This window comes from Vicugna pacos, unplaced genomic scaffold (assembly GCF_048564905.1).
Source record: "Vicugna pacos unplaced genomic scaffold, VicPac4 scaffold_20, whole genome shotgun sequence".
NCBI lineage: Eukaryota > Metazoa > Chordata > Mammalia > Artiodactyla > Camelidae > Vicugna > Vicugna pacos.
The window spans coordinates 15,521,135-15,593,223 of record NW_027328741.1 but is presented as its reverse complement, the minus strand read 5'-3'; positions in this window follow the sequence as shown (position 1 = coordinate 15,593,223).

The following is a 72,089-nucleotide window of genomic DNA, read 5'->3' as shown; positions in this document are numbered from 1 at the left end:
TTATTTACTCTGACTTCATAGATTTTTCTATCACCAGGTTCTAAAATCAGACATCTGGCACCAGAAAACACTCTTGGAGCGAATTCTCACAAATACACATGTAATTTACATTGTTTACATAACCATGGCATTCCGGATTACGAACATGTTTCATGCATCACGGATTCCTCAAACTTGAATTTCTGAGTTGTGAACATGCACATGACTGATATTTCAACCACTAAAAATGTTTCTTTTGCACTATGAAATATTTATTTTGACTTCGTTGCTTCTTCCTATCACCAGTTTCAAGAATCACACTTTGATCCCAGAAAAACCCTCTTGGAGCGAATTCTACCCTTAAGATATGTAATTTGAGTAGATTCCATCTACATGATATTACGTGTTCCTTTCATGCTACATACGTGACGGCTTTGACAAACATGCATTCCTGAGTTGAGAGCATGTGGATTACTAATCTTTCATCCTCTATAAAAGGAATATTTTCTTCTAGACACGTGTACACATTTTCACAAGCTTTCCCTAACACCAGGTTCAAATTCGTGCATTTTTCAGAGAAAAATATTTCTGGGCGATTTCTACCTAATAGGTATGTAATTTACATGAATTCCATCAACATGGCATTCCGGGTTCCGAACATGCTACATGCATGACAGATTCGGCAATCATGCAGTTCTGACTTGTGAGCATGTGGATTACAGACCTTTCACCCTCCGAACAAGGCGTATATAGACTTAGAATTATTTTCTCTGACTTCATAGGTTTTTCCTATCACCAGGTTCTAAAATCGGACATTTGGCACCAGAAAACACTCTTTGAGCGAATTCTCACCAATACACATGTAATTTACATTGTTTACATATCCATGGAATTCCGAATTACGAGCATGTTTCATGCATCACGGATTCCTCACACATGCATTTCTGAGTTGTGAACATGCGCATGACTGATGTTTCAACCACCAAACAAGTTACCTATGCACTCTGAAATGTTTGCTTTGACTTTGTAGCTTCTTACTATCACCAGTTTCAAGAATCATACTTTGATCCCACAAAAACACTCTTGGAGCGAATTTTCCCTAGACATATGTAATTTGCATAGATTCCATCTACATGATATTCCGTGTTTCGTACATGCTACATACATGACGGCTTTGACAAACATGCATTCCTGAGTTGAGAGCATGTGGATTACTCATCTTTCATCCTCTATTAAAGGAATATTTTCATCTAGACACGTGTACAAATTTTCACAAGCTTTCCCTAACACCAGGTTCAAATTCGTGAATTTTTCACAGAAAAATAGTTCTGGAACGATTTCCACCTAACAGATATATAATTTACATTTATTCCAACAACATGTCATTCCGGGTTCCGTACATTATACATGTATGAAGGATTTGGCAATCATGCGTTTCTGACTTGTGAGCATGTGGATTACTGACCTTTCATCCACCAAACAATGCGTATATACACTTAGAATTATTTACTCTGACTTCATAGATTTTTCTATCACCAGGTTCTAAAATCGGACATCTGGCACCAGAAAACACTCTTTGAGCGAATTCTCACCAATACACATGTAATTTACATTGTTTACATAACCATGGAATTCCGTATTACGGACATGTTTCATGCATCACGGATTCTCAAACTTGAATTTCTGAGTTGTGAACATGCGCATGACTGATGTTTCAACTGCCAAACTAGTTACCTATGCACTCTGAAATATTTACTTTGACTTTGTAGCTTCTTCCTATCACCAGTTTCAAGAATCACACTTTGATCCCACAAAAACCCTCTTGGAGCAAATTCTCCCCTAGACATATGTAATTTGAATAGATTCCATCTACATGATATTCCGTGTTCCGTGCATGCTACATACATGACGGCTTTGACAAACATGCATTCCTGAGTTGAGAGCATGCGGATTACTAATCTTTCATCCTCTATAAAAGGAATCTTTTCATCTAGACTCGTGTACACATTTTCACAAGCTTTCCCTAACATCAGGTTCGAATTCGTGCATTTTTCACAGAAAAATATTTCTGGAGCGATTTCCACCTAATAGGTATGTAATTTACATGAATTCCATCAACATGGCTTTCCGGGTTCCGTACATGCTACATGTATGACGGATTTGACAAACATGCATTCCTGAGTTGAGAGCATGTGGATTACTAATCTTTCATCCTCTATAAAAGGAATATTTTCATCTAGACACGTGTACAAATTTTCACAAGCTTTCCCTAACACCAGGTTCGAATTCGTGCATTTTTCACAGAAAAATAGTTCTGGAACGATTTCCACCTAACAGATATGTAATTTACATGTATTCCAACAACATGGCATTCCGGGTTCCGTACATTATACATGTATGACGGATTTGGCAATCATGCGTTTCTGACTTGTGAGCATGTGGATTACAGACCTTTCACACTCCGAACAAGGCGTATATAGACTTAGAAATATTTTCTCTGACTTCATAGGTTTTTCCTATCACCAGGTTCTAAAATCGGACATTTGGCACCAGAAAACACTCTTTGAGCGAATTCTCACCAATACACATGTAATTTGCATTGTTTACATAACCATGGCATTCCGTATTACGAGCATGTTTCATGCATCTCGGATTCCTCCAACATGCATTTCTGAGTTGTGAACATGCGCATGACTGATGTTTCAACCACCAAACAAGTTACCTATGCACTCTGAAATATTTACTTTGACTTTGTAGCTTCTTCCTATCACCAGTTTCAAGAATCACACTTTGATCCCACAAAAACCCTCTTGGAGCGAATTCTTCCCTAGACATATGTAATTTGCATAGATTTCATCTACATGATATTCCGTGTTCCGTACATGCTACATACATGACGGATTCGACAAATATACATTCCTGAGTTGAGGGCATCTGGATTACTAATCTTTCCTCCTCTATTAAAGTACTAATTTCATCTAGACACGTGTACACATTTTCACAAGCTTTCCCTAAAACCAGGTTCGAATTCGTGCATTTTTCACAAAAAAATATTTCTGGAGCGATTTCCACCTAATAGGTATGTAATTTACATGAATTCCATCAACATGGCATTCCGGGTTCCGTACATGCTACATGCCGGACCGATTCGGCAATCATGCAGTTCTGACTTGTGAGCATGTGGATTACTGACCTTTCCTCCACCAAACAATGCGTATATACACTTAGAATTATTTACTCTGACTTCATAGATTTTTCTATCACCAGGTTCTAAAATCAGACATCTGGCACCAGAAAACACTCTTGGAGCGAATTCTCACAAATACACATGTAATTTACATTGTTTACATAACCATGTCATTCCGGATTACGAACATGTTTCATGCATCACGGATTCCTCAAACTTGAATTTCTGAGTTGTGAACATGCACATGACTGATATTTCAAACACTAAAAATGTTTCTTTTGCACTATGAAATATTTATTTTGACTTCGTTGCTTCTTCCTATCACCAGTTTCAAGAATCACACTTTGATCCCAGAAAAACCCTCTTGGAGCGAATTCTACCCTTAAGATATATAATTTGAGTAGATTTCATCTACATGATATTACGTGTTCCTTTCATGCTACATACGTGACGGCTTTGACAAACATGCATTCCTGAGTTGAGAGCATGTGGATTACTAATCTTTCATCCTCTATAAAAGGAATATTTTCTTCTAGACACGTGTACACATTTTCACAAGCTTTCCCTAACACCAGGTTCAAATTCGTGCATTTTTCAGAGAAAAATATTTCTGGGCGATTTCTACCTAATAGGTATGTAATTTACATGAATTCCATCAACATGGCATTCCGGGTTCCGAACATGCTACATGCATGACAGATTCGGCAATCATGCAGTTCTGACTTGTGAGCATGTGGATTACAGACCTTTCACCCTCCGAACAAGGCGTATATAGACTTAGAATTATTTTCTCTGACTTCATAGGTTTTTCCTATCACCAGGTTCTAAAATCGGACATTTGGCACCAGAAAACACTCTTTGAGCGAATTCTCACCAATACACATGTAATTTACATTGTTTACATATCCATGGAATTCCGAATTACGAGCATGTTTCATGCATCACGGATTCCTCACACATGCATTTCTGAGTTGTGAACATGCGCATGACTGATGTTTCAATCACCAAACAAGTTACCTATGCACTCTGAAATGTTTGCTTTGACTTTGTAGCTTCTTACTATCACCAGTTTCAAGAATCATACTTTGATCCCACAAAAACACTCTTGGAGCGAATTTTCCCTAGACATATGTAATTTGCATAGATTCCATCTACATGATATTCCGTGTTTCGTACATGCTACATACATGACGGCTTTGACAAACATGCATTCCTGAGTTGAGAGCATGTGGATTACTCATCTTTCATCCTCTATTAAAGGAATATTTTCATCTAGACACGTGTACAAATTTTCACAAGCTTTCCCTAACACCAGGTTCAAATTCGTGAATTTTTCACAGAAAAATAGTTCTGGAACGATTTCCACCTAACAGATATATAATTTACATTTATTCCAACAACATGTCATTCCGGGTTCCGTACATTATACATGTATGACGGATTTGGCAATCATGCGTTTCTGACTTGTGAGCATGTGGATTACTGACCTTTCATCCACCAAACAATGCGTATATACACTTAGAATTATTTACTCTGACTTCATAGATTTTTCTATCACCAGGTTCTAAAATCGGACATCTGGCACCAGAAAACACTCTTTGAGCGAATTCTCACCAATACACATGTAATTTACATTGTTTACATAACCATGGAATTCCGTATTACGGACATGTTTCATGCATCACGGATTCTCAAACTTGAATTTCTGAGTTGTGAACATGCGCATGACTGATGTTTCAACTGCCAAACTAGTTACCTATGCACTCTGAAATATTTACTTTGACTTTGTAGCTTCTTCCTATCACCAGTTTCAAGAATCACACTTTGATCCCACAAAAACCCTCTTGGAGCAAATTCTCCCCTAGACATATGTAATTTGAATAGATTCCATCTACATGATATTCCGTGTTCCGTGCATGCTACATACATGACGGCTTTGACAAACATGCATTCCTGAGTTGAGAGCATGCGGATTACTAATCTTTCATCCTCTATAAAAGGAATCTTTTCATCTAGACTCGTGTACACATTTTCACAAGCTTTCCCTAACATCAGGTTCGAATTCGTGCATTTTTCACAGAAAAATATTTCTGGAGCGATTTCCACCTAATAGGTATGTAATTTACATGAATTCCATCAACATGGTTTCCGGGTTCCGTACATGCTACATGTATGACGGATTTGACAAACATGCATTCCTGAGTTGAGAGCATGTGGATTAATAATCTTTCATCCTCTATAAAAGGAATATTTTCATCTAGACACGTGTACACATTTTCACAAGCTTTCCCTAACACCAGTTTCGAATTCGTGAATTTTTCACAGAAAATATTTCTGGAGCGTTTTCCACCTAACAGATATGTAATTTACATGTAATCCAACAACATGGCATTCCGGGTTCCGTACATGCTACATGTATGACGGATTTGGCAATCATGAATTTCTGACTTGTGAGCATGTGGATTACTGACCTTTCACACTCTTAACAAGGCGTATATATACTTAGAATTATTTCCTCTGACTTCATAGTTTTTTCCTATCACCAGGTTCTAAAATCGTACATTTGGCACCAGAAAACACTCTTTGAGCGAATTCTCACCAATACACATGTAATTTGCATTGTTTACATAACCATGGCATTCCGTATTACGAGCATGTTTCATGCATCTCGGATTCCTCCAACATGCATTTTTGAGTTGTGAACATGCGCATGACTGATGTTTCAACCACCAAACAAGTTACCTATGCACTCTGAAATATTTACTTTGACTTTGTAGCTTCTTCCTATCACCAGTTTCAAGAATCACACTTTGATCCCACAAAAACCCTCTTGGAGCGAATTCTTCCCTAGACATATGTAATTTGCATAGATTTCATCTACATGATATTCCGTGTTCCGTACATGCTACATACATGACGGATTCGACAAATATACATTCCTGAGTTGAGGGCATCTGGATTACTAATCTTTCCTCCTCTATTAAAGTACTAATTTCATCTAGACACGTGTACACATTTTCACAAGCTTTCCCTAAAACCAGGTTCGAATTCGTGCATTTTTCACAAAAAAATATTTCTGGAGCGATTTCCACCTAATAGGTATGTAATTTACATGAATTCCATCAACATGGCATTCCGGGTTCCGTACATGCTACATGCCGGACCGATTCGGCAATCATGCAGTTCTGACTTGTGAGCATGTGGATTACTGACCTTTCCTCCACCAAACAATGCGTATATACACTTAGAATTATTTACTCTGACTTCATAGATTTTTCTATCACCAGGTTCTAAAATCAGACATCTGGCACCAGAAAACACTCTTGGAGCGAATTCTCACAAATACACATGTAATTTACTTTGTTTACATAACCATGGCATTCCGGATTACGAACATGTTTCATGCATCACGGATTCCTCAAACTTGAATTTCTGAGTTGTGAACATGCACATGACTGATATTTCAACCACTAAAAATGTTTCTTTTGCACTATGAAATATTTATTTTGACTTCGTTGCTTCTTCCTATCACCAGTTTCAAGAATCACACTTTGATCCCAGAAAAACCCTCTTGGAGCGAATTCTACCCTTAAGATATGTAATTTGAGTAGATTCCATCTACATGATATTACGTGTTCCTTTCATGCTACATACGTGACGGCTTTGACAAACATGCATTCCTGAGTTGAGAGCATGTGGATTACTAATCTTTCATCCTCTATAAAAGGAATATTTTCTTCTAGACACGTGTACACATTTTCACAAGCTTTCCCTAACACCAGGTTCAAATTCGTGCATTTTTCAGAGAAAAATATTTCTGGGCGATTTCTACCTAATAGGTATGTAATTTACATGAATTCCATCAACATGGCATTCCGGGTTCCGAACATGCTACATGCATGACAGATTCGGCAATCATGCAGTTCTGACTTGTGAGCATGTGGATTACAGACCTTTCACCCTCCGAACAAGGCGTATATAGACTTAGAATTATTTTCTCTGACTTCATAGGTTTTTCCTATCACCAGGTTCTAAAATCGGACATTTGGCACCAGAAAACACTCTTTGAGCGAATTCTCACCAATACACATGTAATTTACATTGTTTACATATCCATGGAATTCCGAATTACGAGCATGTTTCATGCATCACGGATTCCTCACACATGCATTTCTGAGTTGTGAACATGCGCATGACTGATGTTTCAACCACCAAACAAGTTACCTATGCACTCTGAAATGTTTGCTTTGACTTTGTAGCTTCTTACTATCACCAGTTTCAAGAATCATACTTTGATCCCACAAAAACACTCTTGGAGCGAATTTTCCCTAGACATATGTAATTTGCATAGATTCCATCTACATGATATTCCGTGTTTCGTACATGCTACATACATGACGGCTTTGACAAACATGCATTCCTGAGTTGAGAGCATGTGGATTACTCATCTTTCATCCTCTATTAAAGGAATATTTTCATCTAGACACGTGTACAAATTTTCACAAGCTTTCCCTAACACCAGGTTCAAATTCGTGAATTTTTCACAGAAAAATAGTTCTGGAACGATTTCCACCTAACAGATATATAATTTACATTTATTCCAACAACATGGCATTCCGGGTTCCGTACATTATACATGTATGACGGATTTGGCAATCATGCGTTTCTGACTTGTGAGCATGTGGATTACTGACCTTTCATCCACCAAACAATGCGTATATACACTTAGAATTATTTACTCTGACTTCATAGATTTTTCTATCACCAGGTTCTAAAATCGGACATCTGGCACCAGAAAACACTCTTTGAGCGAATTCTCACCAATACACATGTAATTTACATTGTTTACATAACCATGGCATTCCGTATTACGGACATGTTTCATGCATCTCGGATTCCTCCAACATGCATTTCTGAGTTGTGAACATGCGCATGACTGATATTTCAACCGCCAAACAAGTTACCTATGCACTCTGAAATATTTACTTTGACTTTGTAGCTTCTTCCTATCACCAGTTTCAAGAATCACACTTTGATCCCACAAAAACCCTCTTGGAGCGAATTCTTCCCTAGACATATGTAATTTGCATAGATTTCATCTACATGATATTCCGTGTTCCGTGCATGCTACATACATGACGGATTCGACAAATATGCATTCCTGAGTTGAGGGCATCTGGATTACTAATCTTTCCTCCTCTATTAAAGTACTAATTTCATCTAGACACGTGTACACATTTTCACAAGCTTTCCCTAAAACCAGGTTCGAATTCGTGCATTTTTCACAGAAAAATATTTCTGGAGCGATTTCCACCTAATAGGTATGTAATTTACATGAATTCCATCAACATGGCATTCCGGGTTCCGTACATGCTACATGCCGGACCGATTCGGCAATCATGCAGTTCTGACTTGTGAGCATGTGGATTACTGACCTTTCATCCACCAAACAATGCGTATATACACTTAGAATTATTTACTCTGACTTCATAGATTTTTCTATCACCAGGTTCTAAAATCAGACATCTGGCACCAGAAAACACTCTTGGAGCGAATTCTCACAAATACACATGTAATTTACATTGTTTACATAACCATGGCATTCCGGATTACGAACATGTTTCATGCATCACGGATTCCTCAAACTTGAATTTCTGAGTTGTGAACATGCACATGACTGATATTTCAACCACTAAAACTGTTTCTTTTGCACTATGAAATATTTATTTTGACTTCGTTGCTTCTTCCTATCACCAGTTTCAAGAATCACACTTTGATCCCAGAAAAACCCTCTTGGAGCGAATTCTACCCTTAAGATATGTAATTTGAGTAGATTCCATCTACATGATATTACGTGTTCCTTTCATGCTACATACGTGACGGCTTTGACAAACATGCATTCCTGAGTTGAGAGCATGTGGATTACTAATCTTTCATCCTCTATAAAAGGAATATTTTCTTCTAGACACGTGTACACATTTTCACAAGCTTTCCCTAACACCAGGTTCAAATTCGTGCATTTTTCAGAGAAAAATATTTCTGGGCGATTTCTACCTAATAGGTATGTAATTTACATGAATTCCATCAACATGGCATTCCGGGTTCCGTACATGCTACATGTATGACGGATTTGACAAACATGCATTCCTGAGTTGAGAGCATGTGGATTACTAATCTTTCATCCTCTATAAAAGGAATATTTTCATCTAGACACGTGTACAAATTTTCACAAGCTTTCCCTAACACCAGGTTCGAATTCGTGCATTTTTCACAGAAAAATAGTTCTGGAACGATTTCCACCTAACAGATATGTAATTTACATGTATTCCAACAACATGGCATTCCGGGTTCCGTACATTATACATGTATGACGGATTTGGCAATCATGCGTTTCTGACTTGTGAGCATGTGGATTACAGACCTTTCACCCTCCGAACAAGGCGTATATAGACTTAGAAATATTTACTCTGACTTCATAGGTTTTTCCTATCACCAGGTTCTAAAATCGGACATTTGGCACCAGAAAACACTCTTTGAGCGAATTCTCACCAATACAAATGTAATTAACATTGTTTACATTTCCATAGAATTCCGAATTACGAGCATGTTTCATGCATCACGGATTCCTCACACATGCATTTCTGAGTTGTGAACATGCGCATGACTGATGTTTCAACCACCAAACAAGTTACTTATGCACTCTGAAATATTTGCTTTGACTTTGTAGCTTCTTACTATCACCAGTTTCAAGAATCATACTTTGATCCCACAAAAACTCTCTTGGAGCGAATTTTCCCTAGACATATGTAATTTGCATAGATTCCATCTACATGATATTCCGTGTTCCGTACATGCTACATACATGACGGCTTTGAGAAACATGCATTCCTGAGTTGAGAGCATGTGGATTACTAATCTTTCATCCTCTATTAAAGGAATATTTTCATCTAGACACGTGTACAAATTTTCACAAGCTTTCCCTAACACCAGGTACAAATTCGTGAATTTTTCACAGAAAAATCGTTCTGGAACGATTTTCACCTAACAGATATATAATTTACATTTATTCCAACAACATGGCATTCCAGGTTCCGTACATTATACATGTATGACGGATTTGGCAATCATGCGTTTCTGACTTGTGAGCATGTGGATTACTGACCTTTCATCCACCAAACAATGCGTATATACACTTAGAATTATTTACTCTGACTTCATAGATTTTTGTATCACCAGGTTCTAAAATCGGACATCTGGCACCAGAAAACACTCTTTGAGAGAATTCTCACCAATACACATTTAATTTACATTGTTTACATAACCATGGAATTCCGTATTACGAGCATGTTTCATGCATCACGGATTCCTCAAACATGCATTTCTGAGTTGTGAACATGCGCATGACTGATGTTTCAACCACCAAACAAGTTACATATGCACTCTGAAATATTTAATTTGACTTTGTAGCTTCGTCCTATCACCAGTTTCAAGAATCACACTTTGATCCCAGAAAAACCCTCTTGGAGCGAATTCTTCCCTAGACATATGTAATTTGCATAGATTCCATCTATATGATATTACGTGTTCCGTACATGCTACATACATGACGGCTTTGACAAACATGCATTCCTGAGTTGAGAGCATGTGGATTACTAATCTTTCATCCTGTATAAACGGAATATTTTCATCTAGACACGTGTACACATTTTCACAAGCTTTCCCTAACACCAGGTTCGAATTCGTGCATTTTTCACAGAAAAATATTTCTGGAGCGATTTCCAACTAATAGGTATGTAATTTACATGAATTCCATCAACATGGCTTTCCGGGTTCCGTACATGCTACATGTATGACGGATTTGACAAACATGCATTCCTGAGTTGAGAGCATGTGGATTAATAATCTTTCATCCTCTATAAAAGGAATATTTTCATCTAGACACGTGTACACATTTTCACAAGCTTTCCCTAACACCAGTTTCGAATTCGTGAATTTTTCACAGAAAATATTTCTGGAGCGTTTTCCACCTAACAGATATGTAATTTACATGTAATCCAACAACATGGCATTCCGGGTTCCGTACATGCTACATGTATGACGGATTTGGCAATCATGAATTTCTGACTTGTGAGCATGTGGATTACTGACCTTTCACACTCTTAACAAGGCGTATATATACTTAGAATTATTTCCTCTGACTTCATAGATTTTTCCTATCACCAGGTTCTAAAATCGTACATTTGGCACCAGAAAACACTCTTTGAGCGAATTCTCACCAATACACATGTAATTTGCATTGTTTACATAACCATGGCATTCCGTATTACGAGCATGATTCATGCATCTCGGATTCCTCCAACATGCATTTCTGAGTTCTGAAAATGCGCATGACTGATGTTTCAACCACCAAACAAGTTACCTATGCACTCTGAAATATTTACTTTGACTTTGTAGCTTCTTCCTATCACCAGTTTCAAGAATCACACTTTGATCCCACAAAAACCCTCTTGGAGCGAATTCTTCCCTAGACATATGTAATTTGCATAGATTCCATCTACATGATATTCCGTGTTCCGTACATGCTACATACATGACGGATTCGACAAATATACATTCCTGAGTTGAGGGCATCTGGATTACTAATCTTTCATCCTCTATTAAAGTACTAATTTCATCTAGACACGTGTACACATTTTCACAAGCTTTCCCTAAAACCAGGTTCGAATTCGTGCATTTTTCACAAAAAAATATTTCTGGAGCGATTTCCACCTAATAGGTATGTAATTTACATGAATTCCATCAACATGGCATTCCGGGTTCCGTACATGCTACATGCAGGACCGATTCGGCAATCATGCAGTTCTGACTTGTGAGCATTTGGATTACTGACCTTTCCTCCACCAAACAATGCGTATATACACTTAGAATTATTTACTCTGACTTCATAGATTTTTCTATCACTAGGTTCTAAAATCAGACATCTGGCACCAGAAAACTCTCTTGGAGCGAATTCTCACAAATACACATGTAATTTACATTGTTTAAATAACCATGGCATTCCGGATTACGAACATGTTTCATGCATCACGGATTCCTCAAACTTGAATTTCTGAGTTGTGAACATGCACATGACTGATATTTCAAACACTAAAAAATTTACTTTTGCACAATGAAATATTTATTTTTACTTCGTTGCTTCTTCCTATCACCAGTTTCAAGAATCACACTTTGATCCCAGAAAAACCCTCTTGGAGCGAATCCTACCCTAGAGATATTAATTTGAGTAGATTCCATCTACATGATATTACGTGTTCCTTTCATGCTACATACGTGACGGCTTTGACAAACATGCATTCCTGAGTTGAGAGCATGTGGATTACTAATCTTTCATCCTCTATAAAAGGAATATTTTCATCTAGACACGTGTACACATTTTCACAAGCTTTCCCTAACACCAGGTTCAAATTCGTGCATTTTTCGGAGAAAAATATTTCTGGGCGATTTCCACCTAATAGGTATGTAATTTACATGAATTCCATCAACATGGCATTCCGGGTTCCGTACATGCTACATGCATGACGGATTCGGCAATCATGCAATTCTGACTTGTGAGCATGTGGATTACAGACCTTTCACCCTCCGAACAAGGCGTATATAGACTTAGAATTATTTTCTCTGACTTCATAGGTTTTTCCTATCACCAGGTTCTAAAATCGGACATTTGGCACCAGAAAACACTCTTTGAGCGAATTCTCACCAATACACATGTAATTTACATTGTTTACATAACCATGGCATTCCGTATTACGAGCATGTTTCATGCATCTCGGATTCCTCCAACATGCATTTCTGAGTTTTGAACATGCGCATGACTGATGTTTCAACCACCAAACAAGTTACATATGCACTCTGAAATATTTACTTTGACTTTGTAGCTTCTTCCTATCACCATTTTCTAGATTCACACTTTGATCCCACAAAAACCCACTTGGAGCGAATTCTTCCCTAGACATATGTAATTTGCATAGATTCCATCTACATGATATTCCGTGTTCTTACATGCTACATACATGACGGATTCGACAAATAAACATTCCTGAGTTGAGGGCATCTGGATTACTAATCTTTCCTCCTCTATAAAAGTACTATTTTCATCTAGACACGTGTACACATTTTCACAAGCTTTCCCTAACACCAGGTTCGAATTCATGCATTTTTCCCAAAAAAATATTTCTGGAGCGATTTCCACCTAATAGGTATGTAATTTACATGAATTCCATCAACATGGCATTCTGGGTTCCGTACATGCTACATGCATGACGGATTCGGCAATCATGCAGTTCTGACTTGTGAGCATGTGGATTACTGACCTTTCCTCCACCAAACAATGCGTGTATACACTTAGAATTATTTACTCTGACTTCATAGATTTTTCTATCACCAGGTTCTAAAATCAGACATCTGGCACCAGAAAACACTCTTGGAGCGAATTCTCACAAATACACATGTAATTTACATTGTTTACATAACCATGGCATTCCGGATTACGAACATGTTTCATGCATCACGGTTCCTCAAACTTGAATTTCTGAGTTGTGAACATGCACATGACTGATATTTCAACCACTAAAAAAGTTACTTTTGCACTATGAAATATTTATTTTGACTTCGTTGCTTCTTCCTATCACCAGTTTCAAGAATCACACTTTGATCCCAGAAAAACCCTCTTGGAGCGAATTCTACCCTAGAGATATGTAATTTGAGTAGATTCCATCTACATGATATTACGTGTTCCTTTCATGCTACATACGTGACGGCTTTGATAAACATGCATTCCTGAGTTGAGAGCATGTGGATTACTAATCTTTCATCCTCTATAAAAGGAATATTTTCTTCTAGACACGTGTACACATTTTCACAAGCTTTCCCTAACACCAGGTTCAAATTCGTGCATTTTTCAGAGAAAAATATTTCTGGGCGATTTCAACCTAATAGGTATGTAATTTACATGAATTCCATCAACATGGCATTCCGGGTTCCGAACATGCTACATGCATGACAGATTCGGCAATCATGCAGTTCTGACTTGTGAGCATGTGGATTACAGACCTTTCACCCTCCGAACAAGGCGTATATAGACTTAGAATTATTTTCTCTGACTTCATAGGTTTTTCCTATCACCAGGTTGTAAAATCGGACATTTGGCACCAGAAAACACTCTTTGAGCGAATTCTCACCAATACACATGTAATTTACATTGTTTACATAACCATGGAATTCCGTATTACGAGCATGTTTCATGCATCTCGGATTCCTCCAACATGCATTTCTGAGTTGTGAACATGCGCATGACTGATGTTTCAACCACCAAACAAGTTACCTATGCACTCTGAAATATTTACTTTGACTTTGTAGCTTCTTCCTATCACCAGTTTCAAGAATCACACTTTGATCCCACAAAAACACTCTTGGAGCGAATTCTTCCCTAGACATATGTAATTTGCATAGATTTCATCTACATGATATTCCGTGTTCCGTACATGCTACATACATGACGGATTCGACAAATATACATTCCTGAGTTGAGGGCATCTGGATTACTAATCTTTCCTCCTCTATTAAAGTACTAATTTCATCTAGACACGTGTACACATTTTCACAAGCTTTCCCTAAAACCAGGTTCAAATTCGTGCATTTTTCACAGAAAAATATTTCTGGAGCGATTTCCACCTAATAGGTATGTAATTTACATGAATTCCATCAACATGGCATTCCGGGTTCCGTACATGCTACATGCAGGACCGATTCGGCAACCATGCAGTTCTGACTTGTGAGCATGTGGATTACTGACCTTTCCTCCACCAAACAATGCGTATATACACTTAGAATTATTTACTCTGACTTCATAGATTTTTCTATCACCAGGTTCTAAAATCAGACATCTGGCACCAGAAAACACTCTTGGAGCGAATTCTCACAAATACACATGTAATTTACACTGTTTACATAACCATGGCATTCCGTATTACGAACATGATTCATGCATCTCGGATTCCTCAAACATGCATTTCTGAATTGTGAACATGCGCATGACTGATGTTTCAGCCACCAAACAAGTTACATATGCACTCTCAAATATTTACTTTGACTTTGTAGCTTCTTCCTATCACCAGGTTCAAGAATCACACTTTGATCCCACAAAAACCCTCTTGGAGCGAATGCTTCCCTAGACATATGTAATTTGCATAGATTCCATCTACATGATATTCCGTGTTCCGTACATGCTACATACATGACGGATTCGACAAATATACATTCCTGAGTTGAGCTCATCTGGATTACTAATCCTTTGTCCTCTATAATAGTACTATTTTCATCTAGACACGTGTACACATTTTCACAAGCTTTCCCTAAAACCAGGTTCGAATTCGTGCATTTTTCACAGAAAAATAGTTCTGGAGCGTTTTCCACCTAACAGATATGTAATTTACATATATTCCAACAACATGGCATTCCGGGTTCCGTACATTCTACATGTATGACGGATCTGACAATCATGCGTTTCTGACTTGTGAGTATGTGGATTACTGACCTTTAACCCTCCGAACAAGGCGTATAAAAACTTAGAAATATTTACTCAGTCTTCATAGGATTTTCCTATCACCAGGTTTAAAATCGGACATTTGGCACCAGAAAACACTCTTTGAGCGAAGTCTCACCAATACACATGTAATTTACATTGTTTACATATCCATGGAATTCCGAATTACGAGCATGTTTCATGCATCACGGATTCCTCACACATGCATTTCTGAGTTGTGAACATGCGCATGACAGATGTTTCAACCACCAAACAAGTTACTTATGCACTCTGAAATGTTTGCTTTGACTTTGTAGCTTCTTACTATCACCAGTTTCAAGAATCATACTTTGATCCCACAAAAACACTCTTGGAGCGAATTTTCCCTAGACATATGTAATTTGCATAGATTCCATCTACATGATATTCCGTGTTTCGTACATGCTACATACATGACGGCTTTGACAAACATGCATTCCTGAGTTGAGAGCATGTGGATTACTCATCTTTCATCCTCTATTAAAGGAATATTTTCATCTAGACACGTGTACAAATTTTCACAAGCTTTCCCTAACACCAGGTTCAAATTCGTGAATTTTTCACAGAAAAATAGTTCTGGAACGATTTCCACCTAACAGATATATAATATAGATTTATTCCACAACATGTCATTCCGGGATCCGTACATTATACATGTATGACGGATTTGGCAATCATGCGTTTCTGACTTGTGAGCATGTGGATTACTGACCTTTCATCCACCAAACAATGCGTATATACACTTAGAATTATTTACTCTGACTTCATAGATTTTTCTATCACCAGGTTCTAAAATCGGACATCTGGCACCAGAAAACACTCTTTGAGCGAATTCTCACCAATACACATGTAATTTACATTGTTTAAATAACCATGGAATTCCGTATTACGGACATGTTTCATGCATCACGGATTCTCAAACTTGAATTTCTGAGTTGTGAACATGCGCATGACTGATGTTTCAACTGCCAAATTAGTTACCTATGCACTCTGAAATATTTACTTTGACTTTGTAGCTTCTTCCTATCACCAGTTTCAAGAATCACACTTTGATCCCACAAAAACCCTCTTGGAGCAAATTCTCCCCTAGACATATGTAATTTGAATAGATTCCATCTACATGATATTCCGTGTTCCGTACATGCTACATACATGACGGCTTTGACAAACATGCATTCCTGAGTTGAGAGCATGTGGATTACTAATCTTTCATCCTCTATAAAAGGAATCTTTTCATCTAGACTCGTGTACACATTTTCACAAGCTTTCCCTAACATCAGGTTCGAATCCGTGCATTTTTCACAGAAAAATAGTTCTGGAGCGATTTCCACCTAATAGATATGTAATTTACATGAATTCCATCAACATGGCTTTCCGGGTTCCGTACATGCTACATGTATGACGGCTTTGACAAACAGGCATTCCTGAGTTGAGAGCATGTGGATTACTAATCTTTCATCCTCTATAAAAGGAATATTTTCATCTAGACATGTGTACACATTTTCACAAGCTTTCCCTAACACCAGGTTCGAATTCGTGCATTTTTCACAGAAAAATAGTTCTGGAGCGTTTTCCACCTAACAGATATGTAATTTACATGTATTACAACAACATAGCATTCCGGGTTCCGTACATGCTACATGTATGACGGATTTGGCAATCATGCGTTTCTGACTTGTGAGCATGTGGATTACAGACCTTTCACCCTCCGAACAAGGTGTATATACACTTAGAATTATTTACTCTGACTTCATAGATTTTTCTATCACCAGGTACTAAAATCAGACAAGTGGCACCAGAAAACACTCTTTGAGCAAATTCTCACAAATACACATGTAATTTACATTGTTTACATAACCATGGCATTCCGTATTACGAACATGTTGCATGCATCACGGATTCCTCAAACTTGAATTTCTGAGTTGTGAACATGCGAATGACTGATATTTCAAGCACCAAACAAGTTACCTATGCACTATGAAATATTTATTTTGACTTCGTAGCTTCTTCCTATCACCAGGTTCAAGAATCACACTTTGATCCCAGAAAAACCCTCTTGGAGCGAATTCTACCCTAGAGATATGTAATTTGAATAGATTCCATCTACAAGATATTCCGTGTTCTTACATGCTACATACATGACGTCTTTGACAAACATGCATTCCTGAGTTGAGTGCATGTGGATTTTTAATCTTTCATCCTCTATAAAAGGAATATTTTCATCTAGACACGTGTACACATTTTCACAAGCTTTCCCTAACACCAAGTTCGAATTCGTGAATTTTTCACAGAAAAATAGTTCTGGAACGATTTCCACCTTACAGATATGTAATTTACATGTATTCCAACAACATGGCATTCCGGGTTCCGTACATGCTACAAGTATGATGGATTTGGCAGTCATGCGTTTCTGACTTGTGAGCATGTGGATTACAGACCTTTCACCCTCCGAACAAGGTGTATATAGACTTAGAAATATTTCATCTGACTTCATAGATTTTTCTATCACCAGGTTCTAAAATCGGACATCTGTCACCAGAAAACACTCTTTGAGCGAATTCTCACCAATACACATGTAATTTACATTGTTTACATAACCATGGCATTCCGTATTACGAACATGTTTCATGCATCACGGATTCCTCAAACATGCATTTCTGAGTTGTGAACATGCGCATGACTGATGTTTCAACCACCAAACCAGTTACCTATGCACTCTGAAATATTTACTTTGACTTTGTAGCTTCTTCCTATCACCAGTTTCAAGAATCACACTTAGATCCCACAAAAAACCTCTTGGAGCGAATTATCCCCCAGACATATGTAATTTGAATAGATTCCATCTACATGATATTCCGTGTTCCGTACATGCTACATACATGACGGCTTTGACAAACATGCATTCCTGAGTTGAGAGCATGTGGATTACTAATCTTTCATCCTCTATAAAAGGAATATTTTCATCTAGACTCGTGTACACATTTTCACAAGCTTTCCCTAACACCAGGTTCGAATTCGTACATTTTTCACAGAAAAATAGTTCTGGAGCGATTTCCACCTAATAGGTATGTAATTTACATGAATTCCATCAACATGGCTTTCCGGGTTCCGTACATGGTACATGTATGACGGATTTGACAAACATGCATTCCTGAGTTGAGAGCATGTGGATTACTAATCTTTCATCCTCTATAAAAGGAATATTTTCATCTAGACACGTGTACAAATTTTCACAAGCTTTCCCTAACACCAGGTTCGAATTCGTGCATTTTTCACAGAAAAATAGTTCTGGAACGATTTCCACCTAACAGATATGTAATTTACATGTATTCCAACAACATGGCATTCCGGGTTCCGTACATTATACATGTATGACGGATTTGGCAATCATGCGTTTCTGACTTGTGAGCATGTGGATTACAGACCTTTCACCCTCCGAACAAGGCGTATATAGACTTAGAAATATTTACTCTGACTTCATAGGTTTTTCCTATCACCAGGTTCTAAAATCGGACATTTGGCACCAGAAAACACTCTTTGAGCGAATTCTCACCAATACAAATGTAATTTACATTGTTTACATTTCCATAGAATTCCGAATTACGAGCATGTTTCATGCATCACGAATTCCTCACACATGCATTTCTGAGTTGTGAACATGCGCATGACTGATGTTTCAACCACCAAACAAGTTACTTATGCACTCTGAAATATTTGCTTTGACTTTGTAGCTTCTTTCTATCACCAGTTTCAAGAATCATACTTTGATCCCACAAAAACTCTCTTGGAGCGAATTTTCCCTAGACATATGTAATTTGCATAGATTCCATCTACATGATATTCCGTGTTCCGTACATGCTACATACATGACGGCTTTGAGAAACATGCATTCCTGAGTTGAGAGCATGTGGATTACTCATCTTTCATCCTCTATTAAAGGAATATTTTCATCTAGACACGTGTACAAATTTTCACAAGCTTTCCCTAACACCAGGTACAAATTCGTGAATTTTTCACAGAAAAATAGTTCTGGAACGATTTCCACCTAACAGATATATAATTTACATTTATTCCAACAACATGGCATTCCGGGTTCCGTACATTATACATGTATGACGGATTTGGCAATCATGCGTTTCTGACTTGTGAGCATGTGGATTACTGACCTTTCATCCACCAAACAATGCGTATATACACTTAGAATTATTTACTCTGACTTCATAGATTTTTCTATCACCAGGTTCTAAAATCGGACATCTGGCACCAGAAAACACTCTTTGAGAGAATTCTCACCAATACACATGTAATTTACATTGTTTACATAACCATGGAATTCCGTATTACGAGCATGTTTCATGCATCACGGATTCCTCAAACATGCATTTCTGAGTTGTGAACATGCGCATGACTGATGTTTCAACCACCAAACAAGTTACATATGCCCTCTGAAATATTTACTTTGACTTTGTAGCTTCGTCCTATCACCAGTTTCAAGAATCACACTTTGATCCCAGAAAAACCCTCTTGGAGCGAATTCTTCCCTAGACATATGTAATTTGCATAGATTCCATCTACATGATATTACGTGTTCCGTACATGCTACATACATGACGGCTTTGACAAACATGCATTCCTGAGTTGAGAGCATGTGGATTAATAATCTTTCATCCTCTATAAAAGGAATATTTTCATCTAGACACGTGTACACATTTTCACAAGCTTTCCCTAACACCAGTTTCGAATTCGTGAATTTTTCACAGAAAATATTTCTGGAGCGTTTTCCACCTAACAGATATGTAATTTACATGTAATCCAACAACATGGCATTCCGGGTTCCGTACATGCTACATGTATGACGGATTTGGCAATCATGAATTTCTGACTTGTGAGCATGTGGATTACTGACCTTTCACACTCTTAACAAGGCGTATATATACTTAGAATTATTTCCTCTGACTTCATAGTTTTTTCCTATCACCAGGTTCTAAAATCGTACATTTGGCACCAGAAAACACTCTTTGAGCGAATTCTCACCAATACACATGTAATTTGCATTGTTTACATAACCATGGCATTCCGTATTACGAGCATGTTTCATGCATCTCGGATTCCTCCAACATGCATTTCTGAGTTGTGAACATGCGCATGACTGATGTTTCAACCACCAAACAAGTTACCTATGCACTCTGAAATATTTACTTTGACTTTGTAGCTTCTTCCTATCACCAGTTTCAAGAATCACACTTTGATCCCACAAAAACCCTCTTGGAGCGAATTCTTCCCTAGACATATGTAATTTGCATAGATTTCATCTACATGATATTCCGTGTTCCGTACATGCTACATACATGACGGATTCGACAAATATACATTCCTGAGTTGAGGGCATCTGGATTACTAATCTTTCATCCTCTATTAAAGTACTAATTTCATCTAGACACGTGTACACATTTTCACAAGCTTTCCCTAAAACCAGGTTCGAATTCGTGCATTTTTCACAAAAAAATATTTCTGGAGCGATTTCCACCTAATAGGTATGTAATTTACATGAATTCCATCAACATGGCATTCCGGGTTCCGTACATGCTACATGCAGGACCGATTCGGCAATCATGCAGTTCTGACTTGTGAGCATGAGGATTACTGACCTTTCCTCCACCAAACAATGCGTATATACACTTAGAATTATTTACTCTGACTTCATAGATTTTTCTATCACTAGGTTCTAAAATCAGACATCTGGCACCAGAAAACACTCTTGGAGCGAATTCTCACAAATACACATGTAATTTACATTGTTTACATAACCAAGGCATTCCGGATTACGAACATGTTTCATGCATCACGGATTCCTCAAACTTGAATTTCTGAGTTGTGAACATGCACATGACTGATATTTCAAACACTAAAAAATTTTCTTTTGCACAATGAAATATTTATTTTTACTTCGTTGCTTCTTCCTATCACCAGTTTCAAGAATCACACATTGTACCCAGAAAAACCCTCTTGGAGCGAATCCTACCCTAGAGATATTAATTTGAGTAGATTCCATCTACATGATATTACGTGTTCCTTTCATGCTACATACATGACGGCTTTGACAAACATGCATTCCTGAGTTGAGAGCATGTGGATTACTAATCTTTCATCCTCTATTAAAGGAATATTTTCATCTAGACACGTGTACAAATTTTCACAAGCTTTCCCTAACACCAGGTTCAAATTCGTGAATTTTTCACAGAAAAATAGTTCTGGAACGATTCCCACCTAACAGATATATAATTTACATTTATTCCAACAACATGTCATTCCGGGTTCCGTACATTATACATGTATGACGGGTTTGGCAATCATGCGTTTCTGACTTGTGAGCATGTGGATTACTGACCTTTCATCCACCAAACAATGCGTATATACACTTAGAATTATTTACTCTGACTTCATAGATTTTTCTATCAACAGGTTCTAAAATCGGACATCTGGCACCAGAAAACACTCTTTGAGCGAATTCTCACCAATACACATGTAATTTACATTGTTTACATAACCATGGCATTCCGTATTACGAACATGTTTCATGCATCACGGATTCCTCAAACATGCATTTCTGAGTTGTGAACATGCGCATGACTGATGTTTCAACCACCAAACCAGTTACCTATGCACTCTGAAATATTTACTTTGACTTTGTAGCTTCTTCCTATCACCAGTTTCAAGAATCACACTTAGATCCCACAAAAAACCTCTTGGAGCGAATTATCCCCTAGACATATGTAATTTGAATAGATTCCATCTACATGATATTCCGTGTTCCGTACATGCTACATACATGACGGCTTTGACAAACATGCATTCCTGAGTTGAGAGCATGTGGATTACTAATCTTTCATCCTCTATAAAAGGAATATTTTCATCTAGACTCGTGTACACATTTTCACAAGCTTTCCCTAACACCAGGTTCGAATTCGTACATTTTTCACAGAAAAATAGTTCTGGAGCGATTTCCACCTAATAGGTATGTAATTTACATGAATTCCATCAACATGGCTTTCCGGGTTCCGTACATGCTACATGTATGACGGATTTGACAAACATGCATTCCTGAGTTGAGAGCATGTGGATTACTAATCTTTCATCCTCTATAAAAGGAATATTTTCATCTAGACACGTGTACAAATTTTCACAAGCTTTCCCTAACACCAGGTTCGAATTCGTGCATTTTTCACAGAAAAATAGTTCTGGAACGATTTCCACCTAACAGATATGTAATTTACATGTATTCCAACAACATGGCATTCCGGGTTCCGTACATTATACATGTATGACGGATTTGGCAATCATGCGTTTCTGACTTGTGAGCATGTGGATTACAGACCTTTCACCCTCCGAACAAGGCGTATATAGACTTAGAAATATTTACTCTGACTTCATAGGTTTTTCCTATCACCAGGTTCTAAAATCGGACATTTGGCACCAGAAAACACTCTTTGAGCGAATTCTCACCAATACAAATGTAATTTACATTGTTTACATTTCCATAGAATTCCGAATTACGAGCATGTTTCATGCATCACGAATTCCTCACACATGCATTTCTGAGTTGTGAACATGCGCATGACTGATGTTTCAACCACCAAACAAGTTACTTATGCACTCTGAAATATTTGCTTTGACTTTGTAGCTTCTTTCTATCACCAGTTTCAAGAATCATACTTTGATCCCACAAAAACTCTCTTGGAGCGAATTTTCCCTAGACATATGTAATTTGCATAGATTCCATCTACATGATATTCCGTGTTCCGTACATGCTACATACATGACGGCTTTGAGAAACATGCATTCCTGAGTTGAGAGCATGTGGATTACTCATCTTTCATCCTCTATTAAAGGAATATTTTCATCTAGACACGTGTACAAATTTTCACAAGCTTTCCCTAACACCAGGTACAAATTCGTGAATTTTTCACAGAAAAATAGTTCTGGAACGATTTCCACCTAACAGATATATAATTTACATTTATTCCAACAACATGGCATTCCGGGTTCCGTACATTATACATGTATGACGGATTTGGCAATCATGCGTTTCTGACTTGTGAGCATGTGGATTACTGACCTTTCATCCACCAAACAATGCGTATATACACTTAGAATTATTTACTCTGACTTCATAGATTTTTCTATCACCAGGTTCTAAAATCGGACATCTGGCACCAGAAAACACTCTTTGAGAGAATTCTCACCAATACACATGTAATTTACATTGTTTACATAACCATGGAATTCCGTATTACGAGCATGTTTCATGCATCACGGATTCCTCAAACATGCATTTCTGAGTTGTGAACATGCGCATGACTGATGTTTCAACCACCAAACAAGTTACATATGCCCTCTGAAATATTTACTTTGACTTTGTAGCTTCGTCCTATCACCAGTTTCAAGAATCACACTTTGATCCCAGAAAAACCCTCTTGGAGCGAATTCTTCCCTAGACATATGTAATTTGCATAGATTCCATCTACATGATATTACGTGTTCCGTACATGCTACATACATGACGGCTTTGACAAACATGCATTCCTGAGTTGAGAGCATGTGGATAACTAATCTTTCATCCTGTATAAACGGAATATTTTCATCTAGACACGTGTACACATTTTCACAAGCTTTCCCTAACACCAGGTTCGAATTCGTACATTTTTCACAGAAAAATAGTTCTGGAGCGATTTCCAACTAATAGGTATTTAATTTACATGAATTCCATCAACATGGCTTTCCGGGTTCCGTACATGCTACATGTATGACGGATTTGACAAACATGCATTCCTGAGTTGAGAGCATGTGGATTAATAATCTTTCATCCTCTATAAAAGGAATATTTTCATCTAGACACGTGTACACATTTTCACAAGCTTTCCCTAACACCAGTTTCGAATTCGTGAATTTTTCACAGAAAATATTTCTGGAGCGTTTTCCACCTAACAGATATGTAATTTACATGTAATCCAACAACATGGCATTCCGGGTTCCGTACATGCTACATGTATGACGGATTTGGCAATCATGAATTTCTGACTTGTGAGCATGTGGATTACTGACCTTTCACACTCTTAACAAGGCGTATATATACTTAGAATTATTTCCTCTGACTTCATAGTTTTTTCCTATCACCAGGTTCTAAAATCGTACATTTGGCACCAGAAAACACTCTTTGAGCGAATTCTCACCAATACACATGTAATTTGCATTGTTTACATAACCATGGCATTCCGTATTACGAGCATGTTTCATGCATCTCGGATTCCTCCAACATGCATTTCTGAGTTGTGAACATGCGCATGACTGATGTTTCAACCACCAAACAAGTTACCTATGCACTCTGAAATATTTACTTTGACTTTGTAGCTTCTTCCTATCACCAGTTTCAAGAATCACACTTTGATCCCACAAAAACCCTCTTGGAGCGAATTCTTCCCTAGACATATGTAATTTGCATAGATTTCATCTACATGATATTCCGTGTTCCGTACATGCTACATACATGACGGATTCGACAAATATACATTCCTGAGTTGAGGGCATCTGGATTACTAATCTTTCATCCTCTATTAAAGTACTAATTTCATCTAGACACGTGTACACATTTTCACAAGCTTTCCCTAAAACCAGGTTCGAATTCGTGCATTTTTCACAAAAAAATATTTCTGGAGCGATTTCCACCTAATAGGTATGTAATTTACATGAATTCCATCAACATGGCATTCCGGGTTCCGTACATGCTACATGCAGGACCGATTCGGCAATCATGCAGTTCTGACTTGTGAGCATGAGGATTACTGACCTTTCCTCCACCAAACAATGCGTATATACACTTAGAATTATTTACTCTGACTTCATAGATTTTTCTATCACTAGGTTCTAAAATCAGACATCTGGCACCAGAAAACACTCTTGGAGCGAATTCTCACAAATACACATGTAATTTACATTGTTTACATAACCAAGGCATTCCGGATTACGAACATGTTTCATGCATCACGGATTCCTCAAACTTGAATTTCTGAGTTGTGAACATGCACATGACTGATATTTCAAACACTAAAAAATTTTCTTTTGCACAATGAAATATTTATTTTTACTTCGTTGCTTCTTCCTATCACCAGTTTCAAGAATCACACATTGTACCCAGAAAAACCCTCTTGGAGCGAATCCTACCCTAGAGATATTAATTTGAGTAGATTCCATCTACATGATATTACGTGTTCCTTTCATGCTACATACATGACGGCTTTGACAAACATGCATTCCTGAGTTGAGAGCATGTGGATTACTAATCTTTCATCCTCTATTAAAGGAATATTTTCATCTAGACACGTGTACAAATTTTCACAAGCTTTCCCTAACACCAGGTTCAAATTCGTGAATTTTTCACAGAAAAATAGTTCTGGAACGATTCCCACCTAACAGATATATAATTTACATTTATTCCAACAACATGTCATTCCGGGTTCCGTACATTATACATGTATGACGGGTTTGGCAATCATGCGTTTCTGACTTGTGAGCATGTGGATTACTGACCTTTCATCCACCAAACAATGCGTATATACACTTAGAATTATTTACTCTGACTTCATAGATTTTTCTATCAACAGGTTCTAAAATCGGACATCTGGCACCAGAAAACACTCTTTGAGCGAATTCTCACCAATACACATGTAATTTACATTGTTTACATAACCATGGCATTCCGTATTACGAACATGTTTCATGCATCACGGATTCCTCAAACATGCATTTCTGAGTTGTGAACATGCGCATGACTGATGTTTCAACCACCAAACCAGTTACCTATGCACTCTGAAATATTTACTTTGACTTTGTAGCTTCTTCCTATCACCAGTTTCAAGAATCACACTTAGATCCCACAAAAAACCTCTTGGAGCGAATTATCCCCTAGACATATGTAATTTGAATAGATTCCATCTACATGATATTCCGTGTTCCGTACATGCTACATACATGACGGCTTTGACAAACATGCATTCCTGAGTTGAGAGCATGTGGATTACTAATCTTTCATCCTCTATAAAAGGAATATTTTCATCTAGACTCGTGTACACATTTTCACAAGCTTTCCCTAACACCAGGTTCGAATTCGTACATTTTTCACAGAAAAATAGTTCTGGAGCGATTTCCACCTAATAGGTATGTAATTTACATGAATTCCATCAACATGGCTTTCCGGGTTCCGTACATGCTACATGTATGACGGATTTGACAAACATGCATTCCTGAGTTGAGAGCATGTGGATTACTAATCTTTCATCCTCTATAAAAGGAATATTTTCATCTAGACACGTGTACAAATTTTCACAAGCTTTCCCTAACACCAGGTTCGAATTCGTGCATTTTTCACAGAAAAATAGTTCTGGAACGATTTCCACCTAACAGATATGTAATTTACATGTATTCCAACAACATGGCATTCCGGGTTCCGTACATTATACATGTATGACGGATTTGGCAATCATGCGTTTCTGACTTGTGAGCATGTGGATTACAGACCTTTCACCCTCCGAACAAGGCGTATATAGACTTAGAAATATTTACTCTGACTTCATAGGTTTTTCCTATCACGAGGTTCTAAAATCGGACATTTGGCACCAGAAAACACTCTTTGAGCGAATTCTCACCAATACAAATGTAATTTACATTGTTTACATTTCCATAGAATTCCGAATTACGAGCATGTTTCATGCATCACGGATTCCTCACACATGCATTTCTGAGTTGTGAACATGCGCATGACTGATGTTTCAACCACCAAACAAGTTACTTATGCACTCTGAAATATTTGCTTTGACTTTGTAGCTTCTTACTATCACCAGTTTCAAGAATCATACTTTGATCCCACAAAAACTCTCTTGGAGCGAATTTTCCCTAGACATATGTAATTTGCATAGATTCCATCTACATGATATTCCGTGTTCCGTACATGCTACATACATGACGGCTTTGAGAAACATGCATTCCTGAGTTGAGAGCATGTGGATTACTAATCTTTCATCCTCTATTAAAGGAATATTTTCATGTAGACACGTGTACAAATTTTCACAAGCTTTCCCTAACACCAGGTACAAATTCGTGAATTTTTCACAGAAAAATAGTTCTGGAACGATTTCCACCTAACAGATATATAATTTACATTTATTCCAACAACATGGCATTCCGGGTTCCGTACATGCTACATGTATGACGGATTTGGCAATCATGAATTTCTGACTTGTGAGCATGTGGATTACTGACCTTTCACACTCTTAACAAGGCGTATATATACTTAGAATTATTTCCTCTGACTTCATAGTTTTTTCCTATCACCAGGTTCTAAAATCGTACATTTGGCACCAGAAAACACTCTTTGAGCGAATTCTCACCAATACACATGTAATTTGCATTGTTTACATAACCATGGCATTCCGTATTACGAGCATGTTTCATGCATCTCGGATTCCTCCAACATGCATTTCTGAGTTGTGAACATGCGCATGACTGATGTTTCAAACACCAAACAAGTTACCTATGCACTCTGAAATATTTACATTGACTTTGTAGCTTCTTCCTATCACCAGTTTCAAGAATCACACTTTGATCCCACAAAAACCCACTTGGAGCGAATTCTTCCCTAGACATATGTAATTTGCATACATTCCATCTACATGATATTCCGTGTTCCGTACATGCTACATACATGACGGATTCGACAAATATACATTCCTGAGTTGAGGGCATCTGGATTACTAATCTTTCCTCCTCTATAAAAGTACTATTTTCATCTAGACACGTGTACACATTTTCACAAGCTTTCCCTAACACCAGGTTCAAATTCGTGCATTTTTCGGAGAAAAATATTTCTGGGCGATTTCTACCTAATAGGTATGTAATTTACATGAATTCCATCAACATGGCATTCCGGGTTCCGTACATGCTACATGCATGACGGATTCGGCAATCAGGCAGTTCTGACTTGTGAGCATGTGGATTACAGACCTTTCACCCTCCGAAAAAGGCGTATATAGACTTAGAATTATTTTCTCTGACTTCATAGGTTTTTCCTATCACCAGGTTCTAAAATCGTACATTTGGCACCAGAAAACACTCTTTGAGCGAATTCTCACCAATAGACATGTAACTTACATTGTTTATATAACCATGGCATTCCGTATTACGAGCATGTTTCATGCATCTCGGATTCCTCCAACATGCATTTCTGAGTTTGAACATGCGCATGACTGTTGTTTCAACCACCAAACAAGTTACCTATGCACTCTGAAATATTTATTTTGACTTTGTAGCTTCTTCCTATCACCAGTTTCAAGAATCACACTTTGATCCCACAAAAACCCTCTTGGAGCGAATTCTTCCCTAGACATATGTAATTTGCATAGATTCCATCTACATGATATTCCGTGTTCCGTACATGCTACATACATGACGGATTCGACAAATATACATTCCTGAGTTGAGGGCATCTGGATTACTAATCTTTCCTCCTCTATAAAAGTACTATTTTCATATAGACACGTGTACACATTTTCACAAGCTTTCCCTAACACCAGGTTCAAATTCGTACATTTTTTAGAGAAAAATATTTCTGGGCGATTTCTACCTAATAGGTATGTAATTTACATGAATTCCATCAACATGGCATTCCGGGTTCCGTACATGCTACATGCATGACGGATTCGGCAATCATGCAGTTCTGACTTGTGAGCATGTGGATTACAGACCTTTCACCCTCCGAACAAGGCGTATATAGACTTAGAATTATTTTCTCTGACTTCATAGGTTTTTCCTATCACCAGGTTCTAAAATCGGACATTTGGCACCAGAAAACACTCTTTGAGCGAATTCTCACCAATACACATGTAATTTACATTGTTTACATAACCATGGAATTCCGTATTACGAGCATGTTTCATGCATCTCGGATTCCTCAAACATGCATTTCTGAGTTGTGAACATGCGCATGACTGATGTTTCAACCACCAAACAAGTTACCTATGCACTCTGAAATATTTACTTTGACTTTGTAGCTTCTTCCTATCACCAGATTCAAGAATCACACTTTGATCCCACAAAAACCCTCTTGGAGCGAATTCTTCCCTAGACATATGTAATTTGCATAGATTCCATCTACATAATATTCCGTGTTCCGTACATGCTACATACATGACGGATTCGACAAATATACATTCCTGAGTTGAGGGCATCTGGATTACTAATCTTTCCTCCTCTATAAAAGTACTATTTTCATCTAGACACGTGTACACATTTTCAAAAGCTTTCCCGAACACCAGGTTCGAATTCGTGCATTTTTCACAAAAAAATATTTCTGGAGCGATTTCCACCTAATAGGTATGTAAATTACATGAATTCCATCAACATGGCATTCCGGGTTCCGTACATGCTACATGCATGACGGATTCGGCAATCATGCAGTTCTGACTTGTGAGCATGTGGATTACTGACCTTTCCTCCACCAAACAATGCGTATATACACTTAGAATTATTTACTCTGACTTCATAGATTTTTCTATCACCAGGTTCTAAAATCAGACATCTGGCACCAGAAAACACTCTTGGAGCGAATTCTGACAAATACACATGTAATTTACATTGTTTACATAACCATGGCATTCCGTATTACGAACATGTTTCATGCATCACGGATTCCTCAAACTTGAATTTCTGAGTTGTGAACATGCGCATGACTGATATTTCAACCACCAAACAAGTTACCTATGCACTATGAAATATTTATTTTGACTTCGTAGCTTCTTCCTATCACCAGTTTCAAGAATCACACTTTGATCCCAGAAAAACACTCTTGGAGCGAATTCTACCCTAGAGATATGTAATTTGAGTAGATTCCATCTACATGATATTACGTGTTCCTTACATGCTACATACGTGACGGCTTTGACAAACATGCATTCCTGAGTTGAGAGCATGTGGATTAATAATCTTTCATCCTCTATAAAAGGAATATTTTCATCTAGACATGTGTACACATTTTCACAAGCTTTCCCTAACACCAGGATCGAATTCGTAAATTTTTCAAAGAAAATATTTCTGGAGCGTTTTCCACCTAACAGTTATGTATTTTACATATAATCCAACAACATGGCATTCCGGGTTCCGTACATGCAACATGTATGACGGATTTGGCAATCATACGTTTCTGACTTGTGAGCATGTGGATTACTGACCTTTCACACTCTTAACAAGGCGTATATATACTTACAATTATTTCCTCAGACTTCATAGTTTTTTCCTATCACCAGGTTCTAAAATCGTACATTTGGCACCAGAAAACACTCTTTGAGCGAATTCTCACCAATACACATGTAATTTACATTGTTTATATAACCATGGCATTCCGTATTAAGTGCATGTTTCATGCATCTTGGATTCCTCCAACATGCATTTCTGAGTTGTGAACATGCGCATGACTGATGTTTCAACCACCAAACAATTTTCCTATGCACTCTGAAATATTTACTTTGACTTTGTAGCTTCTTCCTATCACCAGTTTCAAGAATCACACTTTGATCCCACAAAAACCCTCTTGGAGCGAATTCTTCCCTAGACATATGTAATTTGCATAGATTCCATCTACATGATATTCCGTGTTCCGTACATGCTACATACATGACGGATTCGACAAATATACATTCCTGAGTTGAGGGCATCTGGATTACTAATCTTTCCTCCTCTATAAAAGTACTATTTTCATCTAGAAACGTGTACACATTTTCACAAGCTTTCCCGAACACCAGGTTCGAATTCGTGCATTTTTCACAGAAAAATAGTTTTGGAGCGATTTCCACCTAATAGGTATGTAATTTACATGAATTCCATCAACATGGCTTTCCGGGTTCCGTACATGCTACATGTATGACGGATTTGACAAACATGCATTCCTGAGATAAGAGCATGTGGATTACTAATCTTTCATCCTCTATAAAAGGAATATTTTCATCTAGACACGTGTACAAATTTTCACAAGCTTTCCCTAACACCAGGTTCGAATTCGTGCATTTTTCACAGAAAAATATTTCTGGAACGATTTCCACCTAACAGATATGTAATTTACATGTATTCCAACAACATGGCATTCCGGGTTTCGTACATTATACATGTATGACGGATTTGGCAATCATGCGTTTCTGACTTGTGAGCATGTGGATTACAGACCTTTCACCCTCCGAACAAGGCGTATATATACTTAGAAATCTTTACTCTGACTTCATAGGTTTTTCCTATCACCAGGATCTAAAATCGGACATTTGGCACCAGAAAACACTCTTTGAGAGAATTCTCATCAATACACATGTAATTTACATTGTGTGCATAACCATGGAATTCCGTATTACGAGCATGTTTCATGCATCACGGATTCCTCCAACATGCATTTCTGAGTTGTGAACATGTGCATGACAGATGTTTCAACCACCAAAAAGTTTCTTATGCACTCTGAAATATTTACTTTGACTTTGTAGCTTCTTATTTTCACCAGTTTCAAGAATCACACTTTGATCCCACAAAAACCCACTTGGTAGGAATTCTTCCCTAGACATGTATAATTTGCACAGTTTCCATCTACATGATATTCCGTGTTCCGTACATGCTACATAAATGACGGATTCGACAAATATACATTCCTGTGTTGAGGGCATCTTGATTACTAATCTTTCCTCCCCTATAAAAGTACTATTTTCATCTAGACACGTGTACACATTTTCACAAGCTTTCCCTAACACCAGGTTCGAATTCGTGCATTTTTCACAGAAACATAGTTCTGGAGCGTTTTCCACCTAACAGATATGTAATTTATATGTATTCCAACAACATGGCATTCCGGGTTCCGTACATTCTACTTGTATGATGGATCTGACAATCATGAGTTTCTGACTTGTGAGCATGTGGATTACAGACCTTTCACCCTCCGAACAAGGCGTATAAAAACTTAGAAATATTTACTCAGACTTCATAGGTTTTTCCTATTACCAGGTTCTAAAATCGGACATTTGGCACCAGAAAACTCTCTTTGAGCGAATTCTCACCAATACACATGTAATTTACATTGATTACATATCCATGGAATTCCGTATTACGAGCATGTTTCATGCATCACGGATTCCTCAAACATGCATTTCTGAGTTGTGAACATGCGCATGACTGATGTTTCAACCACCAAACAAGTTACTTATGCACTCTGAAATATTTGCTTTGACTTTGTAGCTTCTTACTATCACCAGTTTCAAGAATCATACTTTGATCCCACAAAAACACTCTTGGAGCGAATTCTTCCCTAGACATATGTAATTTGCATAGATTCCATCTACATGATATTCCGTGTTCCGTACATGCTACATACATGACGGCTTTGACAAACATTCATTCCTGAGTTGAGAGCATGTGGATTACTAATCTTTCATCCTCTATTAAAGGAATATTTTCATGTAGACACGTGTACAAATTTTCACAAGCTTTCCCTAACACCAGGTTCAAATTCGTGAATTTTTCACAGAAAAATAGTTCTGGAACGATTTCCACCTAACAGATATATAATTTACATGTATTCCAACAACATGGCATTCCGGGTTCCGTACATTCTACATGTATGACGGATTTGGCAATCATGCATTTCTGACTTGTGAGCATGTGGATTACTGACCTTTCATCCACCAAACAATGCGTATATACACTTAGAATTATTTACTCTGACTTCATAGATTTTTCTATCACCAGGATCTAAAATCGGACATCTGGCACCAGAAAACACTCTTTGAGCGAATTCTCACAAATACACATGTAATTTACATTGTTTACCTAACCATGGCATTCCGTATTACGAACATGTTTCATGCATCACGGATTCCTCAAACTTGAATTTCTGAGTTGTGAACATGCGCATGACTGATATTTCAACCACCAAACAAGTTACTTTTGCACTATGAAATATTTATTTTGACTTCGTTGCTTCTTCCTATCACCAGTTTCCAGAATCACACTTTGATCCCAGAAAAACCCTCTTGGAGCGAATTCTACCCTAGAGATATGTAATTTGAGTAGATTCCATCTACATGATATTACGTGTTCCTTACATGCTACATACGTGACGGCTTTGACAAACATGCATTCCTGAGTTGAGAGCATGTGGATTTCTAATCTTTCATCCTCTATTAAAGGAATATTTTCATCTAGACACGTGTACACATTTTCACAAGCTTTCCCAGCACCAGGTACGAATTCGTGAATTTTCCACAGAAAAATAGTTCTGGAACGATTTCCACCTAACAGATATGTAATTTACATGAATTCCCTCAACATGGCATTCCGGGTTCAGTACATGCTACATGTATGACGGATTTGACAAACATGCATTCCTGAGTTGAGGTCATCCTGATTATTAATCTTTCCTCCTCTATAAAAGTACAATTTTCATCTAGACACTTGTACACATTTTCACAAGATTTCCCTAAAACCAGGTTCGAATTCGTGCATTTTTCACAGAAAAATATTTCTGGAGCGATTTCCACCTAATAGGTATGTAATTTACATGAATTCCATCAACATGGCATTCCGGGTTCCGTACATGCTATATGCATGACGGATTCGGAAATCATGCAGTTCTGACTTGTGAGCATGTGGATTACTGACCTTTCACACTCTTAAAAAGGCGTATATATATATTTAGAATTATTTCCTCTGACTTCATAGTTTTTTCCTATCACCAGGTTCTAAAATCGTACATTTGGCACCAGAAAACACTCTTTGAGCCAATTCTCACCAATACACATGTAATTTACATTGTTTATATAACCATGGCATTCCGTATTACGAGCATGTTTCATGCATCTCGGATTCCTCCAACATGCATTTCTGAGTTGTGAATATGCGCATGACTGATGTTTCAACCACCAAACAAGTTACCTATGCACTCTGAAATATTTACTTTGACTTTGTTGCTTCTTCCTATCACCAGTTTCAAGAATCACACTTTGATCCCACAAAAACCCTCTTGGAGCGAATTCTTCCCTAGACATATGTAATTTGCATAGATTCCATCTACATGATATTCCGTGTTCCGTACATGCTACATACATGACGGATTCGACAAATATACATTCCTGAGTTGAGCTCATCTGGATTACTAATCTTTTGTCCTCTATAAAAGTACTATTTTCATCTAGACACGTGTACACATTTTCACAAGCTTTCCCTAAAACCAGGTTCGAATTCGTGCATTTTTCACAGAAAAATAGTTCTGGAGCGTTTTCCACCTAACAGATATGTAATTTACATATATTCCAACAACATGGCATTCCGGGTTCCGTACATTCTACATGTATGACGGATCTGACAATCATGCGTTTCTGACTTGTGAGTATGTGGATTACTGACCTTTAACCCTCCGAACAAGGCGTATAAAAACTTAGAAATATTTACTCAGACTTCATAGGATTTTCCTATCACCAGGTTTAAAATTGGACATTTGGACCAGAAAACACTCTTTGAGCGAAGTCTCACCAATACACATGTAATTTACATTGTTTACATATCCATGGAATTCCGAATTACGAGCATGTTTCATGCATCACGGATTCCTCACACATGCATTTCAGAGTTGTGAACATGCGCATGACTGATGTTTCAACCACCAAACAAGTTACTTATGCACTCTGAAATGTTTGCTTTGACTTTGTAGCTTCTTACTATCACCAGTTTCAAGAATCATACTTTGATCCCACAAAAACACTCTTGGAGCGAATTTTCCCTAGACATATGTAATTTGCATAGATTCCATCTACATGATATTCCGTGTTTCGTACATGCTACATACATGACGGCTTTGACAAACATGCATTCCTGAGTTGAGAGCATGTGGATTACTCATCTTTCATCCTCTATTAAAGGAATATTTTCATCTAGACACGTGTACAAATTTTCACAAGCTTTCCCTAACACCAGGTTCAAATTCGTGAATTTTTCACAGAAAAATAGTTCTGGAACGATTTCCACCTAACAGATATATAATTTACATTTATTCCAACAACATGTCATTCCGGGTTCCGTACATTATACATGTATGACGGATTTGGCAATCATGCGTTTCTGACTTGTGAGCATGTGGATTACTGACCTTTCATCCACCAAACAATGCGTATATACACTTAGAATTATTTACTCTGACTTCATAGATTTTTCTATCACCAGGTTCTAAAATCGGACATCTGGCATTAGAAAACACTCTTTGAGCGAATTCTCACCAATACACATGTAATTTACATTGTTTACATAACCATAGAATTCCGTATTACGGACATGTTTCATGCATCACGGATTCTCAAACTTGAATTTCTGAGTTGTGAACATGCGCATGACTGATGTTTCAACTGCCAAACTAGTTACCTATGCACTCTGAAATATTTACTTTGACTTTGTAGCTTCTTCCTATCACCAGTTTCAAGAATCACACTTTGATCCCACAAAAATCCTCTTGGAGCAAATTCTCCCCTAGACATATGTAATTTGAATAGATTCCATCTACATGATATTCCGTGTTCCGTACATGCTACATACATGACGGCTTTGACAAACATGCATTCCTGAGTTGAGAGCATGTGGATTACTAATCTTTCATCCTCTATAAAAGGAATCTTTTCATCTAGACTCGTGTACACATTTTCACAAGCTTTCCCTAACATCAGGTTCGAATCCGTGCATTTTTCACAGAAAAATAGTTCTGGAGCGATTTCCACCTAATAGGTATGTAATTTACATGAATTCCATCAACATGGCTTTCCGGGTTCCGTACATGCTACATACATGACGGCTTTGACAAACATGCATTCCTGAGTTGAGAGCATGTGGATTACTAATCTTTCATCCTCTATTAAAGGAATATTTTCATGTAGACACGTGTACAAATTTTCACAAGCTTTCCCTAACACCAGGTACAAATTCGTGAATTTTTCACAGAAAAATAGTTCTGGAACGATTTCCACCTAACAGATATATAATTTACATTTATTCCAACAACATGGCATTCCGGGTTCCGTACATGCTACATGTATGACGGATTTGGCAATCATGAATTTCTGACTTGTGAGCATGTGGATTACTGACCTTTCACACTCTTAACAAGGCGTATATATACTTAGAATTATTTCCTCTGACTTCATAGTTTTTTCCTATCACCAGGTTCTAAAATCGTACATTTGGCACCAGAAAACACTCTTTGAGCGAATTCTCACCAATACACATGTAATTTGCATTGTTTACATAACCATGGCATTCCGTATTACGAGCATGTTTCATGCATCTCGGATTCCTCCAACATGCATTTCTGAGTTGTGAACATGCGCATGACTGATGTTTCAAACACCAAACAAGTTACCTATGCACTCTGAAATATTTACATTGACTTTGTAGCTTCTTCCTATCACCAGTTTCAAGAATCACACTTTGATCCCACAAAAACCCACTTGGAGCGAATTCTTCCCTAGACATATGTAATTTGCATACATTCCATCTACATGATATTCCGTGTTCCGTACATGCTACATACATGACGGATTCGACAAATATACATTCCTGAGTTGAGGGCATCTGGATTACTAATCTTTCCTCCTCTATAAAAGTACTATTTTCATCTAGACACGTGTACACATTTTCACAAGCTTTCCCTAACACCAGGTTCAAATTCGTGCATTTTTCGGAGAAAAATATTTCTGGGCGATTTCTACCTAATAGGTATGTAATTTACATGAATTCCATCAACATGGCATTCCGGGTTCCGTACATGCTACATGCATGACGGATTCGGCAATCAGGCAGTTCTGACTTGTGAGCATGTGGATTACAGACCTTTCACCCTCCGAAAAAGGCGTATATAGACTTAGAATTATTTTCTCTGACTTCATAGGTTTTTCCTATCACCAGGTTCTAAAATCGTACATTTGGCACCAGAAAACACTCTTTGAGCGAATTCTCACCAATAGACATGTAATTTACATTGTTTATATAACCATGGCATTCCGTATTACGAGCATGTTTCATGCATCTCGGATTCCTCCAACATGCATTTCTGAGTTTGAACATGCGCATGACTGTTGTTTCAACCACCAAACAAGTTACCTATGCACTCTGAAATATTTATTTTGACTTTGTAGCTTCTTCCTATCACCAGTTTCAAGAATCACACTTTGATCCCACAAAAACCCTCTTGGAGCGAATTCTTCCCTAGACATATGTAATTTGCATAGATTCCATCTACATGATATTCCGTGTTCCGTACATGCTACATACATGACGGATTCGACAAATATACATTCCTGAGTTGAGGGCATCTGGATTACTAATCTTTCCTCCTCTATAAAAGTACTATTTTCATATAGACACGTGTACACATTTTCACAAGCTTTCCCTAACACCAGGTTCAAATTCGTACATTTTTTAGAGAAAAATATTTCTGGGCGATTTCTACCTAATAGGTATGTAATTTACATGAATTCCATCAACATGGCATTCCGGGTTCCGTACATGCTACATGCATGACGGATTCGGCAATCATGCAGTTCTGACTTGTGAGCATGTGGATTACAGACCTTTCACCCTCCGAACAAGGCGTATATAGACTTAGAATTATTTTCTCTGACTTCATAGGTTTTTCCTATCACCAGGTTCTAAAATCGGACATTTGGCACCAGAAAACACTCTTTGAGCGAATTCTCACCAATACACATGTAATTTACATTGTTTACATAACCATGGAATTCCGTATTACGAGCATGTTTCATGCATCTCGGATTCCTCAAACATGCATTTCTGAGTTGTGAACATGCGCATGACTGATGTTTCAACCACCAAACAAGTTACCTATGCACTCTGAAATATTTACTTTGACTTTGTAGCTTCTTCCTATCACCAGATTCAAGAATCACACTTTGATCCCACAAAAACCCTCTTGGAGCGAATTCTTCCCTAGACATATGTAATTTGCATAGATTCCATCTACATAATATTCCGTGTTCCGTACATGCTACATACATGACGGATTCGACAAATATACATTCCTGAGTTGAGGGCATCTGGATTACTAATCTTTCCTCCTCTATAAAAGTACTATTTTCATCTAGACACGTGTACACATTTTCAAAAGCTTTCCCGAACACCAGGTTCGAATTCGTGCATTTTTCACAAAAAAATATTTCTGGAGCGATTTCCACCTAATAGGTATGTAAATTACATGAATTCCATCAACATGGCATTCCGGGTTCCGTACATGCTACATGCATGACGGATTCGGCAATCATGCAGTTCTGACTTGTGAGCATGTGGATTACTGACCTTTCCTCCACCAAACAATGCGTATATACACTTAGAATTATTTACTCTGACTTCATAGATTTTTCTATCACCAGGTTCTAAAATCAGACATCTGGCACCAGAAAACACTCTTGGAGCGAATTCTGACAAATACACATGTAATTTACATTGTTTACATAACCATGGCATTCCGTATTACGAACATGTTTCATGCATCACGGATTCCTCAAACTTGAATTTCTGAGTTGTGAACATGCGCATGACTGATATTTCAACCACCAAACAAGTTACCTATGCACTATGAAATATTTATTTTGACTTCGTAGCTTCTTCCTATCACCAGTTTCAAGAATCACACTTTGATCCCAGAAAAACACTCTTGGAGCGAATTCTACCCTAGAGATATGTAATTTGAGTAGATTCCATCTACATGATATTACGTGTTCCTTACATGCTACATACGTGACGGCTTTGACAAACATGCATTCCTGAGTTGAGAGCATGTGGATTAATAATCTTTCATCCTCTATAAAAGGAATATTTTCATCTAGACATGTGTACACATTTTCACAAGCTTTCCCTAACACCAGGATCGAATTCGTAAATTTTTCAAAGAAAATATTTCTGGAGCGTTTTCCACCTAACAGTTATGTATTTTACATATAATCCAACAACATGGCATTCCGGGTTCCGTACATGCAACATGTATGACGGATTTGGCAATCATACGTTTCTGACTTGTGAGCATGTGGATTACTGACCTTTCACACTCTTAACAAGGCGTATATATACTTACAATTATTTCCTCAGACTTCATAGTTTTTTCCTATCACCAGGTTCTAAAATCGTACATTTGGCACCAGAAAACACTCTTTGAGCGAATTCTCACCAATACACATGTAATTTACATTGTTTATATAACCATGGCATTCCGTATTAAGTGCATGTTTCATGCATCTTGGATTCCTCCAACATGCATTTCTGAGTTGTGAACATGCGCATGACTGATGTTTCAACCACCAAACAATTTTCCTATGCACTCTGAAATATTTACTTTGACTTTGTAGCTTCTTCCTATCACCAGTTTCAAGAATCACACTTTGATCCCACAAAAACCCTCTTGGAGCGAATTCTTCCCTAGACATATGTAATTTGCATAGATTCCATCTACATGATATTCCGTGTTCCGTACATGCTACATACATGACGGATTCGACAAATATACATTCCTGAGTTGAGGGCATCTGGATTACTAATCTTTCCTCCTCTATAAAAGTACTATTTTCATCTAGAAACGTGTACACATTTTCACAAGCTTTCCCGAACACCAGGTTCGAATTCGTGCATTTTTCACAGAAAAATAGTTTTGGAGCGATTTCCACCTAATAGGTATGTAATTTACATGAATTCCATCAACATGGCTTTCCGGGTTCCGTACATGCTACATGTATGACGGATTTGACAAACATGCATTCCTGAGATAAGAGCATGTGGATTACTAATCTTTCATCCTCTATAAAAGGAATATTTTCATCTAGACACGTGTACAAATTTTCACAAGCTTTCCCTAACACCAGGTTCGAATTCGTGCATTTTTCACAGAAAAATATTTCTGGAACGATTTCCACCTAACAGATATGTAATTTACATGTATTCCAACAACATGGCATTCCGGGTTTCGTACATTATACATGTATGACGGATTTGGCAATCATGCGTTTCTGACTTGTGAGCATGTGGATTACAGACCTTTCACCCTCCGAACAAGGCGTATATATACTTAGAAATCTTTACTCTGACTTCATAGGTTTTTCCTATCACCAGGATCTAAAATCGGACATTTGGCACCAGAAAACACTCTTTGAGAGAATTCTCATCAATACACATGTAATTTACATTGTGTGCATAACCATGGAATTCCGTATTACGAGCATGTTTCATGCATCACGGATTCCTCCAACATGCATTTCTGAGTTGTGAACATGTGCATGACAGATGTTTCAACCACCAAAAAGTTTCTTATGCACTCTGAAATATTTACTTTGACTTTGTAGCTTCTTATTTTCACCAGTTTCAAGAATCACACTTTGATCCCACAAAAACCCACTTGGTAGGAATTCTTCCCTAGACATGTATAATTTGCACAGTTTCCATCTACATGATATTCCGTGTTCCGTACATGCTACATAAATGACGGATTCGACAAATATACATTCCTGTGTTGAGGGCATCTTGATTACTAATCTTTCCTCCCCTATAAAAGTACTATTTTCATCTAGACACGTGTACACATTTTCACAAGCTTTCCCTAACACCAGGTTCGAATTCGTGCATTTTTCACAGAAACATAGTTCTGGAGCGTTTTCCACCTAACAGATATGTAATTTATATGTATTCCAACAACATGGCATTCCGGGTTCCGTACATTCTACTTGTATGATGGATCTGACAATCATGAGTTTCTGACTTGTGAGCATGTGGATTACAGACCTTTCACCCTCCGAACAAGGCGTATAAAAACTTAGAAATATTTACTCAGACTTCATAGGTTTTTCCTATTACCAGGTTCTAAAATCGGACATTTGGCACCAGAAAACTCTCTTTGAGCGAATTCTCACCAATACACATGTAATTTACATTGATTACATATCCATGGAATTCCGTATTACGAGCATGTTTCATGCATCACGGATTCCTCAAACATGCATTTCTGAGTTGTGAACATGCGCATGACTGATGTTTCAACCACCAAACAAGTTACTTATGCACTCTGAAATATTTGCTTTGACTTTGTAGCTTCTTACTATCACCAGTTTCAAGAATCATACTTTGATCCCACAAAAACACTCTTGGAGCGAATTCTTCCCTAGACATATGTAATTTGCATAGATTCCATCTACATGATATTCCGTGTTCCGTACATGCTACATACATGACGGCTTTGACAAACATTCATTCCTGAGTTGAGAGCATGTGGATTACTAATCTTTCATCCTCTATTAAAGGAATATTTTCATGTAGACACGTGTACAAATTTTCACAAGCTTTCCCTAACACCAGGTTCAAATTCGTGAATTTTTCACAGAAAAATAGTTCTGGAACGATTTCCACCTAACAGATATATAATTTACATGTATTCCAACAACATGGCATTCCGGGTTCCGTACATTCTACATGTATGACGGATTTGGCAATCATGCATTTCTGACTTGTGAGCATGTGGATTACTGACCTTTCATCCACCAAACAATGCGTATATACACTTAGAATTATTTACTCTGACTTCATAGATTTTTCTATCACCAGGATCTAAAATCGGACATCTGGCACCAGAAAACACTCTTTGAGCGAATTCTCACAAATACACATGTAATTTACATTGTTTACCTAACCATGGCATTCCGTATTACGAACATGTTTCATGCATCACGGATTCCTCAAACTTGAATTTCTGAGTTGTGAACATGCGCATGACTGATATTTCAACCACCAAACAAGTTACTTTTGCACTATGAAATATTTATTTTGACTTCGTTGCTTCTTCCTATCACCAGTTTCCAGAATCACACTTTGATCCCAGAAAAACCCTCTTGGAGCGAATTCTACCCTAGAGATATGTAATTTGAGTAGATTCCATCTACATGATATTACGTGTTCCTTACATGCTACATACGTGACGGCTTTGACAAACATGCATTCCTGAGTTGAGAGCATGTGGATTTCTAATCTTTCATCCTCTATTAAAGGAATATTTTCATCTAGACACGTGTACACATTTTCACAAGCTTTCCCAGCACCAGGTACGAATTCGTGAATTTTCCACAGAAAAATAGTTCTGGAACGATTTCCACCTAACAGATATGTAATTTACATGAATTCCCTCAACATGGCATTCCGGGTTCAGTACATGCTACATGTATGACGGATTTGACAAACATGCATTCCTGAGTTGAGGTCATCCTGATTATTAATCTTTCCTCCTCTATAAAAGTACAATTTTCATCTAGACACTTGTACACATTTTCACAAGATTTCCCTAAAACCAGGTTCGAATTCGTGCATTTTTCACAGAAAAATATTTCTGGAGCGATTTCCACCTAATAGGTATGTAATTTACATGAATTCCATCAACATGGCATTCCGGGTTCCGTACATGCTATATGCATGACGGATTCGGAAATCATGCAGTTCTGACTTGTGAGCATGTGGATTACTGACCTTTCACACTCTTAAAAAGGCGTATATATATATTTAGAATTATTTCCTCTGACTTCATAGTTTTTTCCTATCACCAGGTTCTAAAATCGTACATTTGGCACCAGAAAACACTCTTTGAGCCAATTCTCACCAATACACATGTAATTTACATTGTTTATATAACCATGGCATTCCGTATTACGAGCATGTTTCATGCATCTCGGATTCCTCCAACATGCATTTCTGAGTTGTGAATATGCGCATGACTGATGTTTCAACCACCAAACAAGTTACCTATGCACTCTGAAATATTTACTTTGACTTTGTTGCTTCTTCCTATCACCAGTTTCAAGAATCACACTTTGATCCCACAAAAACCCTCTTGGAGCGAATTCTTCCCTAGACATATGTAATTTGCATAGATTCCATCTACATGATATTCCGTGTTCCGTACATGCTACATACATGACGGATTCGACAAATATACATTCCTGAGTTGAGCTCATCTGGATTACTAATCTTTTGTCCTCTATAAAAGTACTATTTTCATCTAGACACGTGTACACATTTTCACAAGCTTTCCCTAAAACCAGGTTCGAATTCGTGCATTTTTCACAGAAAAATAGTTCTGGAGCGTTTTCCACCTAACAGATATGTAATTTACATATATTCCAACAACATGGCATTCCGGGTTCCGTACATTCTACATGTATGACGGATCTGACAATCATGCGTTTCTGACTTGTGAGTATGTGGATTACTGACCTTTAACCCTCCGAACAAGGCGTATAAAAACTTAGAAATATTTACTCAGACTTCATAGGATTTTCCTATCACCAGGTTTAAAATTGGACATTTGGACCAGAAAACACTCTTTGAGCGAAGTCTCACCAATACACATGTAATTTACATTGTTTACATATCCATGGAATTCCGAATTACGAGCATGTTTCATGCATCACGGATTCCTCACACATGCATTTCAGAGTTGTGAACATGCGCATGACTGATGTTTCAACCACCAAACAAGTTACTTATGCACTCTGAAATGTTTGCTTTGACTTTGTAGCTTCTTACTATCACCAGTTTCAAGAATCATACTTTGATCCCACAAAAACACTCTTGGAGCGAATTTTCCCTAGACATATGTAATTTGCATAGATTCCATCTACATGATATTCCGTGTTTCGTACATGCTACATACATGACGGCTTTGACAAACATGCATTCCTGAGTTGAGAGCATGTGGATTACTCATCTTTCATCCTCTATTAAAGGAATATTTTCATCTAGACACGTGTACAAATTTTCACAAGCTTTCCCTAACACCAGGTTCAAATTCGTGAATTTTTCACAGAAAAATAGTTCTGGAACGATTTCCACCTAACAGATATATAATTTACATTTATTCCAACAACATGTCATTCCGGGTTCCGTACATTATACATGTATGACGGATTTGGCAATCATGCGTTTCTGACTTGTGAGCATGTGGATTACTGACCTTTCATCCACCAAACAATGCGTATATACACTTAGAATTATTTACTCTGACTTCATAGATTTTTCTATCACCAGGTTCTAAAATCGGACATCTGGCATTAGAAAACACTCTTTGAGCGAATTCTCACCAATACACATGTAATTTACATTGTTTACATAACCATAGAATTCCGTATTACGGACATGTTTCATGCATCACGGATTCTCAAACTTGAATTTCTGAGTTGTGAACATGCGCATGACTGATGTTTCAACTGCCAAACTAGTTACCTATGCACTCTGAAATATTTACTTTGACTTTGTAGCTTCTTCCTATCACCAGTTTCAAGAATCACACTTTGATCCCACAAAAATCCTCTTGGAGCAAATTCTCCCCTAGACATATGTAATTTGAATAGATTCCATCTACATGATATTCCGTGTTCCGTACATGCTACATACATGACGGCTTTGACAAACATGCATTCCTGAGTTGAGAGCATGTGGATTACTAATCTTTCATCCTCTATAAAAGGAATCTTTTCATCTAGACTCGTGTACACATTTTCACAAGCTTTCCCTAACATCAGGTTCGAATCCGTGCATTTTTCACAGAAAAATAGTTCTGGAGCGATTTCCACCTAATAGGTATGTAATTTACATGAATTCCATCAACATGGCTTTCCGGGTTCCGTACATGCTACATGTATGACGGCTTTGACAAACATGCATTCCTGAGTTGAGAGCATGTGGATTACTAATCTTTCATCCTCTATAAAAGGAATATTTTCATCTAGACACGTGTACACATTTTCACAAGCTTTCCCTAACACCAGGTTCGAATTCGTGCATTTTTCACAGAAAAATAGTTCTGGAGCGTTTTCCACCTAACAGATATGTAATTTACATGTATTCCAACAACATAGCATTCCGGGTTCCGTACATGCTACATGTATGACGGATTTGACAATCATGCGTTTCTGACTTGTGAGCATGTGGATTACAGATCTTTCACCCTCCGAACAAGGTGTATAAACACTTAGAATTATTTACTCTGACTTCATAGATTTTTCTATCACCAGGTACTAAAATCAGACAAGTGGCACCAGAAAACACTCTTTGAGCAAATTCTCACAAATACACATGTAATTTACATTGTTTACATAACCATGGCATTCCGTATTACGAACATGTTGCATGCATCACGGATTCCTCAAACTTGAATTTCTGAGTTGTGAACATGCGAATGACTGATATTTCAAGCACCAAACAAGTTACATATGCACTATGAAATATTTATTTTGACTTCGTAGCTTCTTCCTATCACCAGTTTCAAGAATCACACTTTGATCCCAGAAAAACCCTCTTGGAGCGAATTCTACCCTAGAGATATGTAATTTGAATAGATTCCATCTACAAGATATTCCGTGTTCTTACATGCTACATACATGACGTTTGACAAACATGCATTCCTGAGTTGAGTGCATGTGGATTTTTAATCTTTCATCCTCTATAAAAGGAATATTTTCATCTAGACACGTGTACACATTTTCACAAGCTTTCCCTAACACCAAGTTCGAATTCGTGAATTTTTCACAGAAAAATAGTTCTGGAACGATTTTCACCTTACAGATATGTAATTTACATGTATTCCAACAACATGGCATTCCGGGTTCCGTACATGCTACAAGTATGATGGATTTGGCAGTCATGCGTTTCTGACTTGTGAGCATGTGGATTACAGACCTTTCACCCACCGAACAAGGTGTATATAGACTTAGAAATATTTCCTCTGACTTCATAGATTTTTCTATCACCAGGTTCTAAAATCGGACATCTGTCACCAGAAAACACTCTTTGAGCGAATTCTCACCAATACACATGTAATTTACATTGTTTACATAACCATGGCATTCCGTATTACGAACATGTTTCATGCATCACGGATTCTTCAAACATGCATTTCTGAGTTGTGAACATGCGCATGACTGAAGTTTCAACCACCAAACCAGTTACCTATGCACTCTGAAATATTTACTTTGACTTTGTAGCTTCTTCCTATCACCAGTTTCAAGAATCACACTTAGATCCCACAAAAAACCTCTTGGAGCGAATTATCCCCTAGACATATGTAATTTGAATAGATTCCATCTACATGATATTCCATGTTCCGTACATGCTACATACATGACGGCTTTGACAAACATGCATTCCTGAGTTGAGAGCATGTGGATTACTAATCTTTCATCCTCTATAAAAGGAATATTTTCATCTAGACTCGTGTACACATTTTCACAAGCTTTCCCTAACACCAGGTTCGAATTCGTACATTTTTCACAGAAAAATAGTTCTGGAGCGATTTCCACCTAATAGGTATGTAATTTACATGAATTCCATCAACATGGCTTTCCGGGTTCCGTACATGCTACATGTATGACGGATTTGACAAACATGCATTCCTGAGTTGAGAGCATGTGGATTACTAATCTTTCATCCTCTATAAAAGGAATATTTTCATCTAGACACGTGTACAAATTTTCACAAGCTTTCCCTAACACCAGGTTCGAATTCGTGCATTTTTCACAGAAAAATAGTTCTGGAACGATTTCCACCTAACAGATATGTAATTTACATGTATTCCAACAACATGGCATTCCGGGTTCCGTACATTATACATGTATGACGGATTTGGCAATCATGCGTTTCTGACTTGTGAGCATGTGGATTACAGACCTTTCACCCTCCGAACAAGGCGTATATAGACTTAGAAATATTTACTCTGACTTCATAGGTTTTTCCTATCACCAGGTTCTAAAATCGGACATTTGGCACCAGAAAACACTCTTTGAGCGAATTCTCACCAATACAAATGTAATTTACATTGTTTACATTTCCATAGAATTCCGAATTACGAGCATGTTTCATGCATCACGGATTCCTCACACATGCATTTCTGAGTTGTGAACATGCGCATGACTGATGTTTCAACCACCAAACAAGTTACTTATGCACTCTGAAACATTTGCTTTGTCTTTGTAGCTTCTTACTATCACCAGTTTCAAGAATCATACTTTGATCCCACAAAAACTCTCTTGGAGCGAATTTTCCCTAGACATATGTAATTTGCAAAGATTCCATCTACATGATATTCCGTGTTCCGTACATGCTACATACATGACGGCTTTGAGAAACATGCATTTCTGAGTTGAGAGCATGTGGATTACTAATCTTTCATCCTCTATTAAAGGAATATTTTCATCTAGACACGTGTACAAATTTTCACAAGCTTTCCCTAACACCAGGTACAAATTCGTGAATTTTTCACAGAAAAATAGTTCTGGAACGATTTCCACCTAACAGATATATAATTTACATTTATTCCAACAACATGGCATTCCGGGTTCCGTACATTATACATGTATGACGGATTTGGCAATCATGCGTTTCTGACTTGTGAGCATGTGGATTACTGACCTTTCATCCACCAAACAATGCGTATATACACTTAGAATTATTTACTCTGACTTCATAGATTTTTCTATCACCAGGTTGTAAAATCGGACATCTGGCACCAGAAAACACTCTTTGAGAGAATTCTCACCAATACACATGTAATTTACATTGTTTACATAACCATGGAATTCCCTATTACGAGCATGTTTCATGCATCACGGATTCCTCAAACATGCATTTCTGAGTTGTGAACATGCGCATGACTGATGTTTCAACCACCAAACAAGTTACAGATGCACTCTGAAATATTTACTTTGACTTTGTAGCTTCGTCCTATCACCAGTTTCAAGAATCACACTTTGATCCCAGAAAAACCCTCTTGGAGCGAATTCTTCCCTAGACATATGTAATTTGCATAGATTCCATCTACATGATATTACGTGTTCCGTACATGCTACATACATGACGGCTTTGACAAACATGCATTCCTGAGTTGAGAGCATGTGGATTACTAATCTTTCATCCTGTATAAACGGAATATTTTCATCTAGACACGTGTACACATTTTCACAAGCTTTCCCTAACACCAGGTTCCAATTCGTGCATTTTTCACAGAAAAATAGTTCTGGAGCGATTTCCACCTAATAGGTATGTAATTTACATGAATTCCATCAACATGGCTTTCCGGGTTCCGTACATGCTACATGTATGACGGATTTGACAAACATGCATTCCTGAGTTGAGAGCATGTGGATTAATAATCTTTCATCCTCTATAAAAGGAATATTTTCATCTAGACACGTGTACACATTTTCACAAGCTTTCCCTAACACCAGTTTCGAATTCGTGAATTTTTCACAGAAAATATTTCTGGAGCGTTTTCCACCTAACAGATATGTAATTTACATGTAATCCAACAACATGGCATTCCGGGTCCCGTACATGCTACATGTATGACGGATTTGGCAATCATGAATTTCTGACTTGTGAGCATGTGGATTACTGACCTTTCACACTCTTAACAAGGCGTATATATACTTAGAATTATTTCCTCTGACTTCATAGTTTTTTCCTATCACCAGGTTCTAAAATCGTACATTTGGCACCAGAAAACACTCTTTGAGCGAATTCTCACCAATACACATGTAATTTGCATTGTTTACATAACCATGGCATTCCGTATTACGAGCATGTTTCATGCATCTCGGATTCCTCCAACATGCATTTCTGAGTTGTGAACATGCGCATGACTGATGTTTCAACCACCAAACAAGTTACCTATGCACTCTGAAATATTTACTTTGACTTTGTAGCTTCTTCCTATCACCAGTTTCAAGAATCACACTTTCATCCCACAAAAACCCTCTTGGAGCGAATTCTTCCCTAGACGTATGTAATTTGCATAGATTTCATCTACATGATATTCCGTGTTCCGTACATGCTACATACATGACGGATTCGACAAATATACATTCCTGAGTTGAGGGCATCTGGATTACTAATCTTTCCTCCTCTATAAAAGTACTATTTTCATCTAGACACGTGTACACATTTTCACAAGCTTTCCCTAACACCAGGTTCGAATTCGTGCATTTTTCCCAAAAAAATATTTCTGGAGCGATTTCCACCTAATAGGTATGTAATTTACATGAATTCCATCAACATGGCATTCCGGGTTCCGTACATGCTACATGCATGACGGATTCGGCAATCATGCAGTTCTGACTTGTGAGCATGTGGATTACTGACCTTTCCTCCACCAAACAATGCGTGTATACACTTAGAATTATTTACTCTGACTTCATAGATTTTTCTATCACCAGGTTCTAAAATCAGACATCTGGCACCAGAAAACACTCTTGGAGCGAATTCTCACAAATACACCTGTAATTTACATTGTTTACATAACCATGGCATTCCGGATTACGAACATGTTTCATGCATCACGGATTCCTCAAACTTGAATTTCTGAGTTGTGAACATGCACATGACTGATATTTCAACCACTAAAAAAGTAACTTTTGCACTATGAAATATTTATTTTGACTTCGTTGCTTCTTCCTATCACCAGTTTCAAGAATCACACTTTGATCCCAGAAAAACCCTCTTGGAGCGAATTCTACCCTAGAGATATTTAATTTGAGTAGATTCCATCTACATGATATTACGTGTTCCTTTCATGCTACATACGTGACGGCTTTGACAAACATGCATTCCTGAGTTGAGAGCATGTGGATTACTAATCTTTCATCCTCTATAAAAGGAATATTTTCTTCTAGACACGTGTACACATTTTCACAAGCTTTCCCTAACACCAGGTTCAAATTCGTGCATTTTTCAGAGAAAAATTTTTCTGGGCGATTTCTACCTAATAGGTATGTAATTTACATGAATTCCATCAACATGGCATTCCGGGTTCCGTACATGCTACATGCAGGACCGATTCGGCAATCATGCAGTTCTGACTTGTGAGCATGTGGATTACTGACCTTTCCTCCACCAAACAATGCGTATATACACTTAGAATTATTTACTCTGACTTCATAGATTTTTCTATCACCAGGTTCTAAAATCAGACATCTGGCACCAGAAAACACTCTTGGAGCGAATTCTCACAAATACACATGTAATTTACACTGTTTACATAACCATGGCATTCCGTATTACGAACATGATTCATGCATCTCGGATTCCTCAAACATGCATTTCTGAATTGTGAACATGCGCATGACTGATGTTTCAGCCACCAAACAAGTTACATATGCACTCTCAAATATTTACTTTGACTTTGTAGCTTCTTCCTATCACCAGGTTCAAGAATCACACTTTGATCCCACAAAAACCCTCTTGGAGCGAATTCTTCCCTAGACATATGTAATTTGCATAGATTCCATCTACATGATATTCCGTGTTCCGTACATGCTACATACATGACGGATTCGACAAATATACATTCCTGAGTTGAGCTCATCTGGATTACTAATCCTTTGTCCTCTATAAAAGTACTATTTTCATCTAGACACGTGTACACATTTTCACAAGCTTTCCCTAAAACCAGGTTCGAATTCGTGCATTTTTCACAGAAAAATAGTTCTGGAGCGTTTTCCACCTAACAGATATGTAATTTACATATATTCCAACAACATGGCATTCCGGGTTCCGTACATTCTACATGTATGACGGATCTGACAATCATGCGTTTCTGACTTGTGAGTATGTGGATTACTGACCTTTAACCCTCCGAACAAGGCGTATAAAAACTTAGAAATATTTACTCAGTCTTCATAGGATTTTCCTATCACCAGGTTTAAAATCGGACATTTGGCACCAGAAAACACTCTTTGAGCGAAGTCTCACCAATACACATGTAATTTACATTGTTTACATATCCATGGAATTCCGAATTACGAGCATGTTTCATGCATCACGGATTCCTCACACATGCATTTCTGAGTTGTGAACATGCGCATGACTCATGTTTCAACCACCAAACAAGTTACGTATGCACTCTGAAATATTTACTTTGACTTTGTAGTTTCTTTCTATCACCAGTTTCAAGAATCACACTTTGATCCCACAAAACCCTCTTGGAGCGAATTCTTCCCTAGACATATGTAATTTGAATAGATTCCATCTACATGATATTCCGTGTTCCGTACATGCAACATGTATGACGGATTTGACAAACATGCATTCCTGAGTTGAGAGCATGTGGATTACTAATCTTTCATCCTCTAAAAAAAGGAATATTTTCATCTAGACACGTGTACAAATTTTCACAAGCTTTCCCTAACCCCAGGTTCAAATTCGTGAATTTTTCACAGAAATATAGTTCTGGAACGATTTCCACCTAACAGATATGTAATATACATGTATTCCAACAACATGGCATTCCGGGTTCTGTACATTATACATGTATGACGGATTTGGCAATCATGAGTTTCTGACTTGTGAGCATGTGGATTACAGATCTTTCACCCTCCGAACAAGGCGTATAAAGACTTAGAAATATTTACTCTGACTTCATAGGTTTTTCCTATCACCAGGTTCTAAAATCGGACATTTGGCACCAGAAAACACTCTTTGAGCGAATTCTCACCAATACATATGTAATTTACATTGTTTACATAACCATGGCATTCCGTATTACGAGCATGTTTCATGCATCACGGATTCCTCAAACTTGAATTTCTGAGTTGTGAACATTCGCATGCCTGATGTTTCAACCATCAAACAAGTTACGTATGCACTCTGAAATATTTACTTTGACTTTGTAGTTTCTTTCTATCACCAGTTTCAAGAATCACACTTTGATCCCACAAAAACCCTCTTGGAGCGAATTCTTCCCTAGACATATGTAATTTGAATAGATTCTATCTACATGATATTCCGTGTTCCGTACATGCTACATACATGACGGCTTTGACAAACATGCATTCCTGAGTTGAGAGCATGTGGATTACTAATCTTTCATCCTCTATAAAAGTACTATTTTCATCTAGACACGTGTACACATTTTCACAAGCTTTCCCTAACACCAGGTTCGAATTCGTGCATTTTTCACAGAAAAATAGTTCTGGAGCGATTTCCACCTAATAGGAATATAATTTACATGAATTCCATCAACATGGCTTTCCGGGTTCCGTACATACTACATGTATGACGGATTAGACAAACATGCATTCCTAAGTTGAGAGCATTTGGATTACTAATCTTTCATCCTCTATAAAAGGAATATTTTCATCTAGACACGTGTAGAAATTTTCACAACTTTCCCTAACACCAGTTTCAAATTCGTGAATATTTCACAGAAATATATTTCTGGAACGATTTCCACCTAACAGATATGTAATTTACATGTATTCCAACAACATGGCATTCCGGGTTCCGTACATTCTACATGTATGACGGATTTGACAATCATGCGTTTCTGACTTGTGAGCATGTGGATTACAGACCTTTCACCCTCCGAAAAAGGCTTATAAAGACTGTGAAATATTTACTCTGACTTCATAGGTTTTTCCTATCACCAGGTTCTAAAATCCGACATTTGGCACCAGAAAACACTCTTTGAGCGAATTATCACCAATACATATGTAATTTACATTCTTTACATAACCATGGAATTCCGTATTACGAGCATGTTTCATGCATCACGAATTCCTCAAACATGCATTTCTGAGTTGTGAACATGTGCATGACTGATGTTTCAACCACCAAACAAGTTACCTATGCACTCTGAAATATTTATTTTGACTTCGTAGCTTCTTCCTATCACCAGTTTCAAGAATCACACTTTGATCCCAGAAAAACCCTCTTGGAGCGAATTCTACCCTAGAGATATATAATTTGAATAGATTCCATCTACATGATATTCCGTGTTCCTTACATGCTACATACATGACGGCTTTGACAAACATGCATTCCTGAGTTGAGAGCATGTGGATTTCTAATCTTTCATCCTCTATAAAAGGAATATTTTCATCTAGACACGTGTACACATTTTCACAAGCTTACCCTAACACCAGGTTTCAATTCGTGAATTTTTCACAGAAAAATAGTTCTGGAACGATTTCCACCTTACAGATATGTAATTTACATGTATTCCAACAACATGGCATTCCGGGTTCCGTACATGCTACATGTATGATGGATTTGGCAGTCATGCGTTTCCGACTTGTGAGCATGTTGATACAGATTTTTCACCCTCCGAACAAGGCGTATATAGACTTAGAAATATTTACTTTGACTTCATAGATTTTTCTATCACCAGGTTCTAAAATCGGACATCTGGCACCAGAAAACACTCTTTGAGCGAATTCTCACCAATACACATGTAATTTACATTGTTTACATAACCATGGAATTCCTTATTACGAACATGATTCATGCAGCATGGATTCCTCTAACATGCATTTCTGAGTTGTGAACATGCGCATGACTGATGTTTCAACCACCAAACAAGTTACATATGCACTCTGAAATATTTACTTTGACTTTGTAGCTTCTTCCTATCACCAGTTTCAAGAATCACACTTTGATCCCACAAAAACCCTCTTGGAGCGAATTCTTCCCTAGACATATGTAATTTGAGTAGATTCCATCTACATGATATTCCGTGTTATGTACATGCTACATACATGACGGATTCGACAAATATACATTCCTGAGTTGAGGGCATCTGGATTACTAATCTTTCCTCCTCTTTAAAAGTAGTATTTTCATCTAGACACGTGTACACATTTTCACAAGCTTTCCCTAAAACCAGGTTCGAATTCGTGCATTTTTCACAGAAAAATATTTCTGGAGCGTTTTCCACCTAACAGATATGTAATTTTCATGTATTCCAATAACATGGCATTCCGGGTTCCGTACATGCTACATGTATGACGGATTTGGCAATCATGCGTTTCTGAATTGTGAGCATGTGGATTACAGACCATTCACCCTCCGAACAAGGTGTATATAGACTTAGAAATATTTCCTCTGACTTCATAGATTTTTCTATCACCAGGTTCTAAAATCGGACATCTGGCACCAGAAAACACTCTTTGAGCGAATTCTCACAAATACACATGTAATTTACTTTGTTTACATAACCATGGCATTCCGTATTACGAACATGTTTCATGCATCACGGATTCCTCAAACTTGAATTTCTGAGTTGTGAACATTCGCATGACTGATTTTTCAACCACCAAACAAGTTACATATGCACTCTGAAATATTTACTTTGACTTTGTAGCTTATTCCTATCACCAGTTTCAAGAATCACACTTTGATCCCACAAAAAACCTCTTGGAGCGAATTCTCCCCTAGACATATGTAATTTGAATAGATTCCATCTACATGATATTCCGTGTTCCGTACATGCTACATACATGACGGCTTTGACAAACATGCATTCCTGAGTTGAGAGCATGTGGATTACTAATCTTTCATCCTCTATAAAAGGAATATATTCATCTAGACTCGTGTACATATTTTCACAGCTTTCCCTAACAGCAGGTTCGAATTCGTGCATTTTTCACAGAAAAATAGTTCTGGAGCTATTTCCACCTAATAGGTATGTAATTTACATGAATTCCATCAACATGGCTTTCCGGGTTCCGTACATGCTACATGTATGACGGATTGGACAAACATGCATTCCTGAGTTGAGAGCATGTGGATTACTAATCTTTCATCCTCTATAAAGAAATATTTTCATCTAGACACGTGTACAAATTTTCACAAGCTTTCCCTAACCCCAGGTTCAAATTCGTGAATTTTTCACATAAAAATAGTTCTGGACCGATTTCCACCTAACAGATATGTAATATACATGTATTCCAACAACATGGCATTCCGGGTTCCGTACATGCTACATGTATGACGGATTTGGCAATCATGCGTTTCTGACTTGTGAGCATGTGGATTACACACCTTTCACCCTCCAAACAAGGCGTATATAGTCTTAGAAATATTTATTCTGACTTCATAGGTTTTTCCTATCACCAGGTTCTAAAATCGGACATTTGGCACCAGAAAACACTCTTTGAGCGAATTCTCACCAATACACATGTAATTTACATTGTTTACATATCCATGGAATTCCGTATTACGAGCATGTTTCATGCATCACGGATTCCTCAAACATGCATTACTGAGTTGTGAACATGCGCATGACTGATGTTTCAACCACCAAACACGTTACCTATGCACTCTGAAATATTTACTTTGACTTTGAAGCTTCTTCCTATCACCAGTTTCAAGAATCACACTTTGATCCCACAAAAAACCTCTTGGAGCGAATTCTTCCCTAGACATATGTAATTTGCATAGATTCCATCTACATGATATTACGTGTTCCGTACATGCTACATACATGACGGATTCGACAAATATACATTCCTGAGTTGAGGCCATCTGGATTACTAATCTTTCCTCCTCTATAAAAGTACTATTTTCATCTAGACACGTGTACACATTTTCACAAGCTTTCCCTAAAACCAGGTTCGAATTCGTGCATTTTTCACAAAAAAATATTTCTGGAGCGATTTCCACCTAATAGGTATGTAATTTACATGAATTCCATCAACATGGCATTCCGGGATCCGTACATGCTACATGCATGACGGATTCGGCAATCATGCAGTTCTGACTTGTGAGCATGTGGATTACTGACCTTTCATCCACCAAACAATGCGTATATACACTTAGAATTATTTACTCTGACTTCATAGATTTTTCTATCACCAGGTTCTAAAATCGGACATTTGGCACCAGAAAACACTCTTTGAGTAAATACTCACAAATACACATGTAATTTACATTGTTTACATAACCATGGCATTCCGTATTACGAACATGTTTCATGCATCACGGATTGCTCAAACATGCATTTCTGAGTTGAGAACATGCGCATGACTGATGTTTCAACCACCAAACAAGTTACCTATGCACTCTGAAATATTTATTTTCACTTCGTAGCTTCTTCCTATCACCAGTTTCAAGAATCACAATTTGATCCCAGAAAAACCTCTTCTTGCGAATTCTACCCTAGAGATATGTAATTTGAGTAGATTCCATCTACATGATATTCCGTGTTCCTTACATGCTACATACGTGACGGCTTTGACAAACGTGCATTCCTGAGTTGAGAGCATGTGGATTAAAAATCTTTCATCCTCTATAAAAGGAATAATTTCATCTAGACCCGTGTACACATTTTCACATGCTTTCCCTAACACCAGATTCGAATTCGTGCATTTTTCACAGAAAAATATTTCTGGGGCGATTTCCACCTAACAGATATGTAATTTAAATGAATTCCATCAACATGGATTTCCGGGTTCCGTACATGCTACATGTATGGCGGATTTGACAAACATGCATTCCTGAGTTGAGAGCATGTGGATTACTAATCTTTCATCCTCTATAAAAGGAATATTTTCATCTACACACGTGTACAAATTTTCACTATCTTTCCCTAACACCAGGTTCAAATTCGTGAATTTTTCACAGAAAAATAATTCTGGAACGATTTCCACCTAACAGATATATAATTTACATGTATTCCAACAACATGACATTCCAGGTTCCGTACATTCTACATGTATGACGGATTTGGCAATCATGCGTTTCTGACTTGTGAGCATGTGGATTACTGACCTTTCATCCACTTAGAACTATTTACTCTGACTTCATAGATTTTTCTATCACCAGGTTCTAAAATCGGACATCTGGCACCAGAAAACACACTTTGAGTGAATTCTCACCAATACACATGTAATTTACATTGTTTACATAACCATGGTATTCCGTATTACGAGCATGTTTCATGCATCACGGATTCTTCAAACATGCATTACTGATTTGTGAACATGCGCATGACTGATGTTTCAACCACCAAACAAGTTACCTATGCACTCTGAATTATTTACTTTGACTTTGTATCTTCTTCCTATCACCAGTTTCAAGAATCACACTTTGATCCCACAAAAACCCTCTTGGAGCGAATCCTTCCCTAGACATATGTAATTTGAATAGATTCCATCTACATGATATTCCGTGTTACGTACATGCTACATACATGACGGATTCGACAAATATACATTCCTGAGTTGAGGGCATCTGGATTACTAATCCTTCCTCCTCTATAAAAGTACTATTTTCATCTAGACACGTGTACACATTTTCACAAGCTTTCCCTAAAACCAGGTTCGAATTCGTGCATTTTTCACAAAAAAATATTTCTGGAGCGATTTCCACCTAATAGGTATGTAATTTACATGAATTCCATCAACATGGCATTCCGGGTTCCGTACATGCTTCATGCATGACGGATTCGACAATCATGCAGTTCTGACTTGTGAGCATGTGGATTACTGACCTTTCATCCACCAAACAATGCGTATATACACTTAGAATTATTTACTCTGACTTCATAGATTTTTCTATCACCAGGTTCTAAAATCGGACATCTGGCACCAGAAAACACTCTTTGAGTGAATTCTCACAAATACACATGTAATTTACATTGTTTAATTAACCATGGCATTCCGTATTACGAACATGTTTCATGCATCACGGATTCCTCAAACTTGAATTTCTGAGTTGTGAACATGCACATGACTGATGTTTCAACCACCAAACAAGTTACCTATGCACTATGAAATATTTATTTTTACTTCGTAGGTTCTTCCTATCACCAGTTTCAAGAATCACACTTTGATCCCAGAAAAACTCTCTTGGAGCGAATTCTTCCCTAGCATATGTAATTTGAATAGATTAAATCTAAATTATATTCCGTGTTCCGTACATGCTACATACATGACGGCTTTGACAAACATGCATTCCTGAGTTGAGAGCATGTGGATTACTAATCTTTCATCCTCTATGAAAGGAATATTTTCATCTAGACACGTGTACACATTTTCACAAGCTTTCCCTAAAACCAGGTTCGAATTCGTGCATTTTTCACAAAAAAATATTTCTGGAGCGATTTCCACCTAATAGGTATGTAATTTAAATGAATTACATCAACATGGCATTCCGGGTTCCGTACATGCTACATGCATGATGGATTCGGCAATCATGCAGTTCTGACTTGTGAGCATGTGGATTACTGACCTTTCATCCACCAAACAATGCGTATATACACTTAGAATTATTTACTCTGACTTCACAGATTTTTCTATCACCAGGTTCTAAAATCGGACATTTGGCACCAGAAAACACTCTTTGAGCGAATTCTCACCAATACACATGTAATTTACATTGTTGACATAACCATGGAATTCCGTATTACGAGCATGTTTCATGCATCACGGATTCATCAAACATGCATTTCTGAGTTGTGAACATGCGCATGACTGATATTTCAACCACCAAACAAGTTACTTATGCACTCTGAAATATTTACTTTGACTTCGTAGCTTCTTCCTATCACCAGTTTCAAGAATCACACTTTGATCCCAGAAAAACCCTCTTGTTGCGAATTCTACCCTAGAGATATGTAATTTGAGTAGATTCCATCTACATGATATTCCGTGTTCCTTACATGCTACATACGTGACGGCTTTGACAAACATGCATTCCTGAGTTGAGAGCATGTGGATTAAAAATCTTTCATCCTCTATAAAAGGAATAATTTCATCTAGACCCGTGTACACATTTTCACAAGCTTTCCCTAACACCAGATTCGAATTCGTGCATTTTTCACAGAAAAATAGTTCTGGAACGATTTCCACCTAACAGATATGTAATATACATGTATTCCAACAACATGGCATTCCGGGTTCCGTACATGTTACATGTATGACGGATTTGACAAACATGCATTCCTGAGTTGAGAGCATGTGGATTACTAATCTTTCATCCTCTAAAAAAAGGAATATTTTCATCTAGACACGTGTACAAATTTTCACAAGCTTTCCCTAACCCCAGGTTCAAATTCGTGATTTTTTCACAGAAAAATAGTTCTGGAACGATTTCCACCTAACAGATATGTAATATACATGTATTCCAACAACATGGCATTCCGGGTTCCGTACATTATACATGTATGACGGATTTGGCAATCATGAGTTTCTGACTTGTGAGCATGTGGATTACAGACCTTTCACCCTCCGAACAAGGCGTATAAAGACTTAGAAATATTTACTCTGACTTCATAGGTTTTTCCTATCACCAGGTTCTAAAATCGGACATTTGGCACCAGAAAACACTCTTTGAGCGAATTCTCACCAATACATATGTAATTTACATTGTTTACATAACCATGGCATTCCGTATTACGAACATGTTTCATGCATCACTTATTCCTCAAACTTGAATTTCTGAGTTGTGAACATGCGCATGACTGATGTTTCAACCACCAAACAAGTTACCTATGCACTCTGAAATATTTACTTTGACTTTGTAGTTTCTTCCTATCACCAGTTTCAAGAATCACACTTAGATCCCACAAAAACCCTCTTGGAGCGAATTCTTCCCTAGACATATGTAATTTGCATAGATTCCATCTACATGATATTCCGTGTTCCGAACATGCTATATACATGACGGATTCGACAAATATACATTCCTGAGTTGAGGGCATCTGGATTACTAATCTTTCCTCCTCTATAAAAGTACTATATTCATCTAGACACGTGTACACATTTTCACAAGCTTTCCATAAAACCAGGTTCGAATTCGTGCATTTTTCACAAAAAAATATTTCTGGAGCGATTTCCACCTAATAGGTATGTAATTTACATGAATTCCATCAACATGGCATTCCGGGTTCCGTACATGCTACATGCATAACGGATTCGGCAATCATGCAGTCCTGACTTGTGAGCATGTGGATTACTGACCTTTCATCCACCAAACAATGCGTATATACACTTAGAATTATTTACTCTGACTTCATAGATTTTTCTATCACCAGGTTCTATAATCGGACATCTGGCACCAAAAACACTCTTGGAGTGAATTCTCACAAATACACATGTAATTTACATTGTTTACATAACCATGGCATTCCGTATTACGAACATGTTTCATGCATCACGGATTCCTCAAACTTGAATTTCTGAGTTGTGAACATTCGCATGACTGATTTTTCAACCACCAAACAAGTTACCTATGCACTCTGAAATATTTACTTTGACTTTGTAGCTTCTTCCTATCACCAGTTTCAAGAATCACACTTTGATCCCACAAAAACCCTCTTGGAGCAAATTCTCCCCTAGACATATGTAATTTGAATAGATTCCATCTACATGTTATTCCGTGTTCCGTACATGCTACATACATGACGGCTTTGACAAACATGCATTCCTGAGTTGAGAGCATGTGGATTACTAATCTTTCATCCTCTATAAAAGGAATATATTCATCTAGACTCGTGTACATATTTTCACAGCTTTCCCTAACAGCAGGTTCGAATTCGTGCATTTTTCACAGAAAAATAGTTCTGGAGCTATTTCCACCTAATAGGTATGTAATTTACATGAATTCCATCAACATGGCTTTCCGGGTTCCGTACATGCTACATGTATGACGGATTGGACAAACATGCATTCCTGAGTTGAGAGCATGTGGATTACTAATCTCTCATCCTCTATAAAGGAATATTTTCATCTAGACACGTCTACAAATTTTCACAAGCTTTCCCTAACCCCAGGTTCAAATTCGTGAATTTTTCACATAAAAATAGTTCTGGACCGATTTCCACCTAACAGATATGTAATATACATGTATTCCAACAACATGGCATTCCGGGTTCCGTACATGCTACATGTATGACGGATTTGGCAATCATGCGTTTCTGACTTGTGAGCATGTGGATTACAGACCTTTCACCCTCCGAACAAGGCGTATAAAGACTTAGAAATATTTACTCTGACTTCATAGGTTTTTCCTATCACCAGGTTCTAAAATCGGACATTTGGCACCAGAAAACACTCTTTGAGCGAATTCTCACCAATACATATGTAATTTACATTGTTTACATAACCATGGCATTCCGTATTACGAACATGTTTCATGCATCACGTATTCCTCAAACTTGAGTTTCTGAGTTGTGAACATGCGCATGACTGATGTTTCAACCACCAAACAAGTTACCTATGCACTCTGAAATATTTACTTTGACTTTGTAGTTTCTTCCTATCACCAGTTTCAAGAATCACACTTAGATCCCACAAAAACCCTCTTGGAGCGAATTCTTCCCTAGACATATGTAATTTGCATAGATTCCATCTACATGATATTCCGTGTTCCGAACATGCTATATACATGACGGATTCGACAAATATACATTCCTGAGTTGAGGGCATCTGGATTACTAATCTTTCCTCCTCTATAAAAGTACTATATTCATCTAGACACGTGTACACATTTTCACAAGCTTTCCATAAAACCAGGTTCGAATTCGTGCATTTTTCACAAAAAAATATTTCTGGAGCGATTTCCACCTAATAGGTATGTAATTTACATGAATTCCATCAACATGGCATTCCGGGTTCCGTACATGCTACATGCATAACGGATTCGGCAATCATGCAGTCCTGACTTGTGAGCATGTGGATTACTGACCTTTCATCCACCAAACAATGCGTATATACACTTAGAATTATTTACTCTACTTCATAGATTTTTCTATCACCAGGTTCTATAATCGGACATCTGGCACCAAAAACACTCTTGGAGTGAATTCTCACAAATACACATGTAATTTACATTGTTTACATAACCATGGCATTCCGTATTACGAACATGTTTCATGCATCACGGATTCCTCAAACTTGAATTTCTGAGTTGTGAACATTCGCATGACTGATTTTTCAACCACCAAACAAGTTACCTATGCACTCTGAAATATTTACTTTGACTTTGTAGCTTCTTCCTATCACCAGTTTCAAGAATCACACTTTGATCCCACAAAAACCCTCTTGGAGCAAATTCTCCCCTAGACATATGTAATTTGAATAGATTCCATCTACATGTTATTCCGTGTTCCGTACATGCTACATACATGACGGCTTTGACAAACATGCATTCCTGAGTTGAGAGCATGTGGATTACTAATCTTTCATCCTCTATAAAAGGAATATATTCATCTAGACTCGTGTACATATTTTCACAGCTTTCCCTAACAGCAGGTTCGAATTCGTGCATTTTTCACAGAAAAATAGTTCTGGAGCTATTTCCACCTAATAGGTATGTAATTTACATGAATTCCATCAACATGACTTTCCGGGTTCCGTACATGCTACATGTATGACAGATTGGACAAACATGCATTCCTGAGTTGAGAGCATGTGGATTACTAATCTTTCATCCTCTATAAAGGAATATTTTCATCTAGACACGTGTACAAATTTTCACAAGCTTTCCCTAACCCCAGGTTCAAATTCGTGAATTTTTCACATAAAAATAGTTCTGGACCGATTTCCACCTAACAGATATGTAATATACATGTATTCCAACAACATGGCATTCCGGGTTCCGTACATGCTACATGTATGACGGATTTGGCAATCATGCGTTTCTGACTTGTGAGCATGTGGATTACACACCTTTCACCCTCCAAACAAGGCGTATATAGTCTTAGAAATATTTATTCTGACTTCATAGGTTTTTCCTATCACCAGGTTCTAAAATCGGACATTTGGCACCAGAAATCACTCTTTGAGCGAATTCTCACCAATACACATGTAATTTACATTGTTTACATATCCATGGAATTCCGTATTACGAGCATGTTTCATGCATCACGGATTCCTCAAACATGCATTACTGAGTTGTGAACATGCGCATGACTGATGTTTCAACCACCAAACACGTTACCTATGCACTCTGAAATATTTACTTTGACTTTGAAGCTTCTTCCTATCACCAGTTTCAAGAATCACACTTTGATCCCACAAAAAACCTCTTGGAGCGAATTCTTCCCTAGACATATGTAATTTGCATAGATTCCATCTACATGATATTACGTGTTCCGTACATGCTACATACATGACGGATTCGACAAATATACATTCCTGAGTTGAGGCCATCTGGATTACTAATCTTTCCTCCTCTATAAAAGTACTATTTTCATCTAGACACGTGTACACATTTTCACAAGCTTTCCCTAAAACCAGGTTCGAATTCGTGCATTTTTCACAAAAAAATATTTCTGGAGCGATTTCCACCTAATAGGTATATAATTTACATGAATTCCATCAACATGGCATTCCGGGATCCGTACATGCTACATGCATGACGGATTCGGCAATCATGCAGTTCTGACTTGTGAGCATGTGGATTACTGACCTTTCATCCACCAAACAATGCGTATATACACTTAGAATTATTTACTCTGACTTCATAGATTTTTCTATCACCAGGTTCTAAAATCGGACATTTGGCACCAGAAAACACTCTTTGAGTAAATACTCACAAATACACATGTAATTTACATTGTTTACATAACCATGGCATTCCGTATTACGAACATGTTTCATGCATCACGGATTGCTCAAACATGCATTTCTGAGTTGAGAACATGCGCATGACTGATGTTTCAACCACCAAACAAGTTACCTATGCACTCTGAAATATTTATTTTCACTTCGTAGCTTCTTCCTATCACCAGTTTCAAGAATCACAATTTGATCCCAGAAAAACCCTCTTCTTGCGAATTCTAGCCTAGAGATATGTAATTTGAGTAGATTCCATCTACATGATATTCCGTGTTCCTTACATACTACATACGTGACGGCTTTGACAAACGTGCATTCCTGAGTTGAGAGCATGTGGATTAAAAATCTTTCATCCTCTATAAAAGGAATAATTTCATCTAGACCCGTGTACACATTTTCACAAGCTTTCCCTAACACCAGATTCGAATTCGTGCATTTTTCACAGAAAAATATTTCTGGGGCGATTTCCACCTAACAGATATGTAATTTAAATGAATTCCATCAACATGGCTTTCCGGGTTCCGTACATGCTACATGTATGACGGATTTGTCAATCATGCGTTTCTGACTTGTGAGCATGTGGATTACAGACCTTTCACCCTCTGAACAAGGTTTATATAGACTTAGAAATATTTCCTCTGACTTCATAGTTTTTTCTATCACCAGGTTCTAAAATCGGACATCTGACACCAGAAAACACTCTTTGAGCGAATTCTCACCAATACACATGTAATTTACATTGTTTACATAACCATGGAATTCCGTATTACGAGCATGTTTCATGCATCTCGGATTCCTCAAACATGCATTTCTGAGTTGTGAACATGCGCATGACTGATGTTTCAAACACCAAACAAGTTACTTATGCACTCTGAAATATTTACTTTGTCTTTGTAGCTTCTTCCTATCACCAGTTTCAAGAATCACACTTTGATCCCACAAAAACCCTCTTGGAGCGAATTCTCCCTAGACATATGTAAATTGAATAGATTCCATCTACATGATATTCCGTGTTCCGTACATGCTACATACATGACGGCTTTGACAAACATGCATTCCTGAGTTGAGAGCATGTGGAATACTAATCTTTCATCCTCTATTAAAGGAATATTTTCATCTAGACACGTGTACACATTTTCACAAGCTTTCCCTAACACCAGGTTCGAATTCGTGCATTTTTCACAGAAAAATAATTCTGGAGCGATTTCCACCTAATAGGTATGTAACTTACATGAATTCCATCAACATGGATTTCCGGGTTCCGTACATGCTACATGTATGACGGATTTGACAAACATGCATTCGAGAGTTGAGAGCATGTGGATTACTAATCTTTCATCCTCTATAATGGAATATTTTCATCTAGACACGTGTAGAAATTTTCACAAGCTTTCCCTAAAACTAGGTACAAATTCGTGAATTTTTCACAGAAAAATAATTCTGGAACGATTTCCACCTAACAGATATATAATTTACATGTATTCCAACAACATGACATTCCGGGTTCCGTACATTCTACATGTATGACGGATTTGGCAATCATGCGTTTCTGACTTGTGAGCATGTGGATTACTGACCTTTCATCCACCAAACAATGCGTATATACACTTAGAACTATTTACTCTGACTTCATAGATTTTCCTATCACCAGGTTCTAAAATCGGACATCTGGCACCAGAAAACACACTTTGAGTGAATTCTCACCAATACACATGTAATTTACATTGTTTACATAACCATGGTATTCCGTATTACGAGCATGTTTCATGCATCACGGATTCTTCAAACATGCATTACTGATTTGTGAACATGCGCATGACTGATGTTTCAACCACCAAACAAGTTACCTATGCACTCTGAATTATTTACTTTGACTTTGTATCTTCTTCCTATCACCAGTTTCAAGAATCACACTTTGATCCCACAAAAACCCTCTTGGAGCGAATCCTTCCCTAGACATATGTAATTTGAATAGATTCCATCTACATGATATTCCGTGTTACGTACATGCTACATACATGACGGATTCGACAAATATACATTCCTGAGTTGAGGGCATCTGGATTACTAATCTTTCCTCCTCTATAAAAGTACTATTTTCATCTAGACACGTGTACACATTTTCACAAGCTTTCCCTAAAACCAGGTTCGAATTCGTGCATTTTTCACAAAAAAATATTTCTGGAGCGATTTCCACCTAATAGGTATGTAATTTACATGAATTCCATCAACATGGCATTCCGGGTTCCGTACATGCTTCATGCATGACGGATTCGACAATCATGCAGTTCTGACTTGTGAGCATGTGGATTACTGACCTTTCATCCACCAAACAATGCGTATATACACTTAGAATTATTTACTCTGACTTCATAGATTTTTCTATCACCAGGTTCTAAAATCGGACATCTGGCACCAGAAAACACTCTTTGAGTGAATTCTCACAAATACACATGTAATTTACATTGTTTAATTAACCATGGCATTCCGTATTACGAACATGTTTCATGCATCACGGATTCCTCAAACTTGAATTTCTGAGTTGTGAACATGCACATGACTGATGTTTCAACCACCAAACAAGTTACCTATGCACTATGAAATATTTATTTTTACTTCGTAGGTTCTTCCTATCACCAGTTTCAAGAATCACACTTTGATCCCAGAAAAACTCTCTTGGAGCGAATTCTTCCCTAGACATATGTAATTTGAATAGATTAAATCTAAATTATATTCCGTGTTCCGTACATGCTACATACATGACGGCTTTGACAAACATGCATTCCTGAGTTGAGAGCATGTGGATTACTAATCTTTCATCCTCTATGAAAGGAATATTTTCATCTAGACACGTGTACACATTTTCACAAGCTTTCCCTAAAACCAGGTTCGAATTCGTGCATTTTTCACAAAAAAATATTTCTGGAGCGATTTCCACCTAATAGGTATGTAATTTAAATGAATTACATCAACATGGCATTCCGGGTTCCGTACATGCTACATGCATGATGGATTCGGCAATCATGCAGTTCTGACTTGTGAGCATGTGGATTACTGACCTTTCATCCACCAAACAATGCGTATATACACTTAGAATTATTTACTCTGACTTCACAGATTTTTCTATCACCAGGTTCTAAAATCGGACATTTGGCACCAGAAAACACTCTTTGAGCGAATTCTCACCAATACACATGTAATTTACATTGTTGACATAACCATGGAATTCCGTATTACGAGCATGTTTCATGCATCACGGATTCATCAAACATGCATTTCTGAGTTGTGAACATGCGCATGACTGATATTTCAACCACCAAACAAGTTACTTATGCACTCTGAAATATTTACTTTGACTTCGTAGCTTCTTCCTATCACCAGTTTCAAGAATCACACTTTGATCCCAGAAAAACCCTCTTGTTGCGAATTCTACCCTAGAGATATGTAATTTGAGTAGATTCCATCTACATGATATTCCGTGTTCCTTACATGCTACATACGTGACGGCTTTGACAAACATGCATTCCTGAGTTGAGAGCATGTGGATTTCTAATCTTTCATCCTCTATAAAAGGAATAATTTCATCTAGACCCGTGTACACATTTTCACAAGCTTTCCCTAACACCAGATTCGAATTCGTGCATTTTTCACAGAAAAATATTTCTGGGGCGATTTCCACCTAACAGATATATAATTTAAATGAATTCCATCAACATGGCTTTCCGGGTTCCGTACATGCTACATGTATGACGGATTTGACAAACATGCATTCCTGAGTTGAGAGCATGTGGATTACTAATCTTTCATCCTCTAAAAAAAGGAATATTTTCATCTAGACACGTGTACAAATTTTCACAAGCTTTCCCTAACCCCAGGTTCAAATTCGTGATTTTTTCACAGAAAAATAGTTCTGGAACGATTTCCACCTAACAGATATGTAATATACATGTATTCCAACAACATGGCATTCCGGGTTCCGTACATTATACATGTATGACGGATTTGGCAATCATGAGTTTCTGACTTGTGAGCATGTGGATTACAGACCTTTCACCCTCCGAACAAGGCGTATAAAGACTTAGAAATATTTACTCTGACTTCATAGGTTTTTCCTATCACCAGGTTCTAAAATCGGACATTTGGCACCAGAAAACACTCTTTGAGCGAATTCTCACCAATATATATGTAATTTACATTGTTTACATAACCATGGCATTCCGTATTACGAACATGTTTCATGCATCACGTATTCCTCAAACTTGAATTTCTGAGTTGTGAACATGCGTATGACTGATGTTTCAACCACCAAACAAGTTACCTATGCACTCTGAAATATTTACTTTGACTTTGTAGTTTCTTCCTATCACCAGTTTCAAGAATCACACTTAGATCCCACAAAAACCCTCTTGGAGCGAATTCTTCCCTAGACATATGTAATTTGCATAGATTCCATCTACATGATATTCCGTGTTCCGAACATGCTATATACATGACGGATTCGACAAATATACATTCCTGAGTTGAGGGCATCTGGATTACTAATCTTTCCTCCTCTATAAAAGTACTATATTCATCTAGACACGTGTACACATTTTCACAAGCTTTCCATAAAACCAGGTTCGAATTCGTGCATTTTTCACAAAAAAATATTTCTGGAGCGATTTCCACCTAATAGGTATGTAATTTACATGAATTCCATCAACATGGCATTCCGGGTTCCGTACATGCTACATGCATAACGGATTCGGCAATCATGCAGTCCTGACTTGTGAGCATGTGGATTACTGACCTTTCATCCACCAAACAATGCGTATATACACTTAGAATTATTTACTCTGACTTCATAGATTTTTCTATCACCAGGTTCTATAATCGGACATCTGGCACCAGAAAACACTCTTGGAGTGAATTCTCACAAATACACATGTAATTTACATTGTTTACATAACCATGGCATTCCGTATTACGAACATGTTTCATGCATCACGGATTCCTCAAACTTGAATTTCTGAGTTGTGAACATTCGCATGACTGATTTTTCAACCACCAAACAAGTTACCTATGCACTCTGAAATATTTACTTTGACTTTGTAGCTTCTTCCTATCACCAGTTTCAAGAATCACACTTTGATCCCACAAAAACCCTCTTGGAGCAAATTCTCCCCTAGACATATGTAATTTGAATAGATTCCATCTACATGTTATTCCGTGTTCCGTACATGCTACATACATGACGGCTTTGACAAACATGCATTCCTGAGTTGAGAGCATGTGGATTACTAATCTTTCATCCTCTATAAAAGGAATATATTCATCTAGACTCGTGTACATATTTTCACAGCTTTCCCTAACAGCAGGTTCGAATTCGTGCATTTTTCACAGAAAAATAGTTCTGGAGCTATTTCCACCTAATAGGTATGTAATTTACATGAATTCCATCAACATGGCTTTCCGGGTTCCGTACATGCTACATGTATGACGGATTGGACAAACATGCATTCCTGAGTTGAGAGCATGTGGATTACTAATCTTTCATCCTCTATAAAGGAATATTTTCATCTAGACACGTGTACAAATTTTCACAAGCTTTCCCTAACCCCAGGTTCAAATTCGTGAATTTTTCACATAAAAATAGTTCTGGACCGATTTCCACCTAACAGATATGTAATATACATGTATTCCAACAACATGGCATTCCGGGTTCCGTACATGCTACATGTATGACGGATTTGGCAATCATGCGTTTCTGACTTGTGAGCATGTGGATTACAGAACTTTCACCCTCCGAACAAGGCGTATAAAGACTTAGAAATATTTACTCTGACTTCATAGGTTTTTCCTATCACCAGGTTCTAAAATCGGACATTTGGCACCAGAAAACACTCTTTGAGCGAATTCTCACCAATACATATGTAATTTACATTGTTTACATAACCATGGCATTCCGTATTACGAACATGTTTCATGCATCACGTATTCCTCAAACTTGAATTTCTGAGTTGTGAACATGCGCATGACTGATGTTTCAACCACCAAACAAGTTACCTATGCACTCTGAAATATTTACTTTGACTTTGTAGTTTCTTCCTATCACCAGTTTCAAGAATCACACTTAGATCCCACAAAAACCCTCTTGGAGCGAATTCTTCCCTAGACATATGTAATTTGCATAGATTCCATCTACATGATATTCCGTGTTCCGAACATGCTATATACATGACGGATTCGACAAATATACATTCCTGAGTTGAGGGCATCTGGATTACTAATCTTTCCTCCTCTATAAAAGTACTATATTCATCTAGACACGTGTACACATTTTCACAAGCTTTCCATAAAACCAGGTTCGAATTCGTGCATTTTTCACAAAAAAATATTTCTGGAGCGATTTCCACCTAATAGGTATGTAATTTACATGAATTCCATCAACATGGCATTCCGGGTTCCGTACATGCTACATGCATAACGGATTCGGCAATCATGCAGTCCTGACTTGTGAGCATGTGGATTACTGACCTTTCATCCACCAAACAATGCGTATATACACTTAGAATTATTTACTCTGACTTCATAGATTTTTCTATCACCAGGTTCTATAATCGGACATCTGGCACCAAAAACACTCTTGGAGTGAATTCTCACAAATACACATGTAATTTACATTGTTTACATAACCATGGCATTCCGTATTACGAACATGTTTCATGCATCACGGATTCCTCAAACTTGAATTTCTGAGTTGTGAACATTCGCATGACTGATTTTTCAACCACCAAACAAGTTACCTATGCACTCTGAAATATTTACTTTGACTTTGTAGCTTCTTCCTATCACCAGTTTCAAGAATCACACTTTGATCCCACAAAAACCCTCTTGGAGCAAATTCTCCCCTAGACATATGTAATTTGAATAGATTCCATCTACATGTTATTCCGTGTTCCGTACATGCTACATACATGACGGCTTTGACAAACATGCATTCCTGAGTTGAGAGCATGTGGATTACTAATCTTTCATCCTCTATAAAAGGAATATATTCATCTAGACTCGTGTACATATTTTCACAGCTTTCCCTAACAGCAGGTTCGAATTCGTGCATTTTTCACAGAAAAATAGTTCTGGAGCTATTTCCACCTAATAGGTATGTAATTTACATGAATTCCATCAACATGGCTTTCCGGGTTCCGTACATGCTACATGTATGACGGATTGGACAAACATGCATTCCTGAGTTGAGAGCATGTGGATTACTAATCTTTCATCCTCTATAAAGGAATATTTTCATCTAGACACGTGTACAAATTTTCACAAGCTTTCCCTAACCCCAGGTTCAAATTCGTGAATTTTTCACATAAAAATAGTTCTGGACCGATTTCCACCTAACAGATATGTAATATACATGTATTCCAACAACATGGCATTCCGGGTTCCGTACATGCTACATGTATGACGGATTTGGCAATCATGCGTTTCTGACTTGTGAGCATGTGGATTACAGAACTTTCACCCTCCGAACAAGGCGTATAAAGACTTAGAAATATTTACTCTGACTTCATAGGTTTTTCCTATCACCAGGTTCTAAAATCGGACATTTGGCACCAGAAAACACTCTTTGAGCGAATTCTCACCAATACATATGTAATTTACATTGTTTACATAACCATGGCATTCCGTATTACGAACATGTTTCATGCATCACGTATTCCTCAAACTTGAATTTCTGAGTTGTGAACATGCGCATGACTGATGTTTCAACCACCAAACAAGTTACCTATGCACTCTGAAATATTTACTTTGACTTTGTAGTTTCTTCCTATCACCAGTT